The sequence below is a fragment of the Trichomycterus rosablanca genome, chromosome 7 (assembly GCF_030014385.1).
Source record: "Trichomycterus rosablanca isolate fTriRos1 chromosome 7, fTriRos1.hap1, whole genome shotgun sequence".
Lineage (NCBI taxonomy): Eukaryota > Metazoa > Chordata > Actinopteri > Siluriformes > Trichomycteridae > Trichomycterus > Trichomycterus rosablanca.
In genome coordinates this window covers 19,619,766-19,673,906 of record NC_085994.1, presented here as the reverse complement: position 1 = coordinate 19,673,906, position 54,141 = coordinate 19,619,766, and the positions used below count along the sequence as shown (strand labels likewise).

Below are 54,141 nucleotides of genomic sequence, written 5' to 3'. Positions count from 1 at the left end.
GGGGTCCTGACCATTGAAGAACAGGGTAAAACCAGGCTAAAAAGTATGTAGAGCAACAGACGGACTACAGTCAGTAATTGTAGAACTTCAAAGTGCTTCTTTATGGTAAGTGCAAGCTGATAAAATGGACAGTGAGTATAAAAACAAGGAGGTGGTCATAATGTTATGCCTGATGTATTTTATATAAAATTATATATATGTTTAAATATATTATGTATTGTTAAAGTAAAATAATTAAGCAGACCTGTTTCACATAATTTGTACACCCTGGACAGACTGTGCATTACTGTTACTCTCCAAGCCTGGAACTGAAGAACCCTCTGTGAGCACTCAGTAGGGTGTGGTGCCTTCCCACTCCACCAGGTACTGCACCTTGCCCTCTGGCGTAACCCTGCGAGCCAGGACCTGATACTTTTCGCCACACGTGAGCCTCCCTGCCGCACCGAAGTAGCTGGTGATGGATGATTTGAGGTGTGAGAGGGATGCGTCGTCTTCACTCAGGCTCTCGAAGGTGTGGCTGTCGATGGCACTCTCCATAACGCCCCCAGACTCGGTCACTGGCGTACCAACCGGGCTCAGCTCGTTCTCTAATGCTTCCCGCTTACTGGCCAACGAGCTGTAGTTGGACGAGGGAAGCTTCCTCTTGCGACTGCCCACATTTTTCCTGAGCACACAGAAAGCAGGTCAAGGGATTAAGTAAAACAGCAGTTTTGCACAGCAGATGTGTTTAAATCAGACAGGATGTGGTATGCATTTACATTTTTGTCAAGGGTAGAACTAAATTAGCACTTTTTAAAGTATATTTTTATTAATTAGGATGTTAACGTCATGTTCTACACACTTTGGTTACATTCATGACAGGACAGGTAGTTACTGGTTACACGAGATTCATCAGTTTAAGTTTTAATGCATTTTCTCCCCATTTTCCTCCCAATTTGGCACACTTAACTTGTCTCCCGCTGCTGAAGGATACCTGATTGCATCCAAGGAGAGCACGTCACTGTACACTCCTCTGCTGTAAGCACTGCCAATTAAGCCCGCCAGATGGTGCCCAGTCGACCGGTGGCAACGCCGAAATTCAAACCGAGGAGTTCAGAATCTCTGTGCTGATGTGCCAACGGAATATCCCGCTGTGCCACCTGGGTGCCTAGTTGAAGATTTTTAATGTCAAACACAGTCATGGGCAATTTTGTATCTCCAGTTCACCTCACTTGCATGTCTTTGGACTGTGGAAGGAAACCGGAGATCCTGGAGGAAACCCACACAGACACGGGGAGAACATGCAAACTCCACACAGAAAGGACCCGGGCCGCTCCACCTGGGAATAGAACCCAGGACCTTCTTGCTGTGAGGTGACAGTGCTACCCACAAAGCCACAGTGCGACTCTTTTAAAGAGTAACCAATTTATTTGGGCTTGAGAAAAGCAGTGTCTAGGGCTGGGCGGTATAGCCAAGATTTTGTAAGATTTTCAGTTTTATGCTGTATCACTGTATTAATTTTTAATTTCTTTTTTGAATGACTGGGGTCTGTGGCTTATTCTACTGTCAACTGTACATAAACTATTAGTTTAATTTGATCACATATATAATACAAGTTTTGAGTACTGTACGGTTTGCTTGCTTGTAAACTATTTTTATTGTGCAAACTGCAGCGTAGTGAAAACAGAAGTTTGATAACAAAAACTAACATTTTAATATTTAGTATTAGGCAATTCCCTCAGTTCTAACTTTAACACACGCACACACGCACACACACACACACACACACACACACCTCGTTTGTCATTTAACTCCACCACCACTAATAAAGTTCACAGTTTACAGTAATGCTGAGGTATGAATCCAACTTCACCACAAGTCTGGTGTAAAAGGGCGCTCAGGTAGCACAGTGGTAAAACACGCTAGCACACCAGAGCTAAAATCTCAAACTCGTCGATTTGAATCTCAGCTCTGCCATCCGGCAGGCTGGATGCCTACACAAACAATGATTGCCTGATTGATGGTGCCTGCACAGAGACGAGGAACAATGAGGATCAGGGTGTGACTCTCCGTACACAAAGCTGATTCACATATGAACTCGCTTCATGCAGGTGAAAAGTTGCCGGCTGCTGCACATGTGTTGGAGTGGGCGTGTGTTAGTCATAGCTCTCCAGAGTCAGAGTGGAGATCAATATCAGTAAAGATTTTTGTTTGATTGATTTTTATAACGCCTTGTTTAGTCTGGTGAGTTATTTTCAAAGCAGGACCAGTTTTTCATATGAAATCTTGGTATTAATTCAGTGACCTATTGGGTTTATAAGCAAGTCTTCAAGTTTGTATTTGTAAAAAAGTTTATCATCATGTTTGCATCGTTTCTGGTGAAGATATTGCTTATTGAGTCCGTCCATTCCTAGTCTCTCTCTTTCTCTGCTGTATTTAACACATTCTGTCAAAATTTGTTTTATAGTAATTGTAGATTGGCAAATGTTGCATATGGGGGCCTACTCTCCCCTTATCAGATAGGAATGTGTAAGTTGAGTGTGTCCGATACGGCATCTTGTATATAACGTTTGTTCTGTACGTTTTTCCAGAAGGGTAGTTTGCTTAAAATTTCATGCAGTTTATTGTTGGCTAGCGAGTTCCATTCTGATTGCCACTGGTTTTGTATGTATGCTGTTATTAAAATGAAGACATCAGTAGAGAGGAATTGTAATGCAATCAGGTAATTGGATATGACTAACTAGATTGAACGGAAAAAAAAAGTCTGGTGTAAAAAAGTGGGTTGCTTCTGTGTTGGTGTTATATTAAAAACTTCATTGTATAAATCATTGCTCTAAAACCTTCCTTTCTATAAATGAATCATGTCTTTGCGTAGGTGGATATGTTATGTGCACAGACACTGCTCATCTCTTGGTTCTTTTGGAGCATCTCTGGTCTTCCTTTCTCTTCAGACTCCATATGTTCTGGGTTTTTTCCTGTTCTATCTACCTTATCGACAAAGCCTCTCTTGTATGTTAAGACTGTTATATTCTAACCTAATTCTACCTGGTAAAGCAGTGAGCTGTACTTAATCTGCAGTGCTCTGTAACGATTTTAGCGGCAAACACTGTTATGATTTGCTGCCTATTGAAGCCTACATCTGTTGTATTAATTATGCTATGATATGGCTGTATATGAAAAATCCATACTGTACAGGGATTCAAATTCAATACACCGAATGAACTGTCAAACCGCCCAGCACTTTACTTTAAACACAGAACTCTAAATGTGCTGGTCAAGCACTGTTTGCGCAGTGCTGAGAATCAAAGCCAAATCGAAAAAAGCCATTTTATATCAGCAACTTACGTTCACAATGCAAAACCTGCTACACAACCATGGCTGTTGTAAAAACATGTAAGACTGTGTGCAAAAGCAGAGTCAAAGAAACCTGGGTATTGTGTCTATATAGCAATGAGGTCTTATTAACCCCTGGTCAGTGAAGCCTGTAGTGCATTTTTTTTTTTTTTTATATATGTATTTACATTTGTAGTGAAATGTTTCTCAAGTAAGACAGATTCAATTCTGACTGCTATGTCATGCATTAGCTCATAAACACTTGACCAACCTTCTGTGTAGTACATTGTTTTTACTCAAAATAAACTTTCGATATGCTAAAATGGGAGGGTTACAGACACCCGGGTGGTGCAGTGGTAAAGTACATAAGCCCACTATCACAGAGCGGAGGATCTGGGGTTTAAGTCTTAGCTGTGCTATCAGCCTGGTTGAAGGTGAGATGGCCAAAACAGCCTAGCCATTGGGAGTCTGCGTCAGAAATCCCAAACTTAAACGGTACATACTAAATTCGAGACAGTGCGCACTGCTCAGCCTGTAAAGCAGTAAGCTTTTTCAGTACGCAAGTGTGCAGTATGCACGCAACTCGGACGTACTCACTTATGTTGCCAGCCATTTAGACATTAATGGCTGTGTGTTGAGTTATTTTCAAAAGACAGTAAATCTACACTGCTATACAAGCTGTACACTGACTACTCTAAGTTATATCCAAGTTTCATTTCTATAGTGTTGTCCCATGAAAAGATATAATAAAATATTTGTGAGGGGTGTACTCACTTTTGTGATACACTGTGTGCAGCCCTAAATAACATTATGAGTAGCTACAATCAACATTTTTAACGTTTGTCTTAGTCCACTTTCCGCCATCTTTCTTCTTTACTGCAATGCCTTTGCTGCTCCAGTTGAATTATGGGATAGATTATCGGACTGCAAGTGTGCTAGGTTTGCATACTCAAAAGTGCAGTAGGTCACCCAGGTACTTTTCGCATACTACCTAATGGATACTAAAGCAATAAGCCACGAGAGACCGTGCGTTACTGCGATTTTATCACGGGGAAGGATGTTTTAAGAGTGTGCCATGTTGCAAGGCAACATGAGGGCGAACATTACGTTCGCAATAAACATTCCTCTACAAACAGTATTACACTATTTCTTGGACGAAACACCTGCTTAATGATTAGGATTAGTTTTTATATTAATCTGGACACTTCCATGTACAGTACATGACTTAAGAGTGTTCAACCAAGTTTGTACTTTTTCTTTTCAGTGGCGTATTAATATGGAATGATGTGATGTGGTCATAGGTGTGCGTATATAGGGGGTTATACAACAGTTAGTTCCGACCTTACAATCTGATTGGTTGAGAAGCGTTCTAACCGTGCTGATATTCGTGATAACAGCACGGCCTTTTCCCACCACAACTGTATTACTCCGATGACGCATTGCCAGTGACGACAAGCTTCATGCACACAAACGCGCACACAGGTGACAGACTTTATTCCCGATCGCGTTTTAAATCCGTTATCTGATATACAATCTAGCGCACTGTGTAAATAACATAAATCAATTGTCTAACATATTGTCTAGTGCACTATGTAGTGAACATGAATGCGTTATCTGATATACAATCTAGCGCACTGTGTAAATAACATAAATCAATTGTCTAACATATTGTCTAGTGCACTATGTAGTGAACATGAATGCGTTATCTGATATACAATCTAGCGCACTGTGTAAATAACATAAATCAATTGTCTAACATATTGTCTAGTGCACTATGTAGTGAACATGAATGCGTTATCTGATATACAATCTAGCGCACTGTGTAAATAACAAATCAATTGTCTAATTCACTATCTAGTGCACTATGTAGGGAACATAAATCCGTGATCTGATAAACAATCTAGTGCACTATGTAGGGAACATTAATGTGTTTGTTACGCGAACAGTTAGCTTAGTAGCTCAGTTAGCAGTTCCTAAAAGTTCTGTTATCACCCATATCCTTTGGTGTGTGCAAGAGGTTTTTTATTTCTTTTTTTTTCCCTTCGGAGGTTCTTGCCTTTTTCTTCTTGTTCTTCTTACCTTCCTGAAATTAGTTTTTACAACTTGGAATTTGCTTTGTAGTGTTAAACTATATGCCTTTTTTTAGCCTACTGTGTTAAGGCAGGGTAGGGAATTTTCATAGCAGCAACTCATTCGTTGTGGAACTACTACTGGCGGAAGGTATTGTCAATATTAAAGCATATTCAATATGAAATTCAGGGCTTCTTTGATTTATTTTCTTTCTTTATTTTGTAAAAACTGTTGAATAAAAGTAATAGAACACTTGAGGTCGTGTGTTATCGCGAATAACATCACAGCTCGTGCCTGCGACCAAATCACAGCCGTGATGTTATTCGCGATAACACACTCCCTCTCGTGTTCTATTGCTTAATTTTACAACGGCTTCGAACGCGGCTCAGCCAATCAGATTTTAGGACCGGAACTATCCATTTTATAACAGGTATTCGGACACACTACCTGCTCTCACAGACGGTTCAGTATGGAAGTATGTGATTTCGGATGCAGTCCCAGTGTCATTTCCCCGATAATTGGGGGGAAAAAAACGAATAATAATAAGAAATAGGAGGGTTGTGTCAGAAGGGCAATGGGCGTAAAAACACAACCAAAATATTAGCAGCAGTTAATAAAAAAGATCAGAGGGTAACAGTGTACCTAGCAGAGCAAACATGTCTCAATTCTGAAAACAAAACAAATTATAAACAGACAATTAAAGCAGGTAAATTACAAGTTGATTGGGGTGCTTGAGTGGCACAGTGATTTAATAAGCTACCCCACCGCAGTCTCAAGGGCAATATGAATGCAATTGGCTAGGGCGAAGGGCAAGGGCGAGGGCGAGGAAAAGCATGTTTGCTGGTTACCTTATTGCTTAATCTGTCTGTTACAGCTCTCTGCGGAACTGGCTATGTCTAAACAGACACAGCCCCTTTAAAAAAAATTGCACATAGTACTTTGTTCAGGGAAGAAAAAAAAACAAAACAGCTGGGAATACTAAACTGAGCTCAGTTGTTAGACATACACTGATCAGCCATAACATTAAAACCACCTCCTTGTTTCTACACACACTGTCCATTTTATCAGCTCCACTTACCATATAGAAGCACTTTGTAGTTCTACAATTACTGACTGTAGTCCATCTGTTTCTCTGCATGCTTTGTTAGCCCCCTTTCATGCTGTTCTTTAATGGTCAGGACCACCACAGAGTAGGTATTATTTGGGTGGTGGATCATTCTCAGCACTGCAGTGATAATGACATGGTGGTGGTGTGTTAGTGTGTGTTATGCGGGTATGAGTGGATCAGACACAGCAGTGCTGCTGGAGTTTTTAAATACCGTGTCCACTCACTGTCCACTCCTACCTAGTTGGTCCACCTGGTAGATGTAAAGTCCATCAGCACTGCTGTCTGATCCACTCATACCAGCACAACACACACAAACACAAACACACCACCACCATGTCAGTGTCACTGCAGGACTGAGAATGATCCACCACCCAAATAATACCTACTCTGTGGTGGTCCTGACCATTGAAGAACAGCATGAAAAAGGGATAACAAAGCATGCAGAGAAACAGATGGACTACAGTCAGTAATTGTAGAACTACAAAGTGCTTCAATATGGTAAGTGGATGATCAGTATATATCTCAAAATACACTGGATGGGAATTGAGAAGCAGCAATGGATATTCAATTTAATCAAAATATAATAGCTTTTATTTGTGTCTGTCAATCACACTACTGTACAGTAACCACGGAAACACCCATCATTATAAACTGAATCCTAACAGACCCCTAAGACAAAACGTATAAGTCTCAAAATCAGTTGTGCTTCCATCTTCTACCACCAGATGTAACTCAAGTGCTGTAAAAAGCTCTTCATTTCTATCCTTGGTGGGAACATCAAGCTCTGTGGGTGTGTTACGCCACATGAAGGTCACACTACAGACGGACTTCCCCTAGTGTCTTTGCCCCCCTTAATAAATCTTTTTGGTAGTTTCCAATTTTGCATAGTGCAGTTGCAGACTGAGATAAGAGCGCACAGCAGGATGGCGCACGTTGCGACGTTAAAACCTCATACTGAGCCGCTGGGTTCGAGAATGATTAGAGCTGCTAAAACAGGAACTAGAGGCTGCAGCTTTAACAGATGAAAGCGGCTCGTGGGAAGCCGATACACATAAGTGGTGTGTTTGATGTATCCCACAGTGAAAACGCACAGCGGGGGACGGCCTGGGGACAAGAGCCGGGATTGGATGTTTTTAGCCACACACATTTACATTCGCAAAATTTAGCATACTCTTTAATCCAAAGCCACTTACAACTGAACGAATACAGTGCGAGAAATTGATGGCTAAGGGCCTTGCACAGGGGCCTAATAACTGCAACTTGGCGGTAATGGATCTAAACCTTGACCTTCTGACCGCTAGTTTAATACATTAACCTAAGCTACACACAAACAGGGGCGGCACGGTGGCTCGGTGGGTAGCACTGTCGCCTCACAGCAAGAAGGTCCTGGGTTCGATCCACAGACGGGGCGGTCCGGGTCCTTTCTGTGCAGAGTTTGCATGTTCTCCCCATGTCTGTGTGGGTTTCCTCCGGGAGCTCCGGTTTCCTCCCACAGTCCAAAAACATGCAGTCAGGTTAATTGGAGACGGTGAATGGGTGTGTGTATGTGTGTGTGTCTGCCCAGCGATGGATTGGCACCTCGTCCAGGGTGTTACTGTGTGCCTTGCGCCCATTGAAAAGCTGGAACAGGCTCCAGCAACCCCCCCCCCCCCGACCCCCCCCCGACCCTAATTGGATAGGCGGTTAAGACAGTCAGTGAGTGAGTGAGTACACCCAAACACACTAATGTTTGTATGATGCTCGACCAAACAAGCACAGCTGGGGGATTCAAACCCTGAAGTCCAGAGGTAGTAGGTCAGCTGTAATAAATTAAGTTTACAATTACTTATTAGCCCTCCCATTTATCACTTGAACACGACCCCCATAGGACCCCCAATGGCCCTATGTTTGGGTGTTTTTAGTACTGCAATGCTACTAATATCTTAGTAACATAGCTGTGTGTTCTGGTATAAGTGTAGCAGGTGCAGCAGTGTTGTTCTGATTTTTATACAGTGGACTTTCTGATCACATGATTCTATTTTTTTCTATTTTTGGTGGGAGCAATATTCTCCTCCAGCACTGCCACGGAGATGATTAACACTACAATGACACTAACATGATAATTAAGTGGTTGTGTGTGTTTAGGTGAAATGGTTGTTGGGATTTTTAATCATGGTCCATGACACAAACAGCATCTGGTCAATGGGGGTCATTTAGGGGTCCCTTTCCAAATTGTAAATGAGGTACAGGAGGGTGACAAAGTATACAGAGCAACATATGGGCTAGAGACATTAAGCACATCTGTATGGTAAGTATAGCATGTAAAGATAATCAATGTACGCAACAAAAAGACGTACCTAATGAAGTGCTCAGCAAGTGTATTTAGAGGTAAAATATTAAACTACTATAATATGTAATTTAACTATTATTTTTACTGATCGCTTCATCATGATTAGGGTCGCAGTGAGCCTGCTCCCTGAAAAGAGTGCCAATCCATCACGAGACCACACACACATCTGTTTACTCACACCGGCACTATAAAGCAGCCAGTTAATTTTAGTTGATGTAAGGCTTGTCAATTATTAACCATTGATTAAGTCATTGTTCAATTAATGTTGTTGATTAAGAATCATCTATTAAATTCATTTCCAACAGCTGGCATCAATGAGGGCGCAGCTACAGTCAACACTGGAAAAAAAGGGGCGATGATAAAACACCCCCCAACTCACCTTTAAAAGAAGGTTAAAAAAAGTGAAAAGAAATTGGCAAAATTTGCAGTGAATGTAATTAAGAGTGAGATTTTGTGAAGCACAGTAAACATGTACAAAGCCCATTTTTAGAAAATTTGGGACATCTTGTAAAATGTCATAAATAGAAGAATCTGTTATTTGTTCATTCTTTTGGATCTTTACTTTGTAAAGATGTACTTTGTAAATATAAACACATTTTAACTTGAATGTCTTAAAGACACTCAAAAAGTTGAAAATGGGGAAAAAAATAGTAAAAAGTTTATAGAAGTTTGATGTTACAGGGTTTTGAATCATTCCTTAATAAGCAGATGAATCGGTAACAGTTAAAGGAATCATGATTTGGTATAGAAGGAGAATTCGTCAAAGGTTCAGCCTTTACAAGCAGTGATGGTCGTGGTTCACCACTTTTCGATCTGGACAATTCTTTCATGAAGTTCAGCACACAGAACGCAAGATTGCAAATAAATTAGACCTTTCACCATCTACCATACATAATATAGTGAAAATGTTCAAGGAATCTAGAAAAATCTCAGTCTGTGCATGACCTTAGAGCCCTCAGATGGCATTGCATGATAAACCATCAAGATACTGTAATAAATATAGCCAAAATATAGTAATTTCACCAAGACAATGCCACATCTCATTCTGAACTTATTACGAGGGATATTCAAAAAGTTTCTGCACTTTTATATTTTGGTTGGAAACGGTGAGGGTGGTAGTAATTGGTCATGTCTGAGAGACAGAGAGAGCTTATAGTCCAGATTTAGCGCTATAGTGAATTTTTCCACCTTTTTGGACCATTCAAAGAAGCTTTAAGGAGAAGAAGAGTTTCATGTGATGATCTGAAAGCAGCGGTGCATCAGCGGCTACACGCTCAACCAAAAACATTTTTTACTAATGGCTTTAAAAAGTTGGTATGCCTCGGATACATCGGAAGGTGACTATGTAGAAAAGATTCGTAATTTGGCACAGCGGTAAAATACGCCAGCACACCAGAGCTGGGCTTTCAAATACATCGTATCGAATCTCAGCTCTGCCATCTGGCTGGGCGGCTATATGAACAACGTTTGGCTGTTGTTCATCCAGGGAGGGAGCTGGATAGGGACTGATGCAATTACGACCTCTGCTGGCTGATTGATGGCATCCGCACAGATTAGGGGAATAATGCGATCAGGGTGTGGCTCTCCATGCACAAAGCTGATCCGCATATGAACTCGCCTCGTGCAGGTGAAAAGATGCAGTCGGCTACTGTACACGTGTCGGAGGGGACGTGTGTCAGTTCGCTCTCCTCAATCCGGGCGGGGGTCATCACCAGTAGAGAGATAGCGTAACGCAATTTAAAAAAAAAGCATTTTAAATTTTTTTTTCTTTTTTTGAAGAACCCTTGTACAATAGCGTGGCTTAAAAGACACAGTGTGTTTGTCTGACCGGCCTGCCTGCAGTCTCATATTGAAAATGCATGGTGAATCACAAAGAGGAGAATCAGACAACGGTGACCACCTGTTGTGCAGCTGAACGCTCATATCAAGCAAGAATAGACAAATAAAAATCCTACAATGTGTCCTCAGTTCTCAAACCATTAGAAAGTGTCTGGGTAATAGGAAAGCTGTTCTAACAGTGTTAAACATGTCTGTCCTAACTCTGAGTTTGTTGCAGGCATTAAATTCTAAATGTTTTCATATCAACACAATTAGGTTAATCAATGAAAACAATGGAAATGGTTTCTACTTTTGTCTGTTGAATAAAAATTCAACAGCATTAACAAATCACAGATTCTTCCTCTTATTGCATTTTACAAAATGCCTTAGCTTTTTTGAAAATGGGGTTTGTAAGAAACCATATATTATTTAAAAGTCAACAGTACAGGACAGAGCAGTGAAGATGTAACACCTACAGCCATGAACTGAAAACACAATCATAGTCATCGGCAGCCATGGGCTAAGATTTCACCTCACAGACGGTCTAAAAACCTTCAATCTAGAGTAAAGTGCAGACACCAGGAGCAGAGTTTTCAGCCCTATGCCTACAGGTTTATAAACACAGGTAGACCTGAAAAGATCATCGCCTGCACCTTCCCTGCTGTGGCACTCCAAAGGTAGCAGCGCTGCCCTGGAGCCAGAGATGAGCAGGTTGATCTACTAGGACCTGTCACTGTAAATAATCCATAATCTGTCATCAGATTTCTCCACAGGCTGTCAGCAGCGGTTCTTCCGGCGCTAGACAAGGTGATGGACAGCTGGTGCTCGCCTCTTTGCTCCAGGGTAGCACCGAGTAGCCACGGGAGCAGTGAACTTTTCAAGTCTTTTAAAAGCCTCCTTTAAGCGTAAGGCTGAAAATCCTGGCCCGGAAGGTAGATGTTATTATGAGAATAAGCCTGGTCTGGGTTAACAGTCTGCTACACAAAAATGAAAAGAAAGACAGAGAAATGTTGAGACACTGGAGACTCAGAGTCAAAGGTGAACATTACCTTAGTGTTTCTGTATCAGTTAGAGTAAAGCAGCTTGATCTTTAGAAAGAACTGCCCAAAGGCTTCTTTCTAGCCCCAACGAGTCTTGATAGCATATATAGGTGGCCTTAAGTACTCCTCTACAACAATATTATATTAGTCAAGGGTTTATTTTAATCATTTCTTATTTATTTATTAGGATTTTAACATCATGTTTTACACACTTTGGTTACATGACAGGACAGGTAGTTACTGGTTACACAAGATTCACCAGTTCAAGTTTAATGTCAAACACAGTCATGGACAATTTTGTATCTCCAATTCACCTGACTGCATGGGTTTCCTCCCACAGTCCAAACACATGCAGACACCTGAAGAACAACTACACACAGAAAGGACCCAGATCTAAGCAGTGCTATCGACCTGGCCGGGAATCTAACACAACTGAGCACAGCTGACTGTGGTAATGCAATTGTGACACCTGCCGAATGGTCAAGGTGCCTGCACGAGTAGAGGGAAATTTACACAAGGCATAACATGACTATCTGTAGAGTCTGCCACTGGCATATAAAAAGTAGCGCCTGGTAAGTGAACGAAGGGGCCACATGCTATTCTGTTCACAAGCTTAATGTCAAACACAGTCATGAACAATTTTGTATCTTCAATTAACCTCACTTGCATGTCTTTGGAGCTCCAGGAGGAAACCCACACAGACACGGAGAGAACATGCAAACTCCACACAGAAAGGACTAAACCGCTCCACCTGGGGATCAAACCCAGGACCTTCTTCTGTGAGGCGACAGCTAACCATGGCCAGGAATCAAAGCAAGCATAACTGGCCCTGCTCTTGATATTCTTAACACATTACTCTTAAGACTGTTTATTCAGTTTGACGACTCTGTTACATTCATAAATATCAGCTAAGACAATCAATTATGTAACATCATTTACATTTCAGACTACTTGATCCAAGGGGGGTAAGTGCATGTGTGACATATACTTTATTTGTCATATATACTGTACATATACATATGTACAGTACAATGAAATTCTTTCTTTGCATATCCCAGCTTGTTTGGAAGTTGGGGTCAGAGCACAGGGTCAGCCATCGTACTGCGCCCCTGGAGCAGACATGGTTAAGGGTCTTGCTCAAGTGCCCAACAGTGGCTGCATAGCAGAGCCTGGATTTGAACCGCCAATTTTCCGGTTGATAGCCCAAAGCTCTACTCACTAGGCTACCACCATGTACACTAAACAACCAAAAAGAGCAAAAAGGCTTGACTCATATAGTGATGTCTCTATATGATGGCTCTGTTTTAAATTAAGGCATTTTCTGGCAGGATTTAAATCTAACTGTTCCACCTAAATAGAACAATCTTGAAGAGTTCTTCTAAAAGAGAAAGGCTGCAGCAAATTAATACTAATACAACACACTAATACAACACATCAACTTGTGCTAGATGGATTCCTTAACCACATTGTTCTATTCTTCAATTACAATTGTGGAGACGTGTAGAACACAAGCAAAGGAGGATTAAACTAGAACGTGTTGTGAGAAACAGAGACTTTTTCTTCTAACATACTATAAACAGAATAAGTGAATAAGTGTACATTTTTTTCATGTAGTTATTTTGGATTTTAAGCCCAACATGCAAGCAGCCCACCAACTCAATGATTTAAAACTCTAGCCCAGTGCTTTAAATCATAGCCAAACTATTTATAACCATAATCTTTCTGCTTGTTCTGGCCTACTACTCCATCTGGCATCCCCCCAATATAAAGCCTTTAGAGCAGAGCAAAACACACCGACTCTACAGTGTTTAAACTTGTAAGAATTAATTTATTCTACTAGACTTCAGTATTTACTCACAGAATATGTATTTCATTGCACATCAGAGTGTGTTGTACAGTGGGGCCAAAAAGTATTTAGTCAGCCACTGATTGTGCAAGTTCTCCTACTTAGAAAGATGAGAGAGGTCTGTAATTTTCATCATAGGTACACTTCAACTATGAGAGACAAAATGAGAAAAAAAAATCCAGGAAATCACATTGTAGGATTTTTAAAGAATTTATTTGTAAATTATGGTGGAAAATAAGTATTTGGTCAATAACAAACAAGCAAGATTTCTGGCTCTCACAGACCTGTAACTTCTTCTTTAAGAAGCTCTTCTGTCCTCCACTCGTTACCTGTATTAATAGCACCTGTTTGACCTCGTTATCTGTATAAAAGACACCTGTCCACAGCCTCAAACAGTCAGACTCCAAACTCAACCATGGCCAAGACCAAAGAGCTGTCAAAGGACACCAGGAAGAAAATTTTAGACCTGCACCAGGCTGGGAAGAGTGAATCTACAATAGGCAAGCAGGTTGGTGTGAATAAATCAACTGTGGGAGCAATTGTAAGAAAATGGAAGACATACAAGACCATTGATAATCTTCCTTGGGGTCAAGATCTCATCCCGTGGGGTCAAAATGATCATGAGAACGGTGAGCAAAAATCCCAGAACTACACGGAGGGACCTGATGAATGACCTGCAGAGAGCTGGGACCAAAGTAACAAAGGCTACCATCAGTAACACACTACGCCGAGAGGGACTCAAATCCTGCAGTGCCAGGCGTGTCCCCCTGCTTAAGCCAGTACATGTCCAGGCCCGTCTGAAGTTTGCCAGAGAGCATATGGATGATCCAGAAGAGGATTGGGAGAATATCATGTGGTCAGATGAAACCAAAATTGAACTTTTTGGTAAAAACTCAACTTGTGTTTGGAGGAAGAAGAATGCTGAGTTGCACCATACCTACTGTGAAGCATAGGGGTGAACCTCAACCCCATAGAAAATTTGTGGAGTCTGTGTTGCCCAGCGACAGCCCCAAAACATCACTGCTCTAGAGGAGATCTGCATGGAGGAATGGGCCAAAATACCAGCTAGTGTGTGCAAACCTGGTGAAGACTTACAGGAAACGTTTGACCTCTGAAATTGCCAACAAAGGTTATGTTACAAAGTATTGAGTTGAACTTTTGTTATTGACCAAATACTTATTTTCCACCATAATTTACAAATAAATTATTTAAAAATCCTACAATGTGATTTCCTGGATTTTTTTTTATTCATTTTGTCTCTCATAGTTGAAGTGTACCTATGATGAAAATTACAGACCTCTCTCATCTTTCTAAGTAGGAGAACCTGCACAATCAGTGGCTGACTAAATACTTTTTGGCCCCACTGTATATGCAGTGTGGTTGATTTTTTTCCCCCACATTCTGCTTTGCATTTTCATGAGCTTTAATATACTGAGTGACAGAGAAACATAAAGAAATGAGTTATAAAAACAAAACAAATAAACAAAGTGTCGTTTGGCTGCCTGTATTCCTAGCAGAAAAAATGCAGTGAATCAGTACAAAGACATTCTGACAGATTACTTGACAGAATAATATGATAACACATTTCTATTCTGATAGAAGTGGCCTCTTTCAAGATGCCAAGGCTTGATCTACAAGGCACAAGTGTTTACTAAATAGACTGATGAGTATGAAAGTGATGCAGTTACTGAATCTAAATCCAATTAAACACACATAGAGAGGAAGCGTAATGCAATCAGGTAATTGGATACGACTAGATTGGGAGAAAAACTGGGGGGGAAAAACCCTCCAAATGTATCTACATTTGTGTGTACACATAGGGCTTGGTGTTTAGTTTTATAATGTAAAATGTTTTTAAGAAGCTTGTACAGCCAGAAAACATCAACATTACAAGTTAGGCACAGCTAAAATGCTAAATCCCAGCTAAACTGCAACGTAAAAGACAACTTATGGAAAGCTCAGTCCGACTATGAAAACTTTGCCAAGCAAGTTGAAGAGTCACAATTAGCACCTTTCCACCAAAAGAACCCTGGTTCCTAAACCGGTTCTGTTCAGGTTTCTTCAAACCTTAGTGTTTTGTAGAGAACCGACCCGCGTTTCCACCAGTTTTTGGGAACCAAGCCTGCGTCATCAACGGTGGGCATTACACAATGAAAGTAAAGAGTAGTGATGTGATGGTGGAGCGAGTAGATTATGTGCGAGCATTTGTGCTGCTGTTACAGATGTTCATTTTTATGCAAAAAGCATCGCTCAGCTATTGCTGATAAGATGTAGACGTGTTTGTCGCAGTTGTTATTTTCTTTAGTTCACTGACGTGAGAAGTGTTTTGTGCCTCACGCTCATCCTGACCCTCGGCTCAAATAACTGATTTGCTCAGCGCTCGGCTTGAGCGATAAAACATCACTAAAGTTCCACGACACAAACATCCATTTGTGTGAAATAACCATCAAATCCAGTCTAAAAGCTCAACGTGTATCTGTGTTTAGCTGGATTTACTTCACATGTGGTGATTATGCAGCTCAGCTCGGGGTTCTGAAGCCGCTTCTCGGGAGAGTCAAAAAAGCTTCACCTAAAAAAGCGTAACGTGGCTGAATGTACTAAAAGTACGACACAGAAACACTCAATTTCTCACCGTTATTACTGGTTATAAGTGCTCTGTACTGCCCACATTCATTGGTCATTGTTTTAGTACAACAAGCCATGTTACGCTTTATTTTTCATACTGTCCAGGTTACTCTTACCATGTCATACAGTTCATCGCTTTGAAAAGATCAGCAAACATTAGGGGCAAACTGGCTCAAACTTTGAAAGATAAAAGTGCAGCGCAACCCACAGATGACGTCACAGTTCACGCTAAAAAACCAAGTATTCTGTGGTGCCAGATTAGAATGCTAGTTCACTGTCCTCTTTTTTACGGTGGAAACACGCAGAACCGGTTCAAAATCAAGTTCGCGAACCGGAACGGAGCCGGAGCCGTGTTGGTGGAAAAGGGGTAAGTGAGCAAAACATCTACAGAACCTTTCATCTAGTGTTTTTGAAAAAACCATACGGTGCCAAATAGGGTGAAAAGGCTTTGACAGTGTGCAGGTGTTGTGTACCTGAATTCATAAGACACACTGGTGGTAGCGGAGCCTGAAGTGCTTGCTGCGTCTGTGGAGTCCTGATCGAGACTGAATGTCCGTCCTGAACTGGTACTACAAAAAAAAAAGTCAGAGAAAAAGGTTTAATTAATAGCTCAGTAGTATTTAGTATTCATGTTCATTTCTACTATTAGCCCAATTCACATCAAAGGCTTCTATTTTAATTAGCATTTTGTTTTATATATACACTGATCAGCCATAACAATTCTACAATTCAACAATTACTGACTGTAGTCCATCTGTTTCTCTACATACTTTTTTTAGCCTGCTTTCACCCTGTTCTTTAATGGTCAGGTCCCCCACAGGACCACTATAGAGCAGGTATTATTTAGGCGGTGGATTACATTTACATTTACATTTTCAGCATTTAGCAGACGCTTTTATCCAAAGCGACTTACACAATGAGCGGAACACGATGAGCAATTGAGGGTTAAGGGCCTTGCTCAGGGACCCAACAGTGGCAACTTGGTGGTGGCGGGGCTTCTGGAACCGGAACCGGCAACCTTCTGTTTACTAGTCCAGTACCTTAACCACTGAGCTATCACCGGCCACATACATGTGGTGGATGATTCTCAGCACTGCAGTGACAATGACATGGTGGTGGTGCGTTAGTGTGTGTTGTGCTGGTATGACTGGATTTGTTTGTTTATGCATTTTCTCCCCTTTTTCTCCCGTCCAATTGCCCGATTGCCTCTCCACCAATGCTGATCCCCGCTCTGATTGAGAAGAACGAAGCTAACCCACGCCCCCTCCGACACGAGCCGTATGCATTTCGTCACCTACACTTTGACGAGAGACACACCCTGACAGCACTCTTTGTCCCGTCTATGTGCAGGTGCCATCAGTTAGCCAGCAGAGGTCGTAACTGCATTAGTTATGAGAGAGTCCCTATCCGGCTTTTAATATCCCACCTCTATCTGAACAACAGGCCAATCGTTGTTCATGTGGCTGCTCAGCCCAGCCAGCAGGCAGAGCTGAGACTCGATATGATGTATTCGAGATCCCAGCTCTGGTTCCAGTGTGTTTTTACCGCTGCATCACCTGAGCAGACAGCATTGTTTTAGACCCAGTTTGTGTAACCTACAACAACTTCCATCACTATGCCAACAGTCTTATCTTAGCTTTTTTTATATTTATTAGATGGGAAAACGTTTATTAACTGAAATTTGTTAGTGCCCAAGTCAATCATAAAATGAACAACTAAACACCAAGTCATTGTTTTAAACAAATACAAGCCAAATGAATACACAATCACACTTATTACATACTCTTTGTGTGTACCACTGCCCATGTGCGAAATCAAAATGAACTGTGCTCAGTAAAATGAAAGACCACCCTCCACTGGCTTTTCACCACACCAGCAGACAGCTTCACGCCGGGCTTCAGGCATATAATAGAACTCCAGATTCAAAAGGATTCCATTCAGTTTCAATAAAACATGGCCTTTTCTAAATGACCAAACTATTTCACACCCCTTTTAAGGTGTCAACAAGTCCTCACAGATTCCTTTTTTGTGATTGAAAGTGCAACTGCTCTCTAATAGTCCTTGTACTGTTTACCCCATTCTTATTATTCTGGCCTGCTAGGGAGATGATAACCTTTACCAAGAAGTGTAATTAAATCCCTTGTTTTGCTGCTTTGCAAAAAAATGATTTCGGCTGAAAAGGGGAAAATAATACTGAGAAAAGCTTTTGAAGTGAGGAGCACATGCAAATTTACATGATTGTTCAGAAGCCAATAAATGGCTGTTTAATTCAATTCAAAGAAAAGGTTAAGCATGGCACTTGCTGGCAGAGTGAGAAAAGGAGAAAAGAAGAAAAAGTCAACGGAGCAAAGCGGGAGCTTTATTATTATTAAAAGATTTAATTAGACAAAAGCGCACGAACAAAGATGGGTCACTTATTCCTTAGCCACCATAGTACGGGTGACCATAAATGGAAAGTTAAATGTAATCTGGACATACAATAAAAAAGAAAGTGGTTAGGCTTATCTTACACCTGAGAATTTAAAAGTTAGACACAAGTACTAAGATGCATGCTTATATTAGCAACAGTTTGCTGGTGGAATAAACCAATAAACTGGACTATCTAATAATCACATACAGATGTACACATCTGGCTACACCACATCATGGCTAGAGCAATGAACCTGTTTTGTTCTTGTCCACTAATCAACTATAGCTTTGGACTGGGCAATGCCTGGACTGGACAACTTTATGCTTTGGGCCTTAAACTGCAATAAATTCACATTAATGTGATTTGACAGACTATATATGGGCTGCAACTATACAACAATTAAAATGTAATGGTATAATAACGTAATATTACATCTAAATACTAGCTAGGGCCCCAATTTCTTTAATGCCAGTCTTGTCTTTATTGCAGGTATGACCCAGGGCAGTTTGGTGACTGAACTATCTGAAAGCACCACCATAATGCCCTAGTAAGAAAACATGAATGCAAAATATCTAGGAGTGGGTTGTTGTTTAATTCTTAACGTCATGTCAGCTGCAATGGCTATTATCATGGCTGAATAATAGATTGAGTCTTTAAAAGTCTAAGTGGTGGGTCGACTTGCTTTCTTTACCTGCGTGTATGGTGGTTAGAGTGATTATGCAACAAAGAGGGTGTAGAGTTTTAATTATGTTGCATTTTTAAGACCAAGTGCTTCCAAGAATTTAAGCAGTTTTTTGGGGTGTACATTTACATTATGTTTTAGGCATTTAGCAGATGCCTTTATCCAAAGCGACTTACAGTATTGTGACGGTATACAGCCTGAGCAATTGAGGGTTAAGGGCCTTGCTCAAGGGTCCAACAGCAGCAACTTGGCGGTGATGGGGCTTGAACCAGCGACCTTCTGATTACCAGTTCAGTACCTTAACCACTGAGCCATGTCTGTGTAAATGCCCAGTCAGCCAATAATGGCCAAACATAATAGCTGCTGCACCACCTGAGTGCCCCATGATAAATACACTGAACATATTTTAATTCATAACAAGCAAGCATGGGGTAAAATGGTCAAATGAATTACTTCATACAATGATTTAATAAAGGAGTGTGTTATCTCAGGTTGTCAGAGTCTCACCTTTTAAGGCTCTGCAGCTCATCAAGCGTGAAGTCAAAGATATTAGCCATGTGGTGATTGGTGCTCCAGGTAGAAGTCATCTCATTCTGCATAGAGCAATTTAAACAGAGCATTATCACATGACTGCACAATTATCCCGCTATGAATCCTCAATGCAAGACATAATTACCATAGCTTTTCCAACCATGGTCTATTGCAATAGGCTGCTGTAGCACTGCAGCTCCACTGAGCATTTAATGCACACTGCTTTGGGGGCACTTGTGGTGCCATTAGTCATTTCATGCTATTATTAGTGTGAAGTGTCAGGAGGCTGTTGTTCAAGAATAAGAGAGAGTGCATCTCTCAGAGGGATGCGATAAGCTTCAGAGAGGCAAATGTAATGGCTTAAGGAATACACAAACAGAAGAGTAAGATTGAGAGTGAGTAAACGTAAGGAAAAAGAAAAAAACTAAAGTTTGTGTCTGCATCAGGCCAGCAGGAACAAAAAAATATTACAAAGCAGTGATGGAATGTCTAACTGAAAAATAAAGTTCAGAAATGTAATAACTTTATATACAATATACCTGACAAAACAAAGATGAAAATCAGTGAAATTCAGGTAGGGCTGATTTATTCCAGAAGTACAGCAAAACAGATGTAAAATATAGAAAGCTACACACAATTTTTACCATCAAAACATTTTAGAACAAGCTGAATAATTATTTAGTGTGGATGCTTTGATAATGAGTATGAAAGCAAATGTTTGTTAAATAGCAATCTATATAAAGCATCATTAGTTTGTTTGTTTATTAGGATTGTAACGTCATGTTTTACACTTTGGTTACATTCATGACAGGAACGATAGTTTATCTTCACACAAGTTTAATCAGTTCACAAGGTTACATCGAACACAGTCATGGACAATTTAGCATCTCCAATTTACCTCAATTGCATGTCTTTGGACTGTGGGAGGAAACCGGAGCCCCCGGAGTAAACCCACGCAGACACGGGGAGAACATGCAAACTCCACACAGAAAGGACCCGGACCGCCCCACCTGGGGATCGAACCCAGGACCTTCTTGCTGTGAGGCGACAGTGCTACCCACTAAGCCACCGTGCCGCCCTAAAGCATCATTAGTACCACATGACACTGGTAAATGTCCATCTAATAACTAGAAATAAAGAACTTGGCAACCTCTTCCTCTCTTTGAGTGAGTTTGCATTTAATGATTGTGTATCGCTTGCCTCATAGAAAACTTACACACAGACTCACTCACTCAACCGCTTATCCAATCAGGGTCGAGGGGGAGGTGCTGGAGCCTATCCCAGCTTTTCAATGGGCGCAAGGCACACAGTAACACCCTGGATGGGGCGTCAGTCCATCGCAGGGCAGACACACATACACACACACACTCACCTATAGGGCAATTCAGTGTCTCCAATTAACCTGACTGCATGTTTTTGGACTGTGGGAGGAAACTGAAGCTCCCAGAGGAAACCCATGCAGACACGGGGAGAACATGCAAACTCGGCACAGAAAGGACCCGGGCCGCTCCACCTGGGGCTCGAACCCAGGACCTTCTTGCTGTGCTGTGATGCCACCCTAAATGCAAACTGTATATTTTAAATCAAATACAGCAGGAGGTCAAACATTTGCATACAGTATGACACGGGTATGTCATGGCAGATTTGAAAATTAATCATCTTTTTAACTGTTTTCCCTATGACTACACAAATGTTATAAGAATTTTGTATGTGTTTTAAATAGGGCTGTCGAAGTTAACGCGATCTCAATTTAACGCGATTAAAAAAAAAGTGCCGTTAACGCAAATTCTATTTGGCCCTGCGAGTCATCCGTAGTTTATGTTGAGACTTGACCGTGCACGGCATCTCTCATTAAGACAGCGTTTCTCAAATGTAACCGAGCGTCGTAGCGTCGTAGCACTTGCTTAATAAAGAAATAAATACACGGTATATTCACAAGTTGTCAGGAGCAGAACACTTTTATTACTTTTTCTGTTACGGTACCGAATAGCGGACAGCTAGAGTCGTTAGCCAAGCATGCTATTCCATGAACTATGGAAGCCCCAAGGGGTCAACACACTCACTTTGTGTAGAAACGTCCATCAAACCATTGTCACAATACAACTACAGAAAAGTCTGTTACAATAACTACGCCTTATCCCACCTAAAGCACCACCGCTGATCTACAATGTTTGCTGATGGAGAAATTTTAACCTACAATCTGACATATATACGAAGTCAAGGGTCTCTGCTGGATATTATTACTGCCTAATATGTGAGTGAATAAAACTCCCTTACAGTTTTCTCTTGTCCCAGCAGTTTTTAACATAAGTACATTTAGCATAAAATGTGTTCACCATTTTAATGGTAACATTTCACTTAAAAATCCTTGTTTTCTATAACATTTACACAGATTTTTTTAATGCGATTAATCGTGATTAACTATATGAAATTCTGAGATTAATCGCGATTAAAAAATTTAATCGTTTGACAGCCCTAGTTTTAAATTGACCTTTCTTTTAGTTAAGTTTGTTGTGGGCCTTAATTTTGTGTCATGATCATGAGCAGAAGACGTTCCTGCATCTATTAGACTGAGCCACAAGCATTACAATGAAAAAATCTGGAAAGCGCTGTACAGTTTTAAGAATGTCAATCATAAATGTGAAAAACTTAATTATAAAACGGATAGTTCCGGTCCTAAAATCTGATTGGCTGAGCCGCGTTCGAAGCCGTTGTAAAATCCCCGATAAACGCACACCTAGGACCACCTCACATCATTCCAATATTAATACGCCACAGAATCGAAAAAGTTAATGTTATTTTCGCCCTCATGTTGCCTAGCAACACTGTTAATCGAACTATTTTGCGTCGCGGAAGAATGCTTTATTGTAAGTTTATACACAATAAATACATTTATGAATTAAACATTGTTGTATTTATTATATTTTATGTTGACCGCCGTTTTACAAAAGCAATAAGCCACTCGAGACCGTGCATTACTGTTATGATTTTAGCACGGGGAAAGAAGTTTTAGGCACTCCGCTTCGCGTCATGCCAAAAACGTCATCCCCGTGCTAAAATCACAGTAATGCACGGCCTCTCGTGGCTTATTGCTTTAGTAATTAAGACCTAAAGTTGCTTAGAATTGGCTCCAAGAGACAATTAAGTTCTTAGTCTCTTTGCTATGGTGGTGAAAAAAACCCTATAAATTTAACTCTAAAAACATGTCATCCTTGGAGAAGATTTTGCATCTCTAACCATCTTCCACTACTGTACACAAGAACATAAAACACTTGATTTCTTTTACAGGTTTATTATTTATTTATTTCTTTGATTTTTTTTACACCACTTTATACACTTGATTGGCTTACAGGCTGGTTTATTACAGCTCTAAATATTTTATAGGTGCATGGGATTGAATTGTGGCTCTGACGGCTACAAGGTGTAATTCCTTACCTGCAACCAAAGCATGCTAGCCATTTACCAAGAAAGTCAGCCAAAATTAATTTGTAGTGAAGGCATGTGTAAATGTAATTTATTTATTAGGATTTTAATGTCATGTTTTACACACATTGGTTACATTCATGACAGGACAGGTTACACAGAATTCATCAGTTTATAATTTTTTTATGTCACAGTCATGGACAATTTTGTATCTTTAATTCACCTCACTTGCATGTCTTTGGACTGTGGGAGGAAACCGGAGCTCCCAGAGAAAACCCACACAAACACGAGGAGGCATGTGTAGAAATGTATGTATTGTTGTAAAATGTTATCATGTAAAATGAGTATACTGCATTCAATAAGACAAAAAGCTTACATTTGGAATTGCATCCTCTAGCAGCCATTTGGACCTTTTCTTCTTCCTCTTCTCTACCGAAGCACAACTAAAAGAGAAAAGCAAAAGATAGTTAACCGCACCTAATCTAAAAAACTGCACAACCAACACATTATCATACAATTTGCTTAAAAACCTGATTATTATCCAAGCTCTTTTTCTCCACACTGAACATTGAAAACTGCATGCTGGGACGGTGCAGTCAGTGACACAGCAGGTAGTGTGTGTGTGTGTGTGTGTGTGTGTGTGTGTGGGGGGGGGGGGGGGGATATGTCTTGTGGATATTAAGACAATATTTAGCCTTGTTCTGAGAAACTGATGAGTCAAAAAGGAAATTTTTTGAAAAACATATTTTGAAAGGGTCCAGTGATCTTTTGCATACAGTCCATATAGCATCCTACAATGAGAATGTGTTCGCAGTGATAGTGATTTACTGCTTGACGCTTGCCATAATTGTCAAAATGAATTCTGCATTCTACCAAGTGGAACCTATACCGTGATCTGAATCTGTAATTGTGTTATGCAACAAGACAATGATCCACAGCACAAGGGCAATTTTACCTCTAAATACCTAATATTTTGTGGATGGGGTTACATCCCCCATCATAACACAAATACAGGCCTCCTGAAACAGCATGTCTAGCTTAAAAGTTTGGGGTTTTAACATTTTAATACATTTAAAATGTATTTATTTATTGACCCATTTATTCATTCAGTTTTAGTAAATAAAATGTATTGTTTGTTTATTAAGATTTTAACGTCATGTTTTTACACTGGTTACATTCATGACAGGAACGGTAGTTTCTCATTACACAAGGTTTATCAGTTCACAAGGTTATATCAAACACAGTCATGGACAATTTAGTCTCCAATTCACTGCACTTGCATGTCTTTGGACTGTGGGAGAAAACCGGAGCACACTCCACAGAAAGGACCCATACCGCCCCACCTGGGGATCGAACCCAGGACCTTCTTGCTGTGAAGCGACAGTGCTACTCACTTAGCCACCGTGCAGCCCAAATAAAACTTAAGCAAACGTTTTCTTGCTTTGGTGTCCTTTGTGTGAACAACTGATTTACATTCTTCTAGGTTTTAACTATTTATAAGCCAAGAGATTTTAAATATAGCCCAGAGCTTTTCCTGAATGGCATGTTATTAATAAAATCAAATTAAAAAAGGTACAGAGAACAAGAGCTTAAATAAACTTGAAAGCACAACATTGGTTTGAATTACAGGCTTTGAATAACTGGAGACACTTCATTTAAAATGCACTGATGCATTCAATTATACTGAAATTACCTCTCAGACATCTAAGGACGGACAATATTCAAAACCCAAAAACGGATATCCCCTTTCTGTTCTTATAATCAGGCTTTTTCCAAGAGAAGTGTTTGTTTACTCAGACAAAAGCAGTCGATGGAGGGCTTATTTACAGAGCTATTTCTGACAAAGGCTAGCAGGGGGTACCTGTTGTAATTACCTCTCCTACTGGCAATTTAATCCTGATCATCAATTCAAAGCCAAGCTATTGCATAAAACAATCTTATATCTTTAAAATGAGATAAGAATAATAATGCTGCACAACCCACCGTGCATAATATATTGATAGCTCTATGTGGAATAAACACTGGTGGATTAAAAACACTGCAGGCGGCAATCTTACACAATGATGCATGATTATGAGAGCTAAGGGTAATATTCTAAGGCCTTGTAAACTCTTATATTAGAGAGTTGTGGTTGTCTGGGGAAAATACGATACATACAGGGTTTTTTTGTTTTCTTATTCATGTAAACATCTTTTACTTGCCTAAAAATAACTATGTAACCATTTAAAAATTAGGAACTATTAATAAACTACATTTGTCTCTGTGTAATTTGAATCATTAACAGTGAAACTAATGCGTTTATACTAAACTGCTGGTGGTCAGACAGTAGGCAGTACATTTATAAAAACCTAGCACATGTGGATGTCTGACATGATACATTAACAAGATTCTAAAAATATTCCAAGTAACACTAGGTTGCATTTTAAAGTTGATTTATTTTATTTTATGGGCACTCGGATGGCATAGCAGTCTATTACGCTAGTCCAATCCACTGTGCAATCAGCCAGCCGGGCAGCGGATCGGCTATGTTGAAGGAGGTGGCTGCAGCATATTCAATTCGTCTTCCGCTGTGGAGGGTACAATCGCCTGCCTGGCGCTCCCTCCGACGCGTGCTCAGTACACGACTCCTTCTTATTCGCCCGCACGTTCTGTGAATTCGTGCATGAGGCCAGTATTCGCGTGCGGAGAGCCACGTACTCATCCCAGCGCTCCTCCACCTCCTGTACAGGCGCCTCGGGCTACTAACCAAGGTCCTTACACAGCGTCGAAGACCCCACCCACATTAGTCCGGCCTTTTAACCCTCCCGGCAGACATTAAATGGCCAATTTTGTCTGCTGCAGGCACTGCCAATTATGCCCTCTAGAGGGCGCCCAGCCGACCGGCAGCAGAGCTGAGAGCTGGTGTGATACCAGTATATCCCGCTGCACCACGCTGGTTGCAGCTTTGCGATGGATTAACGGACTGTCCAGGGAATTCCTGATCTGCCTGATTCCTGACCTGACTGCCCACAATTTGTACTTTTTGTTGCTTAAATAGATTTTCATTTAATTTTGAACAACAGTTTCCAGAGCTTATTTGTTTAATATGTATTGTTAAGTACTGTATTTCACATTAAAACATTTCATTATTTTGTTTCATATTTAATAGTAATACTTGCGTTTAAAATTCAACAATTGCAAGTGGCTTGGAGCCAAAGGGACACTTGACATTTGAACTAATATTGATTATTTCATAATATGCTATTGAATCCAGTTGATCCAATGGAGCAGCAGCATGGCACAGGTATCCACAGGCGTCCACAAATACAGTCAATTGTATTTTTGTTGTGAAGCCTGGCGGGTCACTCTGCATAGATTCAAACAGAGTTTGAAAAGTCCAGTGCTGTGCATTATACCACTGTAGCACCCAAACACCTATAAGCCATTTTCAATAAAGGTGGTAAAACCCATGTTTATTGCCTATAAAAGCACGATTATAAATAGTGGTGTCTACACACACACACACACACACACACACACACATGCCTCCCCAACTGTTTTTTCATAGCATTTTTAGCAGGAAAGCTTTATTCACATTACAACAAATCGAAATGTATAGTACCACATCACAACTAAATTAAGTGTACTTTCTAATCATGCATACTGAAATGGGGAGAAGCCGTGTGATGAGTTCTTACCCGTTGCGTAAGCCTCCACTTTTACAGCCCCTTCTCGTTTCCTTTTTCAGGGTTTTCTCTGGAAAGAGTTTGGAGGGAGGGTTGGGGGGAACTCGCGTCCTCAGCCGAAAGATACATTTTCTTTTTTTGATCTCCTTTCCGCAGAGAAACCTAAACAAATACTTATATTATTGGTTGTGCTGTATGTATATTTTGTTATAATAAACTTATAGAAAAAGCTAATTCAGTCACAGACAAAGAACAGTTGCAAAAATAACTGAAATCTCAACAACGACAATACATGTCCCTTACATTTTTATATAATATTAATGCCTTAAAAAGGTTTCCCTGTTCTGATCAAAAACTGAATGTGGCTCAACACAAAGCTAGTACATACACAATGGCGTGGGGTGTGTTTCAACATCTGTATAGACCGAAGTGGCGCTCTCAGTTAAAACCAAGCGTCAGCTAAATGGGGAATGAATTTAGAAGACATTATAAATAGGGCCCTACTAAATTCACATGAAAATGTGCTTAATTTCACAGACCTTATTTTTAAAAAATCATAAACTGAATGATAGAATCAATGGAAGCTACAATACACAGCCCAGCCGATGTATTCTGATAGAAACTATATTATCCCCCTCACCACACTTGTTGCCAGTCGCAACCGACTGATCCAGATATTCAACGTGCTAGATATCTCTGTGCGTGCTCGACAAGCCGCTCGGATCGAGTTGTTGAGTAGTTCACACATAGCGATTGAGAGCCGATTTTAGATCGCCGAGCGAACGCCGAGTTGCTCCCGAGCTGCCACATCTAGCGGCAACCAGTCGGTGAGCGAAAATCAGGGCAAAAATCTTGTAGTGTGAACTAGGCATAATGTAACTGCGCTCTGTAGAGTTTGCTGAGTTTATAAAAAAGAAATAAACATGTACCTAGACAAACTATCAGGGGCATAATACTTAACTGGCTTGTTCTTTTAAACACAGACTACAAAAAGATGATCATAAGTGTAGAGAAGAACACCTAATGGAATTCCCAAAGGGACAAAACATCTCAATACGTAAACACACCAAACATTGTCAGCACAGTACACCACAGAAAAGTCTGTTACACTAACTTAATTATGGTATGGTATGATTGCCAGAACCAATCAAAAACAAACAATACCTTTGTGTTTAGCGATTTAACATTTTTTATTCGCATAGCGTATGAGGCGCAATATGCAACATGAGGATGTTGCATATTGCGCCTCATATACGCTATGCGAATAAAAAATGTTAAATCGCTAAACACAAAGGTATTGTTTGTTTTTATAACACCATGTTGTCATATCTATGACATTCATGGCAGGAATCAGTGTTTTATGCTAGTTTTATTTGTTTTGTACATATATGTTTTGGGCATATGTAGTTTTTGTCTTTCACTGTTGTATTTTGGGCATTCAATCAGGATGTGTTTAATGGTGATTAAGGTGTGGCAGTCTACGCAAAGTGTGGATTCTTCTCCTAGTATTAAATGTTTGTGTGTTAACCTGGGATGGCCTATTCTGCATCTATTGAATATTACTTGCTCTATGGGGCAGCACGATGGCTCAGTAGGTAGCACTGTTGCCTCACAGCAAGAAGGTCCTGGGTTCGATCCCCAGGTGGGGCGGTCCGGGTCCTTTCTCTGTGGAGTTTGCATGTTCTCCCTCTGTCCGTGTGGGTTTCCTCCGGGTGCTCCGGTTTCCTCCCACAGTCCAAAGACATGCAAGTGAGGTGAATTAGAGACACTAAATTGTCCATGACTGTGTTTGATATAACCTTGTGAACTGATGAAGCTTGTGTGATGAGTAACTACCGTTCCTGTCATGAATGTAACCAAGTGTAAAACATGACATTAAAATCCTAATAAACAAACAACAAACTTAATCTATGCGTTTTCCATGGTATCTTTTTGGTTTATTCTGGATGTTGGGGTGAATCTCATGTAGTTTATCGTTTGTTTGTGTGTTCCTTTGAAGTTGGCATTTATTTTTGATGTATTCATTTATAAGGGGTTTGATGTCCCTTGATGGAAGTTTAAAGCTTATGATTTTTTTAAATATCTTATATCAATTTTTTTTATCTGCAAGTTCTTTTATGGTGCCCTGTATTCTGTTTATTGTTGGGTGTTCGGCTGTGGGCATGTTTAATGCTTCAAGGCAAGATCTAGAGTCTGTACAGCTCAGGATGTTGTGCTTGATCATGAGTCTTGCATATAGGGTTTGTTTGTTTATTAGGATTTTAACGTCGTTTTACACTTTGGTTACATTCATGACAGGAACGGTAGTTACTCATTACACAAGGTTCATCAGTTCACAAGGTTATGTCAAACACACTCATGGACAATTTAGTGTCTCCAATTCACCTCACTTGCATGTCTTTGTAAACATGCAAACTCCACACAGAAAGGACCCGGAACACCCCACCTGGGGATCGAACCCAGGACCTTCTTGCTGTGAGGCGACAGTGCTACCCACTTAGCCACTGTGCCACTCTGGTATATAGTTTGATGGCTTGGTGAGGTGATTATTTTGTATACTGGGTTTTTTCTACTGTAGAGTTAATTGTAATCTTTTATGGTCCAGTGATGGTTCTTGTGCTTCGATGTATAGACTTTGAACAGGAGATGTTTGATATGCACCCAGAGCGAGTCTGATTCCCTGATGGTGAATGGTGTTTAGACTGTTTAAGTATGATTTCCTTGCTGCATTGTATATGATGCTTCCATAGTCCAATCTTGATCTTACTAGAAACACAAACCTTACATTTTGATTTTTACAGCAAATTGCTTATTTCACGGAAACGGCTCATTCTACGGTACGTGACGCGATTGTCATGGCCCTGAATTAGGTAGGGCCTCAATTATAAACCAACAGCATTCGACCTATGACTATTTTTATTGGTTATTGGCTAACCAGATTATCACTGACTTCCATACACATTATACTGTACAATAATACTCACTAATCCAACTGGAGACATACATTTTTGATATACATTTTTCAAATACTTTAGAGGTCTCTAGCCATTCAACAGCCTACCACTTAAAAAAGGCAGAAAAGCAGATGGTATTTTTCTTACTTGCTTTTGTAGTTGTTAAGAGCATCAAGAATGAACTGGGCTCTCTCTGAAGGAGGGGTATTGGCAAGCTAAATGTGAAAAAACAGAGGAGAGAGTAAACGCAAGAAAGCAAACATGTGGTGCTACATAAACGCTTCTTCAGCTTGGTGCCTTGAGCAGTCAGGTCTAAATGAAGACAAATGAATGTGGCTAATTTAGCAGTGACATTTTGTCATATTGTTTATGCCAACATGGCAAACAAGAAAGCAGCTCAACATTAGAAAAAAAAACAATGCTGTCTTTCTGCCTGTCTGTGGACATATGCCAAAGCAACCAATTACACAATCAGAGAGATTTTCCCATTTGATATGATCTGCAGTGAGTATGTTTGAAAGCGTTCTGACTGTGTGACCTTGCCCAGCTGGAAATGATCCCAGTTGTTGCTGATGAAACTGAGGATCTCCTCCAGTTCAAAGTACTTTTTCTTACTCTGCACTCCCAGGTTGTACAGTGCGAGATGGACCACATCCACCCTGCCAAAAAAGATAACAGTCAATTAAAATGAAATACTTGGCAGGGAACACGAGCTGTCAGCGGAAAATGAGAAGCGATTTAAAGTTAGTTGAAGTTTGGAAATGCTTCATTTTGTCACAGAAATCTGCATAATCACTCAGACAGTTTTGGACTCTGTCCAGCATTAAAAAAGTTTAAAGAGGATTTAAAGTTTTCACTCCTTTGGAAGGATTAAGCCTAAATTAATGATTCTAAACCTAAAGGACATTATCCACCCAAATCCCCACACACCATCTGTAGCACCACATGTACAACCCTAAAACAGAAACAGTTGGGACTGTATGAAAAATGCAAATAAAAAAAACCCTGCAGTGTTTCTTACATTTACTTTGACTTTTATTTTATAGCAGACAGTATGGACCCAAGATAGGCAATGTTTTGTCTGTTGGTAATTTAATTTGTTAATATACAGTACATATGCATTTTAGCTTGGGATGGTAAAGCATTTCAAACTTTGTAATGTTGCCAATTTTTCTCACAACACTCAAGACATTTTGGCACTGGCCATACCAAGCAATTAAGTGTTTCAGGTGGTATTTTAACCCATTCCTCTTCCAAACAAGTCTTAAAATGTGAAACAGTACAGGGTCATCACATTTTTCAGTTGAAGTCTCCACACATTCTCTATTGGGGACATGACCTTGATGCAATGCCGTTTGAGGGATCAGAGATCACAGATGTTCTGAGTTCTGCAACACAGTTTTATAACTGACAACTCAAAACAAAACTGTCTGGCCATACGGATCAGTGGTTTGTTTGGCACAAGAAAAGCGAGGCTTATGAATACTATCCCTACAGTCAAGCATGAAGGTGGGTGCCGCTCAGTCAGTAAAAAGAAACGCGCTGCAACCAGGGCTGGATTCTGAGAAGCGTGGTATCGAATCCAGCCTTGCTTTACCGGTTCGAAGCTGAGTGGCTATATGAGCAACGATTGGCCGGTTGCTCATGTGGGGGGTGGGACAAAGAACTGGATGTGGGTCTCTCTCTGTCAGAATGCGATTGCGTTCTCTGCCGGCTGATTGGAGGCGCTTACACAGAGATGGGTGGGGGTGCCCTTAGGGTGTGTCTCACCGCATGCAACGCTAGGTGGCGCCAAACTCGTCGATGTGTGGGTGGCAAAGATGCATCTGGCTGCTGCTCGTGTTTCGGAGGGGATACGGGTTAGCTTCAATCACCTCCGTCAGGGCAGGGTTCGGCATAGACAGAGAGGAAGCACGATGCTAATTGAACAATTGGATGTGCTAAAAGGGGAGAAAAAGGGGTAAAAAAAAAAAAAAAAAAAAAAAAAAAAAAAAAAAAAAAAAAAAAAAAAAGCATGAAGGTGGGTCAGTGATGTGAGGATGTTTTTTTCTGCTGCAGGAACTGGTAATATTGACCTTGTGACTGGCATCACGGGTTTACATAAATACAAAGTTATTTTGAGGAAGAATTCTATGCCTTCTGTGGTAAAACTGAACAATGGTGAGACTTGGTCTTCCAGACAACACAATGATCGCAAGCACACTTCCAAGTCAGCCAAAGCTTGGTAAAAGATTCAGTCCTGGAATATCCTGGAGTGGCCTTCTCATTCTCACATTTAAATCCCATTAATAATCTTAAGTGGAATGGAAGGTTGAAAGCCATCAAACCTTACTAAAAATTCAATGAAAAAAATTTGTATCATATCTGTATTTTAAAGGTACAAACCCTATTTCCAGGAAGGTATGGATGCAGTTTTTCTGAATACAGCAAGATGTGGTAAAATTACAGTCTGAGGTAATCAGATATATAATACAGAATAAAATGTTTTTAAGGCCATTCAAAGGTCACTGAAGTTTTTAAGCTTAGACCACCTTCACCATCACAGAAAACCGGACCATTTTCTATTCAGCAACATAAAGCATTAATTATGAAATACTTACAATCACCAGCTTTAAGTTCACAGTGTTTTTATTCACTAAATAATTTGTTCCAAATGTGTGTGTGTGCACATGTTGTAATTTGGTTAGCTGTTTCAAAAGCTACAATGAACAGCACCATTCTTTTAAACAGACCAGCAGTACAAAATCTCATATTTCTATTTATTTTTTACCCCATTCCTTCTCCAAAGTGAATAATTTCCAATTACCCACCTATACTGCCCTCTACATTCCTTTACCACTTATGCTGGTGGCTCCACCAAGACTCACTGCAGTGTTGAGCTAGTGCATTAAGCTGCTAAACCACATTGATATTCCAAATCATTTCAAATCACATGCTATTACCAGTAATAAGAGTAACTAAAATAATAGCAGTAACTAAACTGTTTTTGAAGTATGGATTTGACATGTCATAGCACGCCATTTTTCTAAGACAGAATGTCATTTTATAGCTGTCCCAGTCAACGAAGAATAAAATCCCTATGCAGTAGTATACAAAGTATATGAAGTAGTATACAGCAGGCATTGGACTCTGAAGTACTGACTTACAATTCAACATCTGACTGTCTAGTAGACAAATACGGATTTTAAAGCCAAAACGTCTGTTTGTTTGTATTTTAACACCATGTTTAACACATTTGTGTCACTTTATGACATTATCAGTGTTATGTTTGAGTCTGCTTATTGTATCCTGTCTTCATATTGTGGGTCCATTTTATATTTTTATTTCTATAGCTGCGAGGTAGATTAAAACTGTTTCTGTTTTTGTCTTGTGTAAGAATTTCTTTTGTGGTTTTAGGCATGTGTACTTGTCTTTCCACTGTGTAATTTGGGCATTCTATAAGAACAGGTGTCTGGCAGATCTCACAGGTTGAGGGTTTTCTCATTTTATCAGGTGTTGGTGGGTTATTCTACTGTGGCCAATTGTGCATGTTGTGTGTATGACATGGTCTGACATGGTCTATGCGCCGTCCTTGGTTTAATGTCAATGTTTGGGTGCCATTCAGCCATTTTTCCGTGATGTAAATATTTATTATGGGTTTTATATCTGTCAGGGGAATTCTGATGTTTGTTGTATTTTGTCATGTTTTTTTTTCCTCTGGCTGATCGATCCGCTTTTAAATATTGTGTTTTAAATATTTTCGCAGCAGTCTGGGGGACGGACAGATCTACTGGAAGGAGAAGACGCATTTGCGATTTGCTAAGTTTGGAGTAAACTGACAAGCCTGCACAAAGCTGAACGCATTTTTTTGGATGGAGCAGATTTCTGATAGTGATCCTTGCCTCTTATTTTCACAAAGTCATATTCCAGGATCTAGTGGAAAGAATTTACAGGAAAGTGGAGGCTTTAATAGCAGCAAAGGGGAACAAACTCAGTGGTTTTAAAACAAGCCAATCAACAAGCACTTCTAGATGTGATGTTTGGGTGTCGACATTGCAAAACACTACAGTACTTAATCTATTCTGAAATAGATCTCCAGACAGGCAGCTCTGTCCATAGTGCAAGTGTAAGAGTTTCATATATGGCTGCATGCTTGAGTCATTTCCAACAGGCTACTGTCTATATCAATCATGTGCGCATTTAAACCAAGTAATTCTAACATGAGTCTAAGAGCACTTAGTTGTAAGGGTGGGGGGGCGGGCGGCATTTACCAGCGCAGGGCCAGGCGTTTGATGTACTCCGCTCCTTTATTGCACACGGCACAAATGAACAAGTAAAACCTGCAGAGATAAAAGCAGAAAGACAGAAAACAGACAGGCAGTAAATATAACGACTGGATTTTTATTGAAATTGCTTTTGCTTGAAAGAGCACTCATCTCCTTTCATCATCATGACACTGTGAGCAGACACCTGATGTGAGCTAATTTTTGTGCACTAACACAATAAACATGCTGTTATTTCTTCTTATGATGCCTGAAACATGAAATTGTGATCTAAGCTATACACTATATGGGCAAAAGCAATTGGACAGCTTCTAAAATTTAAAATTCTTTATTATTCTTTTAATGTCATGTTTTACACACTGTCTGGTTTCTTCCCACAGTCCAAAGACATGCAAAGTGTGTAAAACATGAGCTTCTGGAGAAAACCCACACAGACCAGGCAAACTCCACACAGAAAGGACTTGGACCACATCACCTGGAAATCGAACCCAGGACCTTCCTGCTGTGAGGCAACAGTGCTACCCACTAAGCAATCATGCCGCCCTTCAAATTTCAAAAAGGTATAAAAAAAATAGACCTCTATGCGATTCTATCAGCAATAAAAGCAACACTTCTGAGAAGGCTTCTCACCAGACTTGGGACTAAACTAGCACACATTCCCACAGATATACTTCAAAGAGCATTGGTATGGCTGGGCACTGATGTTAGTAAGGATGTTCCAGTTCATATCAATGCTGTTCAGTAGGTCAGGTCTTTTTGCAGGCCACTGGAGTTTCTTTAAACCCAGCCTTTAAAACTTCACGTCTTTATAGACCTTGCCGTGTGTGTAGGCTGAAACAAGAAAGGGTCTTCCCTAAACTGATGCTGCAAAATTGGAAGTACATAACTTCCTTTATATACTTGTTTTGTTTAAAACACATGCATTCAGAAATTAGCAGGGGTGTCCCAATACGTTTGTCCATATAGTGTATTTAGCACAGATCTAAAACAGCTTGTGTTTGGGATTGATTAAGTAATCTGAGACCACTCTTAAGAGTTTCAGTGTGCAATGTGGTTATTTTATAAAGCTGAATTAGATTTAATATATGCTGCAAATAGTTTTCCAATGAATTTGGATGGTTAGACAGGCATCTCTGATGAGGCAGTTTCAGAAACATAGCTCTTCCAGCTCTTAACAGCCTTGCCTTGCAAGATGTTTGAACAAAGACAAAGAGAAATCGGGACCTTCTAAATATTAATATGGGCACAGATCACTTACATGCCTCGTCAAACAAGCTCTACAGTCCAGTAAAAAAAAAAAAAAAAAAGTTTTTAAAAACCCATTTCCAGAGACGTTAATAAATTGCCTTTATTGGTCATATATATATACATATACAGATGTACAGTACAACAACATTCATTCTTTGCATTTCGCAGCTTGTTTGGAAGCTAGGGTCAGAGTGCAGGGTCAGCCACTGTACGGCCATTGGAGCAGAGAGGGTTAAGGACCTTGCTCAATGGCCCAACAGTGGCTGCATGGCAGAGCTGGCATTCGAACTCTCAACCTTTAAGTTGATAGCCCAAAGCTCTACCCACTAGGCTATCACTGTCATATGCTTCTGAGACAATTGTACTTTAAGCAGAGATCACAGTGGTTGTGTTCGAAAAGCTAGTGATCTCTCTACATAGACAGCATTTTACATCATCCTACGCACGCTCCCGAGAAATAGGCTGTTCGAAATCCTAGATGCCTTAATAAGCTGTCTAGTAAGGTATCTTAACATTTCAATGTTATTTTGACTCAAGAACGAGTGAGCATCGGAAGCAATCCCAGCATTCAGTGCGGCAGCTCTTCTCTCACAAAAAAAACATGGCTGACGGGTGCGGAAAAACGAACGGACTTATTTTCAAACGTAAATAAATTATTATAGATTTTTAACTTGTATAAACTTGCACAAGTGTTGTTTATTTGCAAGTTCGGGCTTGTCAGCGAATTGAACCGTTTTCGGTACACGAAGGGAGATGTTAGGTGACATGCTAGCGCGCTGTGCCACCACATCCCATTGGTTTGAATGGCAAGATGCTAAATGCGAAACCCGATGGAATCACTGTCTAAGCAGCGCGTTCGAATAGACCACTGAAGTCGTGTCATCATATTGTAGTCCACGCCATGTTGTTATGCCCATATTTGGTAACCCGGGTCTAACAGAAATTTTGAATGGGAAAAATGAACGAAGATTTCGCAAATTGCCTCTCTCGCATCCTGTAGTCATAAAAAATGTTCCAGAGCTGTTACGTTTTGTTTTATGGAGATTCTTCTGTCTATTATCACTGGATCTTCTGAATTATGAAGTCGTTAAAGAGTCAAAATATGAATATTGCTACATGTAAGCTAATGCTACTGCGCACTGAATTGATGTCACTACACTGGAAGCCTCTTGAATTTTTCTTTTCTTTTATAAGCCTCTTAAATAACCGCACGACGTAGCGCGATTCACCAGTGTAACAGTGGAGTGATATTCACAAGTTTTACTTTATATTTTTAGTAGCTAGCTACTTTAAAGTAGAAAGCGAGGATGGTCGGTTGTTACGCCTTTGGTTGTACTCAACAAAAGCGGGCTGCTCTTTCCGGCAATTCCATTGGTGTAATTCAGTGACGTCTAATTAATGCGCAGTAGCATAAGCTTTCGTGTAGCATTATTAGTATTACGATCCTTTAAAAACCTCGTAATTCAGAGGATCCAGTGATGTACAAGAGAAAAATGTACATAGGACAAAACGTACAGGGTTCCGAACATGTTTATTTAGCACAGGATAAGTTAGAGTTGATTTTTTTGAAAACCCCGTTCATTTTTCCTATAGGAAATCTGACTTAGACCCGGGTCTCCAAATATGGGCATAACGAGGACTACAGAATGACGCACGAATTCAGTGGTCTATAACCTGCCTTATAAGTCATTGACTTATTAAAATCCTCTCTAGTGAGGCAGCTGCTTATGTAGGCTTAAGTGTGCTTTGAACACACCCAGTGACTCTCTACTTTGAGGTATAATTCATTAGAAAAGCTGAACCTTTATAATGTGATTTGATACTTACCTATCTCCAAACATCATGGACTCTTGTAGACACTGTGTGCAAGCTTCATGAAACCACTGCTCACAGCGGAAACACTGCAGCATTTTTAGGTACCATCTAGAGGAGATGAAAGGAAAATATAATGGAAGCTAATGTTGTGATCTCATTAGTCAGGCAACAAACAACCACACGTCTAATAAATCAATGAAGAACTTCACAACTACAAACAGTGTGGAATGTCTTCGATTTAAAGATAAACCGACATGGGAGCAACTGTGCACACTAATTCACAGAGGAGAAAAAAAGTGAAAAGAGAAAACCAAGAGAAGAAAATAAAATAGAAATGGGTGAAAAACAGACGTTAAAAGGCAGACAGATGACTATTTAATGCTCTCACTCTCCAGGTCCACCGCAGTAGCAGTAGCACTGTTGGTGGTTGGTGCGATGAAGTGAGTCCCACTCCAGTTCCTCAGTGTTGTAGGTAAGCACCTGCTTCATAGCCTGCAGTGCTTTGGCTATGGGACCCTTTTTCAGCGCACCCCCTTTCTGCCAGAAAGAGAAACATACACATCAACAACTTGAAGCCAAAGCTGTACTATTAGAACTTTTCCAGAGCAGTAAATAAATGATCTTTCTTTGTATATTGGGAATTTGACATTTGAACTTAAATTTGTAAGTTCAAACCTGTAACCACACGTTTTGTCATGAATGTAACCCCTGTTACAGGCAATGTTGTATCTTTGGACTGTGCCAAGAAACTGGAGCACCCAGAGGAAGCCCACACAGACACAGAGAGAACATGAAAAGACAAGGATCATCTGGGAATTGAACCCAGGACCTTTTATTTATTTATTTATTTATTAGGATTTTAAGGTCATGTTTTACACACTTTGGTTACATTCATGACAAACGGTAGTTACTCATTACACAAGATTCATCAGTTCACAAGTTTTTAATGTCAAACACAGTCATGGACAATTTAGCATCTCCAATTCACCTCACTTGCATGTCTTTGGACTGTGGGAGGAAACCGGAGTTCCTGAGGAAACCCACACAGACATGGGGAGAACATGCAAAGGTAGCAGAGTTAAGAATGCTCACAAAGCTTAACTCGATAATCAAAAACCATTCACACCCACTTCATGCCCTGGAGGTGTTTCGACAGAGCACCTTCAGTCAGACTGAATCCTACAGGAAATCTTTCCTCACAACCACAATCAGACTGTTCAACAATTCATAATAATTTAAAATAATTCATAATAATTTATAATAAATAGCTAAATTTTGTATGCTATGCATGCACCATAACATCAATGTTTACATATAAACACCTAATAAATACCTACATTTTTGTATGCTGTGCATGCACCATAAGACTATTGTTTACATGTATATAGAATCTTACTGTACATTTTTATTGCTTGTTTTTTATACCGTTAGTGAATGCTGTATGTATGTAAGGAGTTGTTTGTTGTATTATGTGAGCTGATGTAACAAAGAAATTTCCTGCAAAGGATCAATAAAGTATCCATCCATCCATCCATACATCCATCTATCTATCCATCCATCCATCCTATCTATCTTACCTATCCATTAGGGGTGTAACGATACACTCTGCTCACGATTCGATTCGATTCACGATTCTGAGTTCACGATTCGATTTTCTCACGATTTTTTCTGAAGTGTAAACAGTGCAAAACAATGCACATTTTCTTGTACATTTTTAAGCCAAAAAAAAACTTCAGTCCCCTGCAATTTAAAGGTAATTACCAAGAACAGAGTACTTTACTGTAACCTACTAACAGGTTTATCAAATTTAAAATTACTTATCGCCATCTTAAATTGAAAATCAAAGTAATCAAACATGCTCATTGAGCTGAGCTGAGTCTTTAAACTGATTTTTTGTTGTTTAAACTAATTTATTACCAAATTACATGTATAATGAAATACTAATGTAAAAAACATTTTATTAAATGTTTATTATTTAAATGGCTTTATTTATATACTTAACGTGGAACAGAGTGCCACAACAATAAATTATAAAATACAAAAAAGACCCATCTCAATTAGACAAAAAGGTCTGATTGTGTATATTATTTGTAAATTTGCATCTACAGTGGAACAACACAACATCAACAAAGTATCACTCAACAAAATATAAATGAAAATGTGCAAAACAAAAAGCAGCATCCAGGTGACAGTATTTGTAAGTATTTAGTGAAGATTGGCATTCAGAAAAACCAAGGAGCTCATCTTTAAGGGGTTGATCTGGTTTCTCCTTTCTGTTATGATCTGCCCTGTTTTAGAAAAGATTCTATCTGAGGGGACAGATGTTGCTACAGTACACAGTGACATGTATAAGATGTGGGTAGACTGAACACTTGGTCTCCCACCAGCTCAGTGGGTCTGAACTGTTTCCTGTCACTCATTTTCCTCACCTTTCCAGCGTGTAATGTCTGGCTATGTAAAGCGCTCTGTAAAACTTTTTTCTGTAAAACTACGCTCTGTAAATCAAGTTCTCTCTCTCTCTCTCCCTCCCTCCTGTTCGTGTGCTCGCTGTCCGTGTGTGTGTGTGTGTGTGTGTGTGTGTATGTAACCCCTCCCCTCCTGCTCAGTGTAAATCAATCACGTGCGGCTTTAACAGAAAAAACCCCGGAAAAAACACGAATCGGCTCCCTATGAGGAGCCGGATCCCGTCGTTTACTTTAAGAGCCGACTAAGAGCCAGATTGTTTGCGACCGACCCCTCACTAATAAATTACGGAACGCACGTGCAATCGCGAAGATGTCCACGATGCACATCGCTACATTTTTGCATCGTTTCACGATGCATCGTTACACCCCTACTATCCATCCATCCATCCATCCATCCATCCATCCATCCATCCATTTATCCATCCATCTATGCAAACTCCCCCAGGACCTTTTTGCTGTAAGGTAACAGTGCTACCCACCAAGCCACCTGCATGATCTTTGGATACCAAAGAATGAGAAATGGACAGTCAAAATACATCCTGCGGTTCTAGTTTCTATTCCAAAAAGCAGGCTTTCGGTTAGTCTGGTGATCTAAAAAAAAAAAAACTAAAAACATTCAGACTTTTTCATGCCAAATATAGGATTACATGAAATCGTTACCCTGACAACTTATGCTCTGTTACCTTGGTGGAAAATATACTAGATCCTCAATTTTTAGCCATTAGTAATGCACATAATGCTTATTACCACAGATCATTTTCATTTATTCACATAATTAAAAACGGAAAAACACTTTTACTTAAAACGTATACTGTGCAAAGTCTAAGAACCGCAACATTTTGATTATACATATTCATGTAAAACACTTTTGTAGAACACAAGAAATATTCAGTAAAAAGTATTTATAAATTGGCCGCTCAGGTGGCGCAGCGGTAAAAACACAAGCTGGAACCAGAGCTGGGATCTCGAATACATCGTATCGAATCTCAGCTCTGCCTACCATCTAAGGCTGAGCGGCCACATGAACAACGATTGGCCTGTTGTTCAGATTTGGGCGGGACTAAGCCGGATGGGGTCTCTCTCCCATGACTGGTGCAATTACGACCTCTGCTGGCTGATTGACGGCGCCAGCACAAAGATGAGAAAAGAGTGCTCTCGGGGTGTGTCCTCTTTGTACACAATGCTGAGCTGCACTGCACTCAACAAACTGCGGGTGATAAAATGCATATGGCATGCTGCCCACGTGTCGGGGGGGCGTGGGTTAGCTTCGTTCTCCTCAATCAGAGCAGGGATCGGCATCGGTGGAGAAAAAGCATGATGCAATCAGGCAATTGGATTCGCTAAAACGGAGAAAAGGGGGAGAAAATGCATAAACAAAAAAAAAAAGTATTTATAAATTAAATCTGCAAATAAAATGTTAAAGTTTAAAGTACGCTGTAATATTTATTTAATGCTGGTACTGCAAGACTTCTGTATGTGGTTGTATATGAAGTTAGAAGATTTGGACAGAAGCAAAGACCAGAAGAAAATTGAAAAGCACTGCAGCACAAACTTACTCTGACAGCAAGAGCAAAAATGCACTTCCTGCAGAACCATGGTGATAGGTCAGCTGAGCTCTCCACCAGTGGGATGTGGCACAGCTGGTGGTACCCTGTCAAAAGCAGATGATCACAGTTCAGATAAATTTTAGATTACATATAGCCAGGAATGGCTTGGTGTAGAAGACACTGTATTATAACTTTAAAAGTTGAAAAGTTAACCATATTATGAAGTATATACACTCTGAACAGGCATAACATTATGACCACCTTCCTAATATTGTGTTGGTCCCATTTTGATGCCAAAACAGCCCTGACCCATCGACGCAGATCCTGTAACTCCTGTAAGTTGTGAGGTGGAGCCTTCATGGATCGGACTTGTTTGTCCAGCACATCCCACAGATGCTTCATTGGATTGAGATCTCAGGAATCTGGAGGCCAACTCAACACCTCAAACTGGTTGTTCTGCTTCTCAAACCATTCCGGAACCATTTTTGCTTTGTGGCAGGGCGCATTATCCTGCTAAAGGAGACCACAGCCATCAGGGAATACCGTTTCCATGAAAGGGCGTACATGGTCTGTGTACAACAATGCTTAGGTAGGTGGTACGTGTCAAAGTAACATTCACGTGGATGGCAGGACCCAAGGTTTCCCAGCAGAACATTGCTCAAAGCATCACACTGCCTCCGCCGGCTTGCCTTCTTCCCATAGTGCATGCTGGTGCCATGTGTTCCCCAGGTAAGCGTCGCAACGCACCCGGCCATCCACGCTCCCCACGTGCATCAGTGAGCCTTGGCCTCCCATGACCCTGTCGCCGGTTTACCACTGTTCCTTCCTTGGACCCCTTTTGATAGATACTGACCACTGCAGACCGGGAACACCCCACAAGAGCTGCAGTTTTGGAGATGCTCTGACCCAGTTGTCTAGCCATCACAATTTGGCCCTTGTCAAACTCGCTCAAATCCTTACGCTCACCCATTTTCCTGCTTCTAACACATCAACTTAGATGTGTAGGATTAAATATTCACTTGCTGCCTAATATATCCCACCCACTAACAGATGCCATGATGAAAAGATAATCAGTGTTATTCACTTCACCTCTCAGTGGTCATAATGTTATACCTGGTCGGTGTATATAAAACAATAATTAGGCAAAAAAAATCTCAAATTTATCATTAATACCAGCATAAGTAATGGTACATCATTCAGATCTCCTTTTTATTATACTTTTCACAATTTACCATCAAGCCCTTATACTACTACACTCCCGATGTAGGTAGGGTTGGTTTTAATTTTCTGTCAACAGTCGATTCGATTATTAGAGAACCAGTAATATTATTATTTAGAAATAATGGTACAAAACTATATTACTTTTTCTATTGACCAGGAATCCAAGATGTGTTCTTATAACACGTTAAAATTTTCATCGCGATTAAAAAAATGAATCGAGAATACAATTTTTAATCAAGCGATTTGTATTGGGCTGTGTTTGTGCCACTTTAAACATACGTCACTGTGGTGAATTGCGCTGCTTGAACACAGCAACATTGTGTTTACACTGTGTAGCGATAACACGGGTCTTTTTCCAGTTTGGGGTCGTGAGTTACAAATTACTCGAGCTGCTGCTGCTACATATTGCGTAATATGTAGGGGTGTTTCGACTAATCATTTCTGTTTTCAAAAAGCGTGAGAAATCACCACTAGACAAAATTACAGTTATTAATTAACGCTTCAATATCATCTTTGGTCAAAGCATGAATTTGTCTCGTCAGGTAACTGCACGCACGGATACGCGTTACAGGCAAAATGAGCTCAGACAAGTTTATTTCAGAGGAATTTGGATGAAAAGCTCATGGACTGTACACGTCATGGAACATTACAAACACTGGTGTTAAATGGATCGCAATGGACTGTAGACGCTTTAACACAGTTAACGATGTGGGTGTACATGACGTTATACGTGTTGCATCTAGAAATGGTTCATATTAGTACCCTGAGTGCCTGTTTTCAGTGGCAGGGTTATGAACAGAAAAAGATCCTCACTTTTGTCAGATAATGTGAAAAGACTTGTCATTTTAAATAACTGGCTGAAAGATGGGTAGCTGTTAACAACCCTATATAGGCATTGGCTGGCTTTCTAAAAATAATTTAGAATTAATAATTTTATCATAAATTTCTTATTGGTAAACATGTTCTTGCAATAAAAATGTGCATAACTGCTCAAATTTTGCTTTGTTATCTTTGCAATAGATTAATCGCGATTAATTTGGTTCTTTAATCATGATTAATCAGCCCTGGTTCTTATACCTTTACACATCAGCCTTCAGTAAAAAGGTTTTTTTTTTTTTTTTTTTTTCTTTTCTTTTTAATTGAATTGAATTTCCTGGAAATAGTTTTTACATAATAAGGCATTTAGTGAGCTTTGACCAAAGGTAACTTTCCACATACACTGTCATTATTTCTAAGACTATTCCACTTTAAAAAAAGAAAAAAATACTTCATGACTAATGTACTAGAAATTCTATCATCCACTACATGACCTAAAACTCAATTCATGTTGCACTGCAGGTTTACAAGTGCTCATTGACAGAGACTTTTAAAAGCCATTTCACCTATTTAAACTTAAAGTTTAATGTGGAAACTTGCAAATTCACCAAAATAAGCTAATCATAGTCATTAGGTATTGTGACGGTGTTTACGGCTATTTCGAAATTCCTATACATAAAAGCTGGGTCAAAACCTTTCCGCTTAGCATATCACTGCTTAAAAGTGACTCACCAATTCCACATTTCCCACAGATTAGGATTTTATTTTCCGACACCATAGCCATCTCCGAGCACAAAGAGCACTCGGGCTCTTCTCCAGGTATCCCGGCTGAGTTCCACAAAAACCACACAGCATAGCATAATTAGATATTTCATATCTGACCGTGCGCACACACACAACATGAAACACAAATAAAACATCAGCATGTTGAGATCAACGGGGTTACATTTACTCACTGGATTTAATAAAGCAGTAATTAGTGTGAAGGCATTACATGAAATTAAAGTGACAGGTCGGATGTATGCTGTGTGGCAACGGCAAGTCTAAAGCATCGTATGAGAGCAGAGTGTCACTGGGAAAGAATTAATAGACGCAACCTACCGTGCTGTATGTCTTTCCAGAGCACCCAGAATTTGGAGTTGTCTTCAAATGTGACAAAGCAGCTCTGCTTTGAAGAGCTTACCTATATCACATAAAGGAAAACACAATGATTCATTGCAATGATGACATAATTATTAATTGTATATGTTAAAGATACAGTTTGAATATTACATAACTGATTAAACACACACACACACGCATAGTAGAAGGGCTTAAACCCTTAAATCAGCAAGACCTGCATCTTATCCTTTGAGTGAGGAAGAACAGCACTGAGGAGGAGCACTGCCAGAGCCCTACATAATGACCTTCTGTGGGCTACTGGTGTGCATTTTTCTGAACAGTGTCAGAAACAGAGTCCATGCGGGTGGCATGAGGGCCTAGTCTCCTCTATAGGGACCTGTGCTCATAGCCCAGCATTGTGCAGCTCGATTCACCAGAAAGCACAAAAATTGGCAGGTCTGCTATTGACACCCTGTTCACTTCACAGATGAGGGCAGGTTCACACTGAGCACACTACAAGGAAAAAAGTGGAGATGCTGTGGTGAACAATATGCTGCATGCAACACCAGCCAGCAGGGCTGGTTTGGTGGTGGGTCAGTGATGGTCTGGGAAGGCATATCCTTGAGGGGTCACAAAGTTCTATGTGATAGCCAATGGTGCACTGACTGCTGTTAGATACTGGGATGAAATCCTCAGTCACCATCAGACCTTTCACTGGTGCAGTAGCCCTGGGTTCCTCCCAGTGCAGAACAATGCCTGGCGTAGGCAGTTCCTGAATAACAAAGGCATTGATGTCATTGACCAGTCCTAACACTCCCATGACCTCTGGGATGTTTATATGTGTGTACACAAAATTATTGGGACTCACCTCTTAGAATGGGTCATTCTAAAATGCTCAGTAAATTCGACTGTGGTACTGTAATACAATGCCACCTTTGCAAAAAGTCAGTTTGACAAATTTCTTTCCTCAAAATATTTCACAACCAATATACTTTACAGAATCCAGGACCGACAGACCAAAAAAAACCCTGTTGAGTAAGCCAAGGGCAACAGGGGAAAGAAAAACTCCCTTAAAATTACAGGAAGAAACCTTGAGAGTGACCTTGAAAGTAATATCGAGGGCTGGGCGATATATCGAGATTTTATAAAATATTGATATATTTTCATACGCGATATAAGATAAGACAATATCATCTATATCAATATAGATGTTGCGTTCCAGTTAGATCCGACAGTTCGTCTTTCTCTTCTCCCAGTTTGTCTCTGCACATGTTCACCTGCCCCGCCTCTCTCCCTCACTGAACACAACTCGCTCCTCCCCACCGCCTTTCTGCCCTCAGAACACATTTCTGTAAGTAAAACTCTCATGATAGCATGGAGACGGTGGAGGAGCTGCTTAGTAAAAAGAATAATAATGGCTCAGTTATTTGGAGATGGTTCGGATTCAGTGGTGGAGAAGTGTCAGGTGAGCAGCAGAATAATGTATTCTGTAGAGAATGCTGAAAACAAGACAAAAGGTTCCAGCTCCGTGTACCTTTGGTCATTCGTTTTTCACTTCAAATCATAAAGTTGAAAAACAAAAAATGAGTCGTTATTCGTTTCAAAAAACAATATTGGAAAACGGAAATAAACATACAAGCGCATGCACGCGCTGACATGCACGTATTTACTTTATATATAAACGTTTATACTGGATGATCGCCCGACGTCCGACACGTCATTTATTTATTTATCTTGTATTATAGTATTTCTTGTTCTTGGCCAATAAACAACCAAAAATGAATAAAATTGCACAAACTAACTCTGCAGTAAACAAGGAGCAAACAGCAATTAAACAACAAATAAATCTGTTAAATAATAATAAAGTGCATGAAGAAGAACGCTGATTAAAATGCATTAAATGTTGTAATAGTTACACAGTAACATGAACGATTAGTTCTGCCTGTATTACAGAACTGAGTTCTATAAGGTAAAAAAAAAATATATATATATTAATGTAAATGTTATTTTACATTAATATATGTATTAATGTAAAATAATACATATATTATTTTACATGTAGGGGGGGGTCTTTGTTACTACCTTATGGGATGAAAAAATATCGAGATATATATCGTATATCGTGGTTCAGCAAAAAAATATCGAGATATTACTTTTGATCCATATCGCCCAGCCCTACTAAGAGGTGTAGAAAATAATTTACATTCAAAAAAATTATATGCTTCTAAGGTTATGCTTCACAGTTCCAAGTGTGACCATGTGAACGATGTTTGTTTATTAGGATTTTAACGTCATGTTTTACACTTTTGGTTACATTCATGACAAGAAACGGTAGTTACTCGTTACACAATGTTCATCAGTTCACAAGGTTATATCAACCACAGTCATGGACAATTTAGTGTCTCCAATTCACCTCACTTGCATGTCTTTGGATTTTGTTCGTTTGTTTTTGTAACACCATGTTGTCATATGTATGACATTCACGGCAGGAATCGGTGTTTCATGCATGTCTTTGGACCGTGGGAGGAAACCGGAGCACCCGGAGTAAACCCACGCAGACACGGGGAGAACATGCGAATTCCACACAGAAAGGACCCAGACCGCCCCACCTGGGGATCGAACCCAGGATCTTCTTGCTGTGAGGCGACAGTGCTACCCACTTAGCCACCATGTCGCCCTGTGCACTATGTAGAGGCTATTAAGAAATACTTTGATGAAGTTTGGTGTGAAGGAACTTTTAATTCTAACTCTTACCCAACACTAATGACAAGGAAATGAGACTTGTTTTACAACCTTTAAGCTAGGGCTGGGCGATATGGATCAAAAATTATATCTCGATATATTTTAGCTGAATGGCGATATACGATATATATCTCGATATCTTTTCATCCCATAAGGTAATAACAACAAGACACTTCTGAGACAAAGCTACATGTTCCAAATACTAAATACCAAAAAATTTTACAGGCACTTTTATTAATATTCATGCTGGGGAAGCTTCACACAGGAACTATTTTTCCTTAAAAAAAAAAAAGAGCTATTCTAAGAAAAAGTTTGTTGTTTTCTAACGTCTCGGCTGTTGTGTAATGTGAATTACAAATATATTGTCTGGCCCTTTAAGAATGTTAAGTGTACTATAGGGCACAGGGAGCGAGTGTGTAGGGAAGGTATCAGAATTTATCTGATCACGACCACGTACAACATCCAGTACAGAAATCACTCCCCACAATGTTTGATTTTTACAGATAGAGCAAATACATGCACATCACATATACAAACACACAAGTCAGAACAACAGGAGACGCACCGTTACGTTATTATTACTTTCTCAATACGTGCATACACTGTTTATATATAAAGTAAACACGTGCATGTCAGCGCGTGCATGCGCTTGTGTTTGTTTATTTCCGTTTTCCAATATTGGTTTTTAAAATGAATAACGACTCGTTTTCTTGTTTTTCAACTTTGGGATTTGAAGTGAAAAACGAATGACCAAAGGTACACGGAGCTGGAACCTTTTGTCTGGACTTGTTTTTGGCTTTCTCTACAGAATACATTATTCCGCTGCTCATCTGACACTTTGAATCCGAACCATCTCCAAATAATTGAGCCATTATTATTTTTTTTTACTAAGCAGCTCCTCCACCGTCTCCATGCTATCATGAGAGTTTTACTTACAGAAATGTGTTCTGAGGGCAGAAAGAATTGGCGGTGGGGAGGGGCGAGTTGTGTTCAGTGAGGGAGAGAGGCGGGGCGAGTTGTGTTCAGTGAGGGAGAGAGGCGGGGCAGGTGAACATGTGCAGAGACAAACTGGGAGAAGAGAAAGACGAACTGTCGGATTTAACTGGAACGTAACATCTATATCGATATATGCGATATTGTCTTATCTTATATCGTGTATGAAAATATATCGATATTTTACAAAATCTCGATATATCGCCCAGCCCTACTTTAAGCCTATTTCTGAAACTAATACGTACATATTAGATGCATTAAAAGCTTCATTATAAACCAAATCCCTTTTAAGTACCACTACTAGACAATATAGACGGCTGTAAAACAAAATGAACACACTTGCATATTTGGCTGTGCCTCATTGCTCAGTGACACCGACTCACCCTTTGAATCTTGCCCAAGTAGTAAAGGCCATCAGACCAGCGGCAGAGCACGTACTGCCCGACAGTCAGCTTGCTCTCTAGATCATCACAGGTTGTGTCATGCTTGGGCAGCAGCTGTCCTGCCTCTAGCTCTTCCACAGACAGGTAGCCATCCCGGCACGCGCCCTCCAACATCCTTAACACTCTTCTATATGTTCTAGGGTAAAACAATCACAAACAAAAACACAAAGGGTTAAAAAAAGTTTACACATTTTCTTGCCATTTCCTTTTATACTTCCCTTTGAAAGAATACGTAGAGAACCTCAATTTCTTATTTCTTTTGCAAATGATGCATTTTGTCTTTCAGCTGCTGTTATTTAGGGCTCTCCACATTTTTTGGCAGATGCCCTTCTTTGTCTTGACTTGGGAATGGCAGTGAGAGCACCAAGTGCACCTCCCAATGAGTAGCCCAGCCCCCCCCCCCTTCCACCAAAACCGATATTCAAACTTCGTATCTCAGCAAGAGCGGCCTAGCGTGACTACCCCTGCAAATGATGCATTAATGCAAGCTTAAGCGTTTCTGTAATGAAGTAAATTATGATAATCGGCTTAAGCTAGCTTTTCTGAAGCTTAAAATCCAAATACTGTACATTAAACATTACAGCGTTCCTTCAAAATTCAACCCAGAAAGCACATTCGATATATAAATCTAAATTATTATAACCTCTCATTGACCTCTTTATTGCAGATTGACAGTCTTTTTACATCTTATTTACATCAAGTTAATCACTCAGCTCACACACATAAAAGCAATACAAAGTACCTGGCACCTGCTGCTGGTTTTTGTAAGGTGAAAGGACAGCATCACAGCTAATGACCAGAGGCTGTAGATAATGATCCTCCTACACATATTGATGTGTGGCACCCACTCAACAACATGCTCCACCATGCCACTTTTATTATTATTATTATTATTATTACTATTATGCTAATGTTGCAATTCATTTGGCTGAGTGTTAACACATACCAACGAGATAGAAATGCCATGGCATGTACACTGATCAGCCATAACATTAAAACCACCTCCTTGTTTCTACACTCACTGTCCATTTTATCAGCTTCACTTACCATATAGAAGCACTTTGTAGTTCTACAATTACTGACTGTAGTCTATCTATTTCTCTACATATCTTTTTAGCCTGCTTTTACTCTGTTCTTCAATGGTCAGGACCCCCACAGGACCACCACAGAGCAGGTCTTATTTAGGTGGTGGATCATTCTCAGTACTGCAGTGACACTGACATGGTGGTGGTGTGTTAGTGTGTGTTGTGTTGGTATGAGTGGATCAGACACAGCAGCGCTGCTGGAGTTTTTAAATACTGTGTCCACTCACTGTCCACTCTATTAGACACTCTTACCTAGTTGGTCCACCTTGTAGATGTAAAGTCAGAGACGATCGCTCATCTATTGCTGCTGTTTGAGTTGGTCATCTTCTAGACCTTCATCAGTGGTCACAGGACGCTGCCCACGGGGCGCTGTTGGCTGGATATATTTTTGGTGTTTAAAAACTCAATCAGCGCTGCTGTGTCTTATCCACTCATACCAGCACAACACACACTAACACACCACCACCACGTCAGCGTCACTGCAGTACTGAGAATGATCCACCACCCGAATAATACCTTCTCTGTAGTGGTCCTGGGAGAGTCCTGACCACAGTCAGTAATTGTAGAACTACAAAGTGCTTCTATATGGTAAGTGGAGCTGATAAAATGGACAGTGAGGACAAGGAGGTGGTTTTAATATTATGGCTGATCGGTGTATGTATGCATCCTTAATAACCTTAGATTGATTTGAGCAAGAGGGGAATACATGTGGCACCTGGAGGTAGCCGTCTACTTAAGGTCCTTATTAAACATTATTATGGGTTTTAAATGTAAAAGGCTACTTCATTATATGCAACCTAAGCCTTGTAGCTTCAAGCAAAATTATAAAAGCAAAAGTTGTACATCAAACACGCTGTGCTGATCTGACTACCTTTTAAGCGGGCTTGAAACCGTAAATTTCATTTTTACTCACAACTGTTTCTTCAATTCACAGGTGTGCTATATTTTGTCTTTTTTAAACCCGCATGCAAAAAGGGACAAAAAAATTGTGGCAAGAGCTAATGACATCTAAATGCCACAAACGGTCAACTTAGTCAGTTTCATTTAATTTGCGCATACAAAACAGAGAGAACGCACCAGATACGTGCAGCAGGGACTGTAAGATGAGTCAAAGTCGGGCAGCAGTGAGTGATATAGAGAGCAGCTTGGTTTCAATAAGGAAATCAAACATACAAACTGATCCTGGTTCAGTCTTTCAAACAGATCAGTGTGTTAAAACTATATGCAATGAGTATCCTTTAGGGTTTCCAAATTCAGTAGTGGCTCAGAAGTTTTGACTCTGGGCTAGTGATTGTATGATGATAACTGCTTGAGAACAACCACAGATAAAGATCTTTCTTTTTCTCCATTTGATCCTTTCAGCTGCTCACATCACAAGACTCTAAGAACAATGGTGTTCACATTTTACAAGCTATCTAGCTACGTCTGATTAAATTTTCTGAAACCTTATAAAATCGTTGTGACATCCAAAGGCTCAGCCAAACAGTTTTTGCTAGCTTGAACTTGCTTGCACACTGCACAGCAAACTCCATATAATTCAACCACAATTCAGCCATGTCACATCCTGCAAAATGATATGACATCAGATTCATGTAACATACTGTCACAGCCTGCAAGTGGCATACAACATAAGCCTAGGCAAAAAAAACTTAACCCTTACTGCTCAGATGTATGATTCAATTGCATCCTGCCAGAGTGAATCCAGGGTCTATCCCTGTAATGAACTGCATGAAAATACCCAGACCAGGACACGAGTTCATTAAGAAGCACCATACACACTTATATTGAATCACTCACAGAATACCTAGAGGAAACAAAAACATTGGAAGGACATTCCAAACTCCAAACAGACAGTGAATATAAACTTAGAGACCCAATTTTAAATTATTTATTTTTTTATTTTATTTATTAGCACAATTTTTGGGCTCCTCAGTTAGTTTCCATAAAATCAATTTGTTGAGCTTAGCAAATGGATAAAGTTACAGTAGCCCATCCCAATCTAGTCGTATGCAATTACCCGATTGCATTATGCTCTCTCTCTACTGATGCTGATCTCCACTTCTGATCGAGGAGAGCGAGACTGACACACGTCCCCTCCGTGAGCACTAGCCAACTGCATCTTTTCACCTGCATGAGGCGAGTTCATATGCGGATCAGCTTTGTGTATGGAGAGCCACACCCTGATCAACACATTATTTTTCGATTCTGTGCAGGTGCCATCAACCAGTCAGCAGAAGTCGTAATTGCATCAGTTATGAGGTCCCTATCCGGCTTCCCACCCTGTACGAACAACAGCCACTCGTCGTTCATGTAGCTGCCCAGCCCAGCCGGATAGCAGGCCAAAATTACAGTAGGTTGTACAGTAAGTACCCATGTTTGCAATGTTTGAATTTGTGACTAGGAAAAAACTTAGCAGTGAATGGCTCTTACAACCATGTCAATAATCTAACTGAAATAAGGAATGTAAACGAACCAGCCTAGACCTTTGTTTGTCTGGCAATGTTTTGTCATACTTTTGACTCTTGCTTTGCTTATACCATTACAACTAAAAATATTATCCAGTGCAAATTTAACCAAGTTTATTTGACATGTATTGTAACTGTCTGACTGTAAACGATGCTTAATTATTAGTTTAATTATAATTTAAAAATAACTGACCATTTCAGTACTTGTGACTGTACTTGTATATTATTATTATTAATTTATTAGGATTTTAACATCATGTTTTACACTCTGGTTACATTCATGACAATACGGTAGTTACTCATTACACAAGATTCATCAGATCACAAGTTTAATATCAAACACAGTCATGGACAATTTTGTATTTACAATTCACCTCACTTGCATGTCTTTGGACTGCGGGAGGAAACCGGAGCACCCGGAGGAAACCCACACAGACACGGGAAGAACTGACCCGGACCGCCACACCTGGGGATCGAACCCAGGACCTTCTTGCTGCGAGGCGAGCGCTACCCACTATTAGTAAAAGCAACTATAAAATAATTCATCGAATAAGTCATCATTTATTGACCAACAGGTTTGTTTTTGGACAGCTGAAAACCAGAAATCCCACAAGCAGAGACCCTGAAGCTGTGTAGAGCTGTGTCATGCCATGCTTATTCTTATTATTACTACTACAATGATTCTGACTAAGAAGCAGTGGAGTTTAAATCAGTGATTAATCAGTTATACATGGGCCACACAGCTCCAGGGTCCTGGGTTCATAACTCTGCCTTCAGCCCATGAGTTTCTTCCCACCTTCCAAAAAAAATATAAATTCCATGTGTTGTACTTCTCAGGGTTTACTTGAGACAATGCATTTTTGCACACTATTTCTATTTATATGCAGACAATGCACATACTGGGAAAAAGTAAAACAACATATAATACATGTGGCATAAGATCTTGCACTGGGCAGTTCATACTTGATGCAAACATTAGAATTACATGATGCATACATACAATGCCGAATGAAAATAGTAAGTTGAAAATGACAACACAGTTCCAGAACTGGGTGACCACCTTTTAAGATATATAAACTTGGAATATGTAACTGTCCTATGCATTTGTTGTTGGCATTAGTGCTATATTTAAGCAACAGTTAAGTTAGCAAATAGCACTAGTTGCAATTAAGCTAGCGCTGCAGCTAACGGGCTCGTACTGTTTGTTTTCCATTTCAAAGTCAGCACCCCATTTTCAAACTTTTGGGAACGCACGACAAACTTTTAATGCACTTTAAAGCCGAGCAGTGATGCCACTTCTATTTCATGCGTGCTTTCAGTAAAATGCAAACCATAAAGCCATGTTATACAGTCAGTAATGCGAGTTATAGTAGTAAACACAATCTCAGTACAGTAGCGCGTTTACAGTAAGAAGCGTCAGTTTGAACTGACTTACAGTTAGCCTGTTAGCTGATGCTCTACTCCAAACTCCGTTATGTCTCGTTACCCTTTAGCTTTTTCTCTCTCCCTGCAGGTTCAAGTTCTCGTAAGCCGCAAGTCCACTTACATATAGATACTTCCATTCGCTGCAATAAAGTTTTTCGAGGTCAGCAGGACGAGCAGCGCTCAAATCCTGTCTGTGAGAGTCGCCATCTTTTCAGCTTTTCCCGCGAACGGTTTACGTTCTGCTTATGTAATTAACATAGCTCACTCCGTCACTGCCCGGCCGCGCTCCAAACCGAGCAGTGCAGAGCTGAGCATACGCGAATGTAGGGCGCAACCGGAGTTACCATGGATACCATATGAGGCGCACTTAAGAAATGTTGAACGCGTTTTGGAACACAGCCGTGCTCAGTACCGCCATGTACGTACATAACATGTAGGTCGATTTTTTTACAACTTTATTAAACAAGACATATTACATAAGATTACAACAAATACACAATGAAAATTTGATAATAATTAACTAAAAATTGCTCGAGGTAATAAAATAATAGAAATAAAATATACTTAAAATAAAAAAATAAAAATAACAGGCAGGAATTTATAAATAATACAATTTAATGATTTATAAACATTAAACAAGACATATTACATAAGATTACAACAAATACACAATGAAAATTAAATAATAATTAACTAAAAA

At 40.0% G+C, this 54,141-nt stretch overlaps 1 protein-coding gene across 2 annotated transcripts; it reads right to left on the bottom strand.

Annotated features, from left to right (window-relative positions):
- Positions 1-254: 254 nt before the first annotated feature.
- phf19 (PHD finger protein 19) lies at positions 255-53,647 on the bottom strand. 2 transcript variants are annotated; one of them, XM_062998484.1, is made up of 15 exons: positions 53,563-53,647; positions 48,407-48,602; positions 44,289-44,370; positions 43,920-44,015; positions 41,160-41,254; positions 37,527-37,675; positions 37,151-37,246; positions 34,064-34,132; positions 30,352-30,472; positions 29,961-30,028; positions 26,872-27,021; positions 23,571-23,637; positions 19,748-19,833; positions 16,622-16,717; positions 255-664 (listed from the first exon to the last, which is right to left on the bottom strand). In XM_062998484.1, the coding sequence occupies exons 2-15, from the start codon at positions 48,578-48,580 to the stop codon at positions 331-333; spliced, it is 1,683 nt and encodes a 560-aa protein (XP_062854554.1). In that variant the 5' UTR covers positions 48,581-48,602; positions 53,563-53,647; the 3' UTR covers positions 255-330. The 2 variants fall into 2 exon arrangements, with proteins under 2 accessions (XP_062854554.1, XP_062854553.1); XM_062998483.1 differs by having other exon boundaries at positions 53,452-53,641.
- Between the last annotated feature and the right edge of the window lie 494 nt (positions 53,648-54,141).

Bases quoted from the DNA above. Each gene is read 5' to 3' on its own strand.
- phf19 (XM_062998484.1), bottom strand. From the start codon at position 48,580: ATGTTGGAGGGCGCGTGCCGGGATGGCTACCTGTCTGTGGAAGAGCTA. The intron at 37,676-41,159 runs GTAAGTTTGTGC...TCTTTCTGGCAG, and splicing joins TTTTTGCTCTTGCTGTCAGA to AAAGGGGGTGCGCTGAAAAA. The intron at 19,834-23,570 runs GTAAGCTTTTTG...TGCTCTATGCAG, and splicing joins TAGAGGATGCAATTCCAAAT to AATGAGATGACTTCTACCTG.